The sequence below is a fragment of the Narcine bancroftii genome, unplaced genomic scaffold, assembly GCF_036971445.1.
Source record: "Narcine bancroftii isolate sNarBan1 unplaced genomic scaffold, sNarBan1.hap1 Scaffold_109, whole genome shotgun sequence".
NCBI classification, from domain to species: Eukaryota; Metazoa; Chordata; class Chondrichthyes; order Torpediniformes; family Narcinidae; genus Narcine; species Narcine bancroftii.
In genome coordinates this window covers 749,592-821,680 of record NW_027211835.1, presented here as the reverse complement: position 1 = coordinate 821,680, position 72,089 = coordinate 749,592, and the positions used below count along the sequence as shown (strand labels likewise).

The 72,089-nt window shown below is 44.9% G+C and overlaps 1 protein-coding gene and 2 long non-coding RNA genes across 3 annotated transcripts; 2 read left to right on the top strand and 1 right to left on the bottom strand.

The window, feature by feature from the left end:
- Positions 1-3,038: 3,038 nt before the first annotated feature.
- On the top strand, positions 3,039-5,193 carry LOC138750237 (uncharacterized). Its single transcript, XR_011349183.1, has 3 exons — positions 3,039-3,165; positions 4,280-4,469; positions 5,135-5,193. It is a non-coding gene; the product is annotated as an uncharacterized lncRNA (long non-coding RNA).
- Positions 5,194-13,510: 8,317 nt separating this feature from the next.
- On the bottom strand, positions 13,511-29,566 carry LOC138750233 (uncharacterized). The gene is made up of 3 exons (XR_011349181.1): positions 29,433-29,566; positions 24,553-24,619; positions 13,511-13,543 (listed from the first exon to the last, which is right to left on the bottom strand). It is a non-coding gene; the product is annotated as an uncharacterized lncRNA (long non-coding RNA).
- A 778-nt stretch (positions 29,567-30,344) lies between these two features.
- On the top strand, positions 30,345-53,600 carry LOC138750235 (endophilin-B2-like). The gene is made up of 3 exons (XM_069912360.1): positions 30,345-30,431; positions 32,520-32,680; positions 53,359-53,600. The coding sequence occupies exons 1-3, from the start codon at positions 30,400-30,402 to the stop codon at positions 53,496-53,498; spliced, it is 333 nt and encodes a 110-aa protein (XP_069768461.1). The 5' UTR covers positions 30,345-30,399; the 3' UTR covers positions 53,499-53,600.
- The last annotated feature ends 18,489 nt before the right edge of the window (positions 53,601-72,089 follow it).

Genomic DNA, 72,089 nt, shown 5'->3' with positions numbered 1-72,089 from the left:
ACGACGTTGACAACGACAATGAACCCGGTTGATATTTTGGGTGGGTGGGTTGGGGGGAGAGAGTCCCCATGATCCTATCTGCCACTCGTGGTCCTGCCGATCATTTTAAAATATATTTATAAACTTAAAAGCACAACAAATTCACACAATTAATAATAATGCTCATCTAATGTGTGGCATCTATAAAAGAAAGAATAAACAAACCACCCCCCACCCCCATTCCCAATATCCTAACCCCTCCCCTTCTCGCCTCAACAGAAGTGTCTGTTACTTTAAAGTTTCATTGAATAAACAGAGGCCTTCAGGTGAAAGGGAGTGTCAGGGTTTCATGTAAATATGCACACCCACCCTTGGTAAATATGGGCTCCATATTCTTCTGACATATCGAGTTGGAGTGGCCTGTTAACCGAGACATGAGCCACTACACTAGAGAGCCGACAAACACACTGACAGCGCAGACCTCGTTGGGGCCAATGCCCTTCATCCCAGGGGATGACCCACATGGTGGGAAACAATGAGCAACAGGAGGATCGCCTTCCGACCCAAGGCTGGAGCTGCATGTTCAAGCAACTTATCTTCCACTTCCACTACTTGGGTGCATGTCATTCTTTCCAGACTTCGCGGGAGCACGCCTGCTACAGTGGTGACCTCAGCAGGACCCAGCCCTTCAGTTGGACATGAAGATCACGGTCCAGGTGGCTCTTCAGATGGTTTGGTTGAAGCTGTCAACGTTCTGGATGTCGCAGCCACACGTGGGGTTCAAACAGGCCAAGGAACAGTTCCACCTCCAAGAGATCACCGCTGATGACATCCATTACTCCTCCATGATGTTCTTGCTCATCAGGACACCGGTTGTGTGTTTGCAGAGATTTCCACCATGAACACAGTTTCCTCAGGTTAAATTTGAACGGGTACAGAGGAGCTTTCCTGGATTGGAGAATGTATCTCATGAAACAAGGCTCATCGACTTCCGACATCAGCCTCCCGAGCTAGGCAAATAGGATGCCCTCAAGGAGCTCTTAACCCGCACCTTCAGGCCACGCCTTCATCCTCCACCTCATTCTGTTCCTGCTCTCACTGTCGCATGGCCCAGACAGTCATCCCAACATGACTCCCTTCGTGCTATTTCTTTTCAGCTCTCACCATCGCCCTGGACCCACTTTTCAGGAACTCGTCCCTCTTCCTCCCTATGTCATTGGTATCTCCATGTACCACACCCTCTGGCCCACTTTAGGATGTCTTGGACACCAGCAGCAACACCCCAGACACTGGCACCAGGGAGGCACCACCTGGAAAAGGTCCAGGGTCCTAGTCCAACAGTCCTTTTCCTGAGCATCCAGGCAGCAGAGAAATATCAATGGTTGCTCAATGCAAAATCCTCATTGCGGTGCCCACCAACAAGTTGAGGCACAAAGTTTTGTGGGTCTTTTGGGTTACTGGTGCCAACATATTCCCCATCTCACCCTGCCCCTCCATCTACTGTACAATGTTGCCCAGAAAAAAAAATCTCCGCTTCATTGATGACCTGAACAACAAATGGCTTCTTAAATGGCAAAACACACTGTTGAACACCACTGCCACTGAACACAAGCACCCCCCAACCCCTCAAAACTGGAACACCCTTTGAATTACTTGTCTCTGCCATGAAGAAAATGGCCTAGTGGAGCCTCGAGCGAAAGAGGCAAGGTTGCCGAGTCCCACACAGCTTCTGGTTCAATTCCCTCCTGGAAGCTGCCTCACGCGACTCCCCATCTGAGTGTCAGATGCTCGCCTGCTCACCACAGAGAACCAGATGACAGCAGAGACAGTCACACTCCAGCCACACCTCCCCAACATGTGATGGGTTAAATCTGCGGATGCCACTCACAGCGGACCGAAGAAGTGGTACATGGCAGACCACACAGAGGCCGGGCCCGAAGGGCTGAGCCACTTGCAAGAACAGATCATGTCCTGCCCGAAAGTGACAGCCTCCCACCTGAATGACCCCCGAGAAGAGCTTGGCACCATGGCCTGGGGCAAACCGTTCATCACCCTTGATGCTGGACAGCAGGAAAAAGCTTGGTTTACTGACGGCTCGGGCTGGTGGAGGTGCAGAAAACAGCGGTGTAAGGTGGGAGCGCTCCAGCCCACCACAGATAAAGTACTGACAGAAGAGGGTGTGGTGGAGGGGAGAGCCAAATGTCCAAGCTGGCAGCTGTGGCACTGATACGAAAAGGGACAACCAGGCGGGCCCAGGAGCCTATTTTCCGATCAGTGCCACAGGATTTCTGGGCTGTGCCAAACAGAACGTCAGTGTGGATGGGTCGGCGGCAGGAGACAGGGAGGCAGATCCATGGCTGCCTGCTCTGAGGACAACAGCACTGGCAGATCTTCTGAGAGGTGGAACAACAAAAGAATAGTCAGGGTCCACCACGTGGATGGACACACCTCCAGGAAAACCGCTGAAGCTGACGCAATGTCACTGTGGACTGAGCTGCTCAAATATGCTCTGCCACTATTTTCCCCAAGCAGAGAGACCCCGGAGCCTTGGCAGCATTGGTGCATCATAAATGTGGGCATATGGGGGCACTATGATGGACAGAGGATCTGGGGGTCTCATGATGTTGCAAGAACTGTGATGGCCAAATGCCCTATTTGTCAGCAATTAAAACCAAGGGCCACATTCGCTGGAGTTCGGGAGCCGCCCAAGTCTGATAAATTGACCATATCAGGCCTCTCCCCTGCCAAAATAAAAAGTGATATGTTCTCACTTAGGAAGGGGGATTAGAGCCAATGTCAAGAAAATAGTCAACAAATGTGGCAGCAAAATGGGATCAAATATCTAGGAGTTAGAATAGATAACAACGAGTAATTTAGACCAGCTGAATTATTCTCCTCTTGCTTGGGGAAATTGAGGAGGATTTAAATGGTTGGATGTCCCTGCCCATTACACTAGTGGTGTTACAGAGAGGGGAGGTATCACAGAGGGGGGAGATGATGACACAGAGGGGGTGATGATGTCACTGCATGGGGCAGCCATAGCTGAGTTGTGCCATGGCACAGCAACAAGAGAAAGATGCCTCTCCTGGAAAGGGAATCTGGCCCACGTGTCGGAGTAGGACACTGTCTCATCCCAGGGACCCTCTGATCAACAGGGTTGTGTTTGGAAGCACCCTGCGCCCATGGGTGAGATAAAGAGCCTGTTACAGGCTCCCCGACTGGGACAGAACCTCCTCTGGCACCATCCTTCACCCAGTGTGGGCAGAGAGAATGGAGGCTGCATTTAATTTCCCCTCTCCCCACCCTGAGTGCAGGGCACTTTATGAGGCAGCTGGAGGGGAGTGGGGAGGGGAGAACAATGGCATGTGAGGGGATACAGGGATGGGGTCTGTAGGAGTGGAGGGGAGAACAAAGGAACGGGGTAGCACCACAGGCTAATGTCAAGGGAGATTGGATCAGAGATAGGGGACATAGGGTTGAGCTGGGGGGATGGGGTGCGAGGGGACGGAAAGGACTGGGGAAACCATGGGGGAGGTGTTGGGTGGGGGATGAGAGTGTGGTAGAGGAATCGGGGCAGGGGAGAGTGTGAGGTGTCTGAGAGAGAAGAGAAGTTGCGAGGGGGATGGAAGGCAGACCTTTCAACAGAAATGGGACAGAGCTCCCCCTCCACCTGGAATGGGATCTGTCCACTGAGAGACAGGACCGCTCCTCCTCCCCGTGGTTACAAGATCCCTTCCACCCTTGCATACACCCCCACACCCCCCCAACCGGGATAGGATTCTTTCTCCCAGTGGACCTGGATCAAGGTGCTAGAAAGTGTTTCTGCTGCGGTGGACCCAGCAGAGTTGAGCGATGAAGCATGGGTCTACCTCCGCCCCACCTGCTCCCTCATGCGATGAGGTCTCGCTTGCATTATGGAAGATCACGGTGTTGCTGAGCTTCTGGGAATGTGGAGGGCTTCTGCTAAACCCGTGGTAGGGTTCAGAGTGGTTCATCTCCCCGGGACGTGCTGAAGGTCAAGGATGACCCGATCCTCCCATGGAGGGAGGGTCGTCGACAAAGTGAACGGCTGCAGAACTGGCCTCAGTCTGAGGAGAGTGATCAAAGAGGAACCTGGGGTGGCAATATTTCTACTGAGAGGCTGGAACAAACCACCAGAGGATCAATTCTGACATTTAGGTGACCCTTGGAAGGGAGTTAGAGGGAGGGGTAGAGACTAACTAGGACAGCAAGGCTGGGTTGGGATAAATGACCTGTTGTGTACCCTCTGGGTGTGTAAATGCTGCTGCTTCTGCCCCAGAGGACATGGCAATAAGGTCACCACAGAGATGGCCACTCTGTGTCATGGACCCAACGTCCCCAAGGTGGTGTCCTGAACAGATGATAAAATCATCGACAATGGATCTTTCGGTGTGGTGTACCAGGCAAGGCTGGTGGACTCCGGAGAGCTGATTGCCATCAAGAAGATCTTGCAGGACAAGAGATTCAAGGTGAGGGGGAGGAGCAGTTGTGTGGAAATGGAACACCCTGATATTTAACTTTAGGCCTACAGCACGTTCACAGGACCTTGCGACACATGAGCCCGTTTCACACAATTACACCCAATTGACAAACACCCCAAACACATTTTTGAAGGGTGGGTGGAAAGAGGAGCATCTGACAGAGACCAAAGCAGCCATGGGGTTTGGAAACAGAGAAAGTCACAGAAACCCACAACAGCAGCCCCCCTCCCCACACACAACCCCCCACCCCCCCCCCCACACACACACACACACACACACACACACACACACACACACACACTCACACACACACACACACACACACACACACACACACACACACACACACACACACACACACCTGGCAAATATCAAAGATTTTCTGCAAATTCATTGTTTAGCAGAAGCTGGGAAAACAATCATAAAAATGGAAGTGATACTTCATTGAACCCCCTGACGAGTCCCCGCTCCAGCAACACAAAAAGTCCCCCCCACCGACTCTCGACGAGTCCCCCATTTCGGCCTCCCTTGGAGTTCACCACCTCTGACCTCTTGACGAATCTCCTCCCCGCCTCCCCCCTCAACTTGGACAAGTCGCCCCTCAGGGCTCCGAACCATCGCCCAGCCTTGCTGATGTTCCTCTCTCGCCATAGAACCGCAAACTGCAGATCATGCAAAAGTTGGATCACACCGTCATCGTCCCTCTTCTCAACTTCTACTCCTCTGTAGTCAAGGTAAGATCCACCTGCACCCACCCCACCCCCACTCTGATGCATATCATTTGCTGCTACCTTCCCCATTCCTTCAATTGATCTGTCTCGCTGCAGCCTCTCTGTTGCCTCCATCCTGCCCCTCTGACCAGTGCCGACTCCTTGACACTGGCTGCCCTGCTCCTCACCCATTAACTCATGACCTCTTCCCATTTCAACTCCAGACAGCAGCAGCCAAGACCACAAGACAAGGTCGCCAAATTCGGCCACTCAGCCCCTCCAGTCTGTTTCCCCAATTCATTTCACGAATGTATTTTCCCCCATAACTCACTTCCCCAGAACCTTTTGGTGCCCTTCCAAATCAACGCCTGTTCTGAATCGTCCCTACAACTCAGCCTCCACATGTTCGACCCCAGACAACACCCGGCTGGAAACATTTCTCATCTCGAAACGTCAATGGTTTTTCTCTCCCGGTGAATACTTGCCTCACGAGGGAGGGCGGTCAGAGCTGCACATTTTGTGCAGTCTCACCAGAAGCCGAATGATGGGGCAGCGAACGGGTCCACTACGGCCTGTTGACGCTCTGCTCGCTGAGCCCTTGGATTCATGCCATGTTGTGTTGAGCAGTGGGGGCATCAGGCCTACTGAGATCAGGAGGGGCTGGCACTCCAGTTGGGAGAGGCACTGGGTGTTGGAGGGTAAATCCAGCTGACATGTTTGTATTGTGTCCAAGAGAAAGAGGAGGTTTATTTGAATCTGGGTCTGGTCTATGTTCCCGAGACGGTTCACTGCATGGCCCAGCACTTCAACAAGGCCAAGCAGCCCATTCCCATGATCTACATCAAGGTGGTTGTGGGTCTGGGTGGTCAAGTTGTCCACTGGGGCAAGCTTGGATGGTGGGGTTGGAGGATATGAAGGAGTTTACTGGCTGAGTCTCGCTGGGGACTGGATATCGATGAAGGGTGCATGAGGGTCTCAATGGGTATTGGTGAGGAGAGAAAGGGTAGTGAGGGGAGAGGGGCGGAGAGGATGATGAGGATGGATGTTGATTGGCAGGGAGGAGCCCTTCACCCACCTCCCCTTACCCTCAGGATATAGACCCGGCCAGTGTGGAGGCAGAGCTGGTCATGTTATATCGTTGTGTTGCCAGATGTTCATGTACCAGCTGTAGCAGAGCATGGCCTACTTCCATCCTCAGGGGGTTTTCCATTGAGACATCAAGCCCCAGAAGATGCTGGTAGATACCGAGATGGCCTTCTTATTGCTCCTTTATTTCGGCAGGTAGATCCACCCATGTCTGTCCGTTCACCACCTCAACGGGGTGCTGATCCCTCTCCCCAACACGGCCTTGTCCCCTCCCCATCAGCTCTCACCCCTCCCCCACCAGCTCTCTCCCCTCCTCCCTCTCCCAACTTGCCCCTTCCACAGCTTAATAACTTATTCTAAATAAGATTGTGGGGGGCTTAGATGGAATGAACAGCCAGAAACCTTTCCTAAAGTGTCAGGTGCAAATCTCAGAGAGCATCCGCTTCAGGTGAGGGGAGATTTTTTTTATGCAGAGAGTTGTGAGAGCTTTGAATGCGTCACCGGAGAAAGTGGTAGCGGTTGGTAGAATAGGTACATATTAAAGTCTCTGAGACGAGCATGTGGATGTAAGGGAACAGAATCTTTACATGATAGAGGAATTTGGGGATATGGCGAGAAGGCAGGGTAGGTCGAGTTTGGTCATAAATTAGATCAGCCATGATCATATTGAATGGCGGAGCAGGCTCGATAGGCCATTTTTGTCCTACTCCTGTTCCCACTTCCTATGTTCCTATGGGTGTGGTACAGGTAAAGGTTGTGGAGAACATTTACAAAGGTCAGTACAGCCTTTATGGGCCAAAGGGCCTGTACTGGGCAGCAATGCTTGATGTTCTAATGGATGCGGAAGCTCTGGGAAGGGGTAAGGGAGGGACTGGCCAGGAAGTCTGCAGATGCTGGGGCCGAGGGCAATGCCCAGACATGCTGGGGAAACTCATGGATAGTTTTGTGAGGAGCAGGTCCTGCTTCACGAGTCAAATTGAGTTTTTCGAGGAGGTGTCAACGGAAATAGATGAAGGTCAAAGTCTGTATGTGCTGCACGAGGATTTTAGTAAGGTGCTTGACAAGGTCCCCACGGAGGCCTCATTCAGAATGTCTGGAGGCATGGGATCCATGGACCCTTGGCTGTGTGGATTCAGAAATGGCTTGTCTACAGAAAACAGAGGGTAGTAGTAGATGGAACAATGACTAGTGGCTCTCCAAAGGGATCTGCTCTGGGACCCCTGCTCTTTGTGATTTTTATGAATGATGATGGGAGTGGAAGGGTGGGTACGTCAGGGGATCACACAGAGGTAGAGATGTTGTAGACAGTGTGGAAGGTTGTCATAGGTCATCCAGTTTGCAGAGAAGTGACAGATGGAGTTCAATCCTGTAAATCAGATGTTCTTAAATAAGCAACTGGTCCAGGTTTATTTCCAGAGTAATTTTCAAGGGCACGAATAACAGTTATTCCAAAGAAGGTTGGAGACCCATTAAAAGTAGCTTCATATAGACCAATATCTTCATTGAAGGCGGATTACAAGAATGTGTGGGCAGAGCACTTGGTTAATGGCAGGATTATGAACAGTGTGCAGGACAGAGAAATATTTAGATCCTGCTCCATATATCACTCAAGGTTGCTGTGCAAATTGAGAGGGAGTTTAAGATGGTGTATTGTGTGCTGGCCTTCAGGAGTCAGGGGATTGAGTTCAAAAACCAAGAGGTATCGTTGCAGATGTATAAAATTCTCGTCAGACCACACTTGGAATATTGTGTGCATTCCTGGGGCGAGAATACCAGAGGACGTCTAAATAAGGTGAGCTGAGGGAAATTTAGGCAAGACGTGAGGGGTACATTTTATTCACACAGAATGTAGTGGGTGGCTGGAATGCATTGTCGGGGTAGTAGCGGAGGATGGTCCAAAAAAGGCATGAAAAGGATTTTAATATGGACAGGAATTCAAGAAAAATGGAGAGTACTGGTGTGAGGGAGGGGAGGGTAACATTGTTGTGGGGTAGGTTCAGATGGATCAGCTGAATGGTCTCGACTGATCCATCCATGATTGTCTAACATCTTGCTGCCATATCATGGAGAACCAGGGTGTTGCCTGATGGACACACGTTGCTCTGAGCTCTGCAGAGAGAGATCGTGGTTTTCGCCAAAACAGACTTCCTCAGGTAAAGCAGAGGAAGGGCAAAAGCTCCAGTGTTCAGGGGTAGGGGGGATGATGGGGGAAGAGTTGGGACCCTCCAAAGTCATTGTGATCAGGCCTCAGAGACAGTATCTCTATCACTCGTATTTCTCTTCCCAGGAGAAGGAGCGATCTCAGAGACAAGACACGAGTCCAGAGAACCTCGCATCCCAGCTGAACAGAGAACGGACAACATCATGATGGCCTGAACCCCTCCCCGTCGTATCCCTCTGGCCCTGCCAACCCCATTCCCTGCCTCTTCCATGTCCCTTCACCCACTTCCCCTCTTCTCCTCTATCCCTCCTCCATCCCAACCCCCTCCTGCTCACCTTCCCCTTCTCCTGCCCTCACACCTATGCCCTAACCCCAGCCCTCCACTCTTCACCTCCCCCTTCCCCTCCGCCCTTCCCTTCCCCTTTCCACCTCCCCCATCCCCTCCCCTAACCCTCCCCCTTCCCCTCCCTTTCTCCTCCTCCCCTTCCCCTCCCCTTTCCCCTTCCTACCCCTAACCTAGGGGAGGAGGGGGAGGGGAAGGGGGTAGGAGAAAGGGGGTAGTGGAAGGGGGTAAGGGTAGGGGTTGTGGTAAGGGGTAGGGTAGGGGGTAGTGGTAGGGGGTGCGGGGATGGGGAAGGGGTAGGAGGTAGGGTTAGGGGAAGTGGGTAGGTTGTTAGGGATAGGGTAGGGATAGTGGTAGGGGGTGCGGGTATGGGGAAGGGGTAGGAGGTAGGGTTAGGGGAAGGGGGTAGGTTGTAAGGGATAGGGTAGGGGGTAGTTGTAGGGGGTGTGGGTATGGGGAAGGGGTAGGAGGTATGGTTAGGGGAAGGGGGTAGTTGTAGGGGGTGCGGGTATGGGGAAGGGGTAGGAGGTAGTGTTAGGGGAAGGGGGTAGGTTGTAAGGGATAGGGATAGGGTTTAGTTTAGGGTTGGGGAAGTTGGGTAGAGTTAGGGTTAGTGTTAGGAGACATGGGGTAGGGCTATATCTTGGTTTATGGTTAGGTCTATAGTTCGGGGAAGTGGGCTTGTGTTAGGTATAGGGGAAGGGGGTAGGAGCAGTGGGGTAGAGGAGGAGTGAGGTTTGGGGTTAGGGGATGGTGGGTAGCATTAGGGTTGGGGTTAGTAGGAATAAAGTTAGGTTTAGTGGACGGGGTGGGGGTAGAGTTAGGGGACGTGGAGTGGTGGTAGGGGGTATCGGTAGTGTTAAGGTTAGGTTTAGGATTTTGTTAGGGGTTAGGGTTAGGAGTAGGAGGAAGGGAAGGGGGAGGGGAATGGGGGAGGCGAGCGGGGGACGGGAACTGGGGACTGGAAGGGGAGGGGATGTGGGAGGGGAACGGGCAGTGGAAAGGGGAGGGGAACGGGGTAGAGGAAAGGGGCGGTGAACGGTGGACGGCATCCCTAGCCCCTCCCCACCCCTTCCCTTCCCCCGCATTTCCCCTGCCTCTCCTCTCCTCCTTCCAGAAGAAGCTGGGCCTCTTTCCGTCCAGAACCTCCCTGTGGTTTCAGAGCCTCCGTTTCAGGAAGTGCCTTCGACGCTTGCTGCTGGACAGACAACTTGTCTCTTGATTCATTCTGTACCGTTAATATTAAATTTAAAAATGATTGGGTTTTTTAAAGCTTGAACTCAAAAGCTGGTCCAGATAGACAAAACAGAAACAGGCCCTTCAGCCCCTCTCTCCTGCTAGCTGAGCTGTTGTAATCAGTCCATATTCCTCTCACCCTTTTCATTCTTAGCTCCCATCCAGCTCATGTTGCCTTGTCAATCGCACGGCCTGTGGGAAGAAGCTATTTCCCTCCCTGGCTGCTCTGCTTTTATTCCTCCATATCTCCTTCCTGATGGCAGGGGGACAAAGATGCTCTGTGCTGGATATCTATGAGTCTATTTACAGAGCCCATACCAGCAAACAATGAGATGACCCTTGCCTTGAGGTGGCACCCATGTTGCCTCTCCCTCAGCACTCTCAGAACACTACTGCACCCTCCTTCCCCTCCTTTCCCAGGTCTCAGTAACCCGCTGACAATTCCAGTCAACTGCCATGTCTATACCCTGCCCCACCTAAACCGATGGATCGACCAGCGCCTTCTCCCCTCAAGAGTTTGAGGAATCCACTCTCTTGCAATGTCCTGCTATCGAATGCCCTGCATCCTCCTTCCCATTTGGTTCCTCCTGTTATCAGGCGGCTGGATGGACCCCACCCTGTTGAAACTACCCGTGTTCTCACTGATCTCTCTGCGCCTCTGCCCTCCATCCAGGGGTCTTGGATTTCTTGTGGGGGTGGTGGAGAACAAAGCACCAACTTAAGGAGATGGGGAGCAGTACAAAGACCCCCAGGTCCAGGAGACAGGGAGAACCACAGAGATACCCATCTCTGTCATTCGGGTAAAACCTGATTATCAAGTGCAATGTGCAAGGAACTTTTGGTCCTGCTGCACGTGGGCCAGGTGTGGCCCATCCCCACACCACCACCCTGTCAATTCCCAAAACAAATTTCCTATTCATGTGGGGGTCCAAAATGGATAGAGTCTGGAGAAGGACCGTGTACATCGTCAATCAATGGGGACAAGGGTGTAACCAGCATGGCCATAATTGTGTGTGGCTGTGCTTGCAACCAAAGTGCAAGGGCACCAAATGCTGCTATGTGCTGAGGTTCTACCTGGCTCAAGTGTTGCGAAAGATTGGCCTGGCCCTGGTGCTGCACAATGTTCCAGTCAGCAAGACTTTGCCCCTTTACCTTCCTGGGAACGGTTTCATAGACAAACACATTTGACCACAAAGCCATCAGGCAGTGGTCAGCAGAGAATGTCTGACACAGAGACTCTAGGACTTGATGGGATACTGCGGGGTGGTCCACGGAGCAGAGCATCCAGAGACAGACATCCAGAACTGCTGGAAGACCAGAAACTCGGTGAAAGATGCCCTTCAGTTTGCCTGAAACCCAGATGGGAGTAGCAAACACTAGAAGACATCTGTCTGAAGCAAATGGAGGAAGATTTAGGGGAGATATCAGGGGTATTTTCTTTTACCCAGAGTTGTGGGTGTCAAGAATGCCTTGCCAGGAGTAGTGATGAAGGCCAAAACATTAGGGGCATTTTAGGGGTTCTTAGTTACATTGAGGGGCTGAGACCAAGGAGGATATTCTCCAACAGCAGAGGGTGGCAGTAACCACAAGATGTCAAAGTGGTGGCAATGAAGCTAAACAGAGACCGTCTAATGTGACTGTGCGCCTGGTTGCGGGAATTTGGACTTACTATATAAACCTTGCTAAGTGCTAGTTCAGGTTGGAAACGTTCGACTTCCTTGGGGGTCAAATCAACAGGCACGGAACTAAACCCTGCTTGAAAAGGTAGAGTTTGTTAAGTGCTTCCTCAAACCCCACATAATGAAGGGGCTGCAAGAATTCACTGGTACGATTAATTTTTATCACCGATTCATACCGGTAGTGGCCGACATCATTTTTTTGTTTTTAAACTTTATTTAAGTATTTATAACATGAATAACATATAGAATTACATTTAAAAAATTAAGAACAAAATAATAAAATTACAATACAGTATCAGTAATCTAAATAAAGTATACCCTCCCCAATAATTATTACACATTAATAACCCAACTCAAATTAGTCCAACCACCCTTCCCCCCAATATAGAGAGTGAAGAATTAATAAAGTTAATAATATATGTGAGAAAAAAACCCACTTACAAAAAAAAACAAAAACATAACCGATTAAAATACTAACAAAAAGAAAAGTAATTAATACTAAGATATCAGACTTAAAAAACATATTTAAATCAAACTTAAATGCATATATTTAACAGAGTTAAGATGAAACATATAATTAACAAACTTAATATAAAAAATTAGTAAAATTAGTAACATTGTCTATCAAAAATTCTTAAACAATAATCAATTCTTTAAAAAAAATTGCAGCATGAGAAAAAAAAAGATGAAAAATAAAACTTTCTCTATAGAGATAAACCTTCACCAAATATCAACTAACTTCACATCTAACATCATATTAGTCACATAAACTGCCATCTTAAAACAAAATTCCAACCTCATTAAACATTGTACAATTCAAATTTGGTACTCTTCCACCATTTTTCCCTTTTAACCTTGAATAATTACCCAATAAAAGCTCCAATACCACATTTAAATATCCCCAATCATTACGTTAAAATTCAGATATCCAAATAATAAAAATACATCTACAACGAAATCTATATCTTCAACAAATAGAGCATAAGCCACAAACAAAATTCAAGCCTCATTAAGAATTGTACAATTCAATTTATAACTTTCACCATTATTCCCTTCGTTCTATAACTAAAATAGCAAAATAATATGCACCAGAATTACCACTCCTTTCACCTTAAAGTTAAAGAAAAAATATTTAAAAAAAATTTATCCATCCCATTCACATTTAAATTTCAAAAATTCCTGATCTACTGAATAAACTTTACAAAAAAAACCACATGAATTTTTAGTTTTTTAAACAATCAAATACTTTCTTATGCTTTTTTTTTCAACACAAAAGAAAACCCTTAACTCTTTAATCTAATAATACAAAAAAAGAAAAAAAAAACAGGTAGGAGGTTAAAAATACCCCCTCCCGTCTAAACCACGCAATGCGGTAACTCCCAAAAAAAATGGGTGTGGGATAACTCACACGTAGCAGATGACTTTCTGGAAATAGTGCCCATCCAGTTCTCTCCCCCAACTCTCACTTCATCTTAAACTAACATCATCATTATTTAATATTCATTTTTTTTTAAAAAATTAAAAAAAAAGAACAACTCTTCTTTTAATCAGCTCCAACTGCCGAGTCACCATTACAACCATTCCTTCTTGGAGCACGACTCTTTTCTTCCATCTCTTGTCTCCTTAGAGATCACGGCGACTACGTCTCTGTTGAAACCGAGTAATTGGCAGCACTTGAGCAAATGCTATAGCTTCCTTTGGAGAATCAAAGAACTTTGGTTGGCAACCACCTTGAAAAACCTTCAAAACAGCTGGATATCTAAAGGTTGCCTTATAACCTTTCTTCCACAACAACTCTTTAGCAGAATTGAATTCCCGTCATTGGAACATAACTTCTTGACTCAAATCTGCATAGAAGAAAACTCGATTATTTTGAATCATCAAGGGTGATTTTCTCTGTTGTGCATTTCTAATAGCCACTCATAAAATTATTTCTCTGTCGTAATAATTCAACCAACGAACCAAAACAGGTCTTGGAATTTGACCTGAAATAGGTCTTCTACGCAAGGCTCTGTGAGCACATTCCAGTATTATATCTTCCGGGAAATGTTCTTGACCCAGCACCTGCGGAATCCATTCAGTAAAAAATTTTCTTGGGTCTGGTCCCTCCATTCCTTCCGGCAAACCAATAATCTTTATATTGTTCCGTCTGGATTGGTTTTCCAAATAATCAATCTTTTTCACCAAATCTTTATTTTGAGTTTGTAAGTCTTTGACCATTTTGTCTTTGACCATTTTGGTCACATCTGAAACATGATCTCGTATTTCGTATATATCTTCTTCACACGAATTAAATTTATCTCTCACTTCAAGCTTAAAAGCTCCAAACTCAGCCATCTGTTGAGAATGTATTTTCACCACAGAGTATTAAACCTAGTACCAAGTTCAGTCATAATCTTGGATAATCCCTGCATTGTATAAGATAATTTAGATTCAAGATTCACAAGAATCTTTTCAATTGGAAGAGATTCTGGCTCAACAGATTCCTGCTTCTTCTGCATAACCAAAGGGTCTTCTTTTGCTTCCTTCATTCTGGTTGCCTTCCTTGTAGTATAGCTGCGTGTGGAAACCCCAGCCACAGCCTCTCCAGCAATGACTGGAGGACGCTGGCCGGGGTTTTCCCCATCCATCAAGTTGTATAGGTTCTTTTATCTCAAAAGGTGCAGTTTGCAGTGCTACCGCTACAGTTGACAAATGCCTTTCCCCAGCCGGTACTTCAACTGATGTTACTACAAGTGGTTCATTCATAACATTGCCGTCAGATATAACTGCACATGTGCGAACCTGAGTAACTCTTTGTTCTAAAGGCTGTTTGGCGCCCTCTTTAGAGGGCTCTACCGATGTAATATTGAACTCTACATCCGAAAGCTGTACCTTTCTCCTGGGATCCATTTCAGGCTGAGTCTCGATGTCTTTCCTGTAGGTAGGCTCCAAAACTTGAACTTTTGGAAAATGTAGTTTTTTGATAATCTGTTGTCGTTTTTTTTGCTCTTTTCCACCAATTTTACCATCATAAGTTAAATTAACAGCACTGAAGTTATCTAAACTTTTAAAGAATTTTAACGGGCATTTCTAGACAAAACATTAAGATAGAGTCAGGAGAGGACTGGAAGGCACGTCTGATCCTTACGCCATCTTGCCACGCCCCCCGTGGCCCTCATCATGCGGAGAAAGGTAAAGACATTACCTGGGACAATAGGATTTGGAGGCGTCCAGAAGGCCAAGGATGCACTGGCCAACACAACACTTGTGGTACACACCAGGCCAGAGACACCCACCACTCTCACAGTAGATGCTTCCTGCACAGCAGTAGGGGGTGCATTGGAGCAATTCATCAAAGGGGAATGGCAGCCCCTGTCCTTCTTTAGCAGACACCTCTGGCCACCTGAACTCAAATACAGCGTCTTTGACTGAGAACAATTGGTGCTGTACCTGGCAGTCAGGCACTTAAGGTAATTTTGGAAGGTAGACAATTCAGTGTCTTCATTGACCAGAAGCCATTAATATTTGCCTTCCATAAAGTGTTAGACCTGTGGTCGGCCAAGCAGCAGCGACTCCTCTCATATGAGTCTGAGTTCACTACAGACATTCAACACATCGTGGGTGACGCACTGCCCCATCCCCGCAATCAAGTCTATCCAGGCCCTGTCCCAGTGAATAGACTACTTAGCCCTCGGCAGGGGACAGCAGGATGACCCTGAGATCCTTGCAAGCAAGACAGCAATGTCCAGGCTCAGGCTGGAGGATGTTAACATCGATCCTGGTAAGTAGACGCTCCTCTGCGACATTCCAATGGCAAACCCCACCTCATCGTGCCGACAGCATTGAGATGGCAGTTTTATGATGAGGTGCACAATCTGACACACCCGGCCATCAGTACTGTCAAAATGGTGGTCAATCGGTTGGTCTTGCTGAGCCTCCAGAAACAGGTTGTCAGTGGGCCAAGGCCTGCACACTCTGCCAGATGACCAAAATACAGACATACGTGAAGGCACCATGCCAGACATTCGAGCCAGCACCACAAGGTTCAGCCATATCTACAATGACATTGTAGGGTCACTACCGGCCTCCCACGGGATGAGTTACCGTCTCACCATGATTGCCTGCTCCATGAGGTTCCCCGAGGCAGTCCAGCTGGCTGACACTACCACTTGTGTCCTCCATTAAATTGGAAGCGGTAATAAATATAAAGGAAAGTTTGATAATAAATAGTCTCGCTTGCAGTTGGGGTACAATGTATTTCTTGAGATCAGAGGAATCCTGGAGCCAAGACAAAGTGATCCTGTGTTTCCCAAGGATTTGATTGAGTTGTTGGGGTAGTTGTAAGTGGAAGGGCCGAAAGGTCTCCTGCTCCTTCCACTGCCTTTGTTTTCTGTCTTGCGATGCTGATTGGGTCCTCCTGTGTGTTCGCTCGCTCGCTGATTGGTTGCTTCAGTTGCGCGAGCCAATGGGTTGATTCGGTGAGGCCGCTATTGGATTGGACGCTGAAGTCAGGGTGGATTGATGGGCGGGTTCGCGGGCTGATTGGCTCTTGCTGTGAGGAGGCGGGACGTTGGCGGCGGCGTCGTCTGATCGGGGTCCGTCGCATCGCCGCGGGCGCGAATGGGATGAAGTTGGCGGCAGCGCCGGGACCTTCCTCAGCCGCGCGGTCCAGGGAAAGCGGGCGACCTGCAGCCCGCCGGGACCCACCCGGGAGTGGCCGGTACCGGCGGGGTGTTTGGGTGGAGCCGAGGCGTCGGTGCAGGGGGCGGGGAGGGGAGGGGGATGAGGGAGAGGGAGGGGGATGGGAGGGGCGGGAGCCCGGAGGGGGCGGGGCAGGTCAAGGAGGGGAGGGGGAGCAGGGCGGGGGCGAGCAGGGCGGGGGCGAGCAGGGCGGGGGCGAGCAGGGCGGGGGCGAGCAGGGCGGGGGCGAGCAGGGCGGGGGCGAGCAGGGCGGGGGCGAGCAGGGCGGGGGCGAGCAGGGCGGGGGCGAGCAGGGCGGGGGCGAGCAGGGCGGGGGCGAGCAGGGCGGGGGCGAGCAGGGCGGGGGCGAGCAGGGCGGGGGCGAGCAGGGCGGGGGCGAGCAGGGCGGGGGCGAGCAGGGCGGGGGCGAGCAGGGCGGGGGCGAGCAGGGCGGGGGCGAGCAGGGCGGGGGCGAGCAGGGCGGGGGCGAGCAGGGCGGGGGCGAGCAGGGCGGGGGCGAGCAGGGCGGGGGCGAGCAGGGCGGGGGCGAGCAGGGCGGGGGCGAGCAGGGCGGGGGCGAGCAGGGCGGGGGCGAGCAGGGCGGGGGCGAGCAGGGCGGGGGCGAGCAGGGCGGGGGCGAGCAGGGCGGGGGCGAGCAGGGCGGGGGCGAGCAGGGCGGGGGCGAGCAGGGCGGGGGCGAGCAGGGCGGGGGCGAGCAGGGCGGGGGCGAGCAGGGCGGGGGCGAGCAGGGCGGGGGCGAGCAGGGCGGGGGCGAGCAGGGCGGGGGCGAGCAGGGCGGGGGCGAGCAGGGCGGGGGCGAGCAGGGCGGGGGCGAGCAGGGCGGGGGCGAGCAGGGCGGGGGCGAGCAGGGCGGGGGCGAGCAGGGCGGGGGCGAGCAGGGCGGGGGCGAGCAGGGCGGGGGCGAGCAGGGCGGGGGCGAGCAGGGCGGGGGCGAGCAGGGCGGGGGCGAGCAGGGCGGGGGCGAGCAGGGCGGGGGCGAGCAGGGCGGGGGCGAGCAGGGCGGGGGCGAGCAGGGCGGGGGCGAGCAGGGCGGGGGCGAGCAGGGCGGGGGCGAGCAGGGCGGGGGCGAGCAGGGCGGGGGCGAGCAGGGCGGGGGCGAGCAGGGCGGGGGCGAGCAGGGCGGGGGCGAGCAGGGCGGGGGCGAGCAGGGCGGGGGCGAGCAGGGCGGGGGCGAGCAGGGCGGGGGCGAGCAGGGCGGGGGCGAGCAGGGCGGGGGCGAGCAGGGCGGGGGCGAGCAGGGCGGGGGCGAGCAGGGCGGGGGCGAGCAGGGCGGGGGCGAGCAGGGCGGGGGCGAGCAGGGCGGGGGCGAGCAGGGCGGGGGCGAGCAGGGCGGGGGCGAGCAGGGCGGGGGCGAGCAGGGCGGGGGCGAGCAGGGCGGGGGCGAGCAGGGCGGGGGCGAGCAGGGCGGGGGCGAGCAGGGCGGGGGCGAGCAGGGCGGGGGCGAGCAGGGCGGGGGCGAGCAGGGCGGGGGCGAGCAGGGCGGGGGCGAGCAGGGCGGGGGCGAGCAGGGCGGGGGCGAGCAGGGCGGGGGCGAGCAGGGCGGGGGCGAGCAGGGCGGGGGCGAGCAGGGCGGGGGCGAGCAGGGCGGGGGCGAGCAGGGCGGGGGCGAGCAGGGCGGGGGCGAGCAGGGCGGGGGCGAGCAGGGCGGGGGCGAGCAGGGCGGGGGCGAGCAGGGCGGGGGCGAGCAGGGCGGGGGCGAGCAGGGCGGGGGCGAGCAGGGCGGGGGCGAGCAGGGCGGGGGCGAGCAGGGCGGGGGCGAGCAGGGCGGGGGCGAGCAGGGCGGGGGCGAGCAGGGCGGGGGCGAGCAGGGCGGGGGCGAGCAGGGCGGGGGCGAGCAGGGCGGGGGCGAGCAGGGCGGGGGCGAGCAGGGCGGGGGGCGAGCAGGGCGGGGGCGAGCAGGGCGGGGGCGAGCAGGGCGGGGGCGAGCAGGGCGGGGGCGAGCAGGGCGGGGGCGAGCAGGGCGGGGGCGAGCAGGGCGGGGGCGAGCAGGGCGGGGGCGAGCAGGGCGGGGGCGAGCAGGGCGGGGGCGAGCAGGGCGGGGGCGAGCAGGGCGGGGGCGAGCAGGGCGGGGGCGAGCAGGGCGGGGGCGAGCAGGGCGGGGGCGAGCAGGGCGGGGGCGAGCAGGGCGGGGGCGAGCAGGGCGGGGGCGAGCAGGGCGGGGGCGAGCAGGGCGGGGGCGAGCAGGGCGGGGGCGAGCAGGGCGGGGGCGAGCAGGGCGGGGGCGAGCAGGGCGGGGGCGAGCAGGGCGGGGGCGAGCAGGGCGGGGGCGAGCAGGGCGGGGGCGAGCAGGGCGGGGGCGAGCAGGGCGGGGGCGAGCAGGGCGGGGGCGAGCAGGGCGGGGGCGAGCAGGGCGGGGGCGAGCAGGGCGGGGGCGAGCAGGGCGGGGGCGAGCAGGGCGGGGGCGAGCAGGGCGGGGGCGAGCAGGGCGGGGGCGAGCAGGGCGGGGGCGAGCAGGGCGGGGGCGAGCAGGGCGGGGGCGAGCAGGGCGGGGGCGAGCAGGGCGGGGGGGGGGGGAGGGAACCGCCTGTTTGCCCCAGGTACCCAAGTCCCCTCTCTGTGTGTGTTAGCTTCCTCCTGCCCTCCACCCCCACAATTTAATGGTCCCATTTCTGACCTTCTCTTCCTCATCTTTCTTTGATGAAGGGACAAACCCACAATGTGTTTGATGTCTCTTTCTCTTTGCTCTATGTCTGTTTGACCTGCTGACTCTCTCTAACCCTGTGGCTTTACCCCCTCATCTTTCGCTGGTTGAACCCAATGGAGCTGGAAGAGCTCAATTTGTGAAGGGTTGTATCTGGATTTGAGTCGTTTGACACCATGTCGATTTCTTTAAATTGTGGCAAAAGCAACTGAAGGATTTCAAAACCTCGTCATCGGTCCTCTTTCAAACTCGTCTGAATTTCTTGGATGAAAAATCATTGCTCTGAAACTTACTCTGCGAGAGTTTATTTTCCTCTCTTGCAGGGAGGTTTCAGAATCTGTTCCACATGATGAATCTGTTGTCTTTTCAAAGAGTCAGTGGAGTGGCTATTTTCTTCCACCAAGATTTCATCAACTCAGTCAAGGGCTGAACTAAGTCTCCATTTAAAAATGGTTATGTTGCAAATGCAAGATTACTTTGGCTTAATTCATCAAAAGTGACCATTTCCACGGTCTCAACGAGGCTGCTCTCTTGATCTCAAAGAGATGGTTAGAAATGGTCTTCCTCCATCAAAATCCACTTGTTACTCCTGGTGAAAGGAGAAGACGATGTATCTGTACCTTCTCTGATGACTGTACCTTCAATCCTCTCTTCCCCACAGCATGGACAACATCTTCTGCCTCTCATTTGTAATGTTTCTCCAGAATGGCTCATCCCATGACACGTGCCGTCATTTCTGCCTTTGAAGTCCATTCAGCCTCTTCAAAAGTATGAATCATGAGCCAATGGACTCCAGCCTTGAATCAAGAACTCGCTTATTCGAACAGTTGCCATCTCTCAGCACTCTATTGACTTAGTTTCAATTTTAAGAACACAGATAATCAACAGATGGTCTCTCGATTTGATCAGCAGTCTTTCCTGATGACACAAATTCTTCCGTTTTTAATAAAGCAAACACTCCAGTATCTCAAGGACCATCATGAAGGTTTTCCTCTTTCGGTTTCAGATGCTGAATGAGCAGACGTTTCATCTGTGTACATGGCTTGCCTTCTGGCATCTCAAAGGATTGTGTGTGTGACCCTGAATCCAACCCACAAAATAACTTGATAATATATATAAACTATTGTAACTTTAAAGATTAATATTCGCACAAAATAGTCCATGATAATTCACAGGACAATGGCATCTTCAAACAATAATTTTAATTGGTAAAGATTAATAACAACACTTTTTACTTCACTCTAACTCCACTCTGCACAAATATATATGTGTGTGTGTGTGTGTGTGTGTGTGTGTGTGTGTGTGTGTCAAAACCAAAACCATTCCAATTCAGGCAGTGTCCATCTTTTTTTCTTCCTACAGTCGACAATCATCTCCTTGGTTTTGGTGGCATTGAGTGCGAAGTTGTTGTTGGTCCATGATTGAACCCTGCTTTCAATCTCCCTCCTGAATGCTGACTCGTTGCCCTCCTCATGCAGCTCATGACTGTGCTATCGTCAGTGAATTTGTAGATGGTGTCGTCATACCAAGCCATGCAGCTGTAGATGTAAAGCGAGTCGAGCAGGGGTGAAATATGCAACACTCTGGTGTTTGGGAGCTAATGGAGATTTTGGAAGAGTTGTTCTTGCCAATCCACACTAATTGGGGCCTGGAGATGAAGAAATTCTGGATCCAATTGCACAGTATGTTATGGAGTCCCAGGACTTTGGAATTTGCTCATCATCTTTGATGGGAGGATGGTTTGGAATGCCAGACTCGAGTCAGTAAAGAGCATTCTGATGGATGCACCTTTGTCGTCTGGGTGTTTCAGGGTTTTGGCAGAGCCAGTGAAGATGGCATCTGCCATAGGTCTGGTACTGCATTAACCAAATTGGAATCGATCCATGTCGCCCCTTGGACAGGAGCTGATGTACTTCAACACCAGCCCCTCAATCCACCTCATCACTGGATGTGAGTGTCACTCGTCAATCATCATTTAGGCAGGTTACCCCACTCTTTGGAACTGGTATGTTTGATGCCTATTTGAAACAGGTGGGTGCCACACCCTGTCAGAGTGAGATGTTGAAGATATCCATGGCCAGTTGGTCAACACACGTTATCATTCCTCATCTGGGTTCTCCATCCAGGCTTGATCCTTTCCTTTGATTCACTCTCCTGAAGGCAGCCCATGTTGTCATCTTTGGTTACTGATAGCAGCGGATCATCAAGAGATGTAGGGGGGGCGGTGTGCAGTGGTTCTTCCCTGTACTAGTGGTCATATCAGGTGTAGAAGGCATTGAGTTTATGTGGAGTGAGGCTTTGCCGCCTCCCACTGCACCAGATTTGTTTATGCAGCACTTTATGTCATTTAGGCCCCTGTCACAGCTGACGGGTATCCTTTGTTGTTTCCATTCTCGTGTGAATCTCCACCATCTGCGAGATGGGTTTCCATGGTTCGTATTGGCTCCTTGTGTATCTGTATCTCCAAACTGTGATTTGGCTCTCAGCAATTTCTGGATATTGTTGTTCATCCAGGATTTCTGGTTGAGAAAATCCCCTGAACAATTTGGTGGGGACACCCTCGTCCACAGCTGTTTTGATAAATTTCGCTATGGTCCTGGTACAGTGATTCAGTTTCTCAGGTGAGTTCTTGAACACGATCCAATCCAGGAACTCTAGGCAGTCCTGCAGCTGGCTTCCCCTCCCGTGACCACCTTCTTGTTGTCCTGATCTTGTAAGTGTTGTTAGCAATTTTAGGCCCCATTTCTAAGAGAGGATGTGATGGCCCAGAGGTGGTTTACAAGAAGGATCCTGTGGATTAGAGGAATAATGTTTGAGGAGCATTTGATGGCTCTGGGCCTGGACTTGCCTGAGTTTAGAAGGATGAGGCAGGACCTCATTGAAATCTTATGAATAGTGAAAGGGCTGGATAGAGAGGATTTTGCCAGGAGTGGGAGAGTTTAGGACCAGTGGGCACAACCTCATAATAAAAGGATGTCTGCTTAATACGGAGATGGAGAAACCTTTTCATCGAGAGAAGTGATTTTCAAACTCCCCCCCCCCACTCCCCAGCTCATATTTTACTTAATCCCTATGCCAGAAGTGCTCTGTTAGTAGAGGATTACTTAAAGTGGGATGTGAGTGGAAAGAAAGTTTGAAAACCACTTTTTTAATCGTACCTCATTGACTTGTTCTGTGCATGGTTTCATAACTCCCGAGGAAATGGGCCAATGACAATTTTTCTCAAGCAAAATATTTCCTTCACAATTGTGTCCACTGCAGTCTTTCTCAGCCTTTTTCCCATTCATATTCCACTTTAAGCAATTTCTTACTCATTTTTTGACACTCCAAGGAATAAAGTCCCAACCTGTTCAACCTTTCCCTGTAGCTCAACTCCTGAAGATCTGGCAGCGTCTTAGTAAATCTTCTCTGCACTCTTTCAATCTTACTAATACCCTTCCTGTAGCTTGGCGACCAGAACTGCACAGAATACTCCAAATGTGGCCTCACCAACATCTTATACAACCTCACCATAACTTCCCAACTCCTATTTTCAGTATGTTAATTAATAAAGGCCAAGATGACAAAAGATGTCTTTAGAACCCTGTCTTCCTTCCGAGCAGACGACGCCGCCGCCAACATCCCGCCTCCTCACAGCAAGAGCCAATCAGCCCATGAATCCGCCCATCAATCCAACCTGACTTCAGCGTCCAATCCAATAGCGGACACACCGAATCAACCCATTGGCTTGCGCAACTGAAGCAACCAATCAGCGAGCGAGCAAACACACAGGCGCACCCAATCAGCATCGCAATACAGAAAACAGAGGCAGTGGAAGGATCAGGAGACCCTTCAGCCCTTCCACATCCAACTAGCCCAACAACTCAATCAAATCCTTGGGTTTTATAAGATCTCTTGGTCCTGGCTCCAGGATTCCTCTGATCTCAAGAAACACATTGTACCCCAACTGCAAAGGAGACTATTTATTATCAAACTTTCCTTCATATTTATTACCATTTTCAGGGAATTATTTAACTCTGCTTTATCCCTTGCTGCCGATTTCTTTAACTTCACTGTTCAATTTCGTAATGTTGGCTTCTGAACTATTTTATTGTGCCCCTTGATCTAGAGAATTCTGGCAGAGCAAAACAATTTTGTTTTCTTTTGTCAGGTCAAATTTTGTCACATTGATCCAAAAACAAGTATTTTCACCATTCCTTCATTTCAGATTCTCTGCAGCTGTCGTATTGTACCTCACAGTGACGACATCATGTTCGTCTTGTTTATCCTTTATCCCTCCATCCAGACAGATGTGTTGATCAAAGAGTGGACTCCACTCATCCAGCACCACTGCTATTTCTGCTGCTCGGGCTTTTGATCCCACGTATTCATTTTGTTATTTCCCCTCTTCTTTTTCTCAGCAAAGAGAATCAGGTTTATTTGAAAATCTTTCTGAATCCCAGTGAAAGGTTATCGACCTGAAGGTTTTAACTCCAATTATTTTTACAGTAGATGACCTGCTGAGTATTTTCAGCATTGAGTTTTTATTTTATTGCCTTGGTGTATTACTGAGTGCTTTGAATAGGAGAAGAAATGTGGGTTGGGTTAAGTGGAGATGTCTCGATCATGGAGTGGGTTGAGAAAAATAGACATAAAAGGGAAGGGTGCATGGAAATAGTTAATTCATCTTTTGAAATTGTTTTTTGAGCTATGATTGTTATCTGATGTACGCGCAGTGTTCAGAATTAAAAATTTATTGTGATGAATATGTCACAATATTTGTAGTTTTGTGGCAGCAATATAGGGGAAAATATTGTTCTAAATTACATTTTAAAAAAAGAAATCCATTTGTGCAAAATGAAGAGTAAGTGAGGGAGTATCTGTGGTTCCTTGTCCATTCAGAAATCTGATGGCAGAAGGAGAGAAGCTGCGTTTGTACAATTGGGCGTTCATCTTGAGGCTCCTGGACCTGTTTCCCTAGTGATAGCAGGGTGAAGAATGCCTGGCCTGGGTGGTGAGGGTCCTTGAGGATAGAGGTTGTTTTCTTGAGACTCCACCTCTTGGAGAAATCGTTAATACATGGGCAAAGGATGAATGGGGAAAAGTTTAGGGGAAACAGGAGTGGGAACTTCTCTACGCAAGGTGGTGGGAGAGTGGAACAAGCTGCCAGCTGCATCAGGAAATGTGAGCTCAATGTTAGCATTGAAGAATTTGGGATACAAGGGGGATGGAGGGCGATGAACTGGATGCTTGTCAGTGGGACGAGGCAGAATAAGAGTTTGGCACAGACTAGAAAAGCTAAAGGGCCTGTATCGGTGCTGTAATGTTCTGTGAATCTATGGAGTGATGCACTTGGTCGTACATCTGCAACCCGACAAAACTACCATGGTGTCTGCACAAAAACACACAATATGCAGCACATAATGACCACATGAATAATCTAAATAAATAAATGTAGTGGGCCAAGAGGGCGCACAGCCCACATTGTGAACCGTCGCTGACACGGTTCTCCGACGTCGCGCAAAACCATAAAACAGACAGCTGGGTACTCACCCACTTAATGGATCACATGCACATGGTGCTGCATGCCGAGGAATGGCATGTTGATCTGTGGAGTTGCCTGCAGGTAGGTACAGGACATTCACAGTGCTTAATTTAAACCTGCTGGTCCCATGGATCGATAGCAAACTCTTAATGATGTCTCACCATGTCTCATGGAACCAGGCACATTTAACCATTTAACAGTTTACAACATGGAAACAGGCCATATCGGCCCTTTGAGTTTGCGCTGGTTCACTTGAACAACTCACGAGTTCCCCCCCACCACTCTCCATCCATATCCCTCCAACCCTCTCATATCCATGTACACATGGATGAAGGCCAGTTTGCCATATGCCTTCTTAACCACCCTGTCTACCTGGGAATCCACCTTCAATGAACTCTGTACCATAACTCCAAGATCCCTCTGTTCCTCTGCATTCCTCAACGCCCTCCCTAAACTGCATATGTCTTATTTTGGTTATTTTTTTCCGGAATGCAGCAGCTCACACTTGTCAACATTAAATTTCATCTGCCATCTTTCAGTCCACTTTTCCAAACAAACCAAATCCTGTAATCCAAGAAAACCTTCCTCACTATCCATTTTTCCCCCTATTTTTGTATCATCTGCATATTTGCTTACCCAATTAACCATCCCCTCATCCAAATCATGAATATAAATGATAAACAACGAGACCCAGCACTGATCCCTGAGGCACACCTCTCATCACAGGCTTCCATCCTGACTCTCTGCTGTCTATCTTACAGCCACCTCTCAACCCATCTCACTATCTCTGTATTAATCCCTAGTGACTGAACCTTTCTAACTAACCTTGCGTGCGGAACTTTATCAAAAGCCTAACTAAGATCCAAAGAGATCACGTCAACCGCCCTACCTTTATCCATTTTTCTTGTCACCTCTTCAAAAAACTCAAGGTTTGTCAAACGTGAATTTCCTTTCACAAACCCATGCTGGGTGCTACTGATCAATCCCTGCCTATCCAGATATTTGTACATACTATCTCGAAGAAAACCCTTGAACTTTTGGTCTTGCCTTTCAGCCAGACTGGAACATAATGATCCTGTACTCTCAAAATCTCACCTTTTAATACCCTCCAATTTTCCTCTACATCCTTTCCGGCAAAAAAATCAGCCCACACAACTCTCTGCAAATCTCATCTCATTTCTTCAAATACGGCCTTCCCCCACTCGAAGACCTTCGACTTTGAACCTGACCTATCCCCTTCTATAATTAAACTAAAGCTAATGGACCCATGATCACAAGATCTGAAGTTCTCCCCAACACTCACTCAGCCACCTGCCCCATTTCATTCCCCAACCACAGATCGAACATTGCCCCCCCTCTTATGGGCATCTCCACATACTGCTGCAAAAAGCAGTCCTGAACACGTTGTATGAACTCTAAGCCATCCTGCCCTCCCACTGACTGTGTTTCCCAATTGATGTTATGAGAATTGAAATCCCCAACCAACACCACCCTATTCCTACTGCACATTCCAGCTAATTCCTTGCACATTTGCTCTTCAAGTTCTCCCTTCCCATTTGGCGGCCCATAATATACCCCTATAATAGTAACTTCAGCCTTCTTATTTTTTAGTTTTACCCACACTGCCTCCCTCGATGAGACCTCCAGTCTCTTGCCTGAGCACCGCTGTAATATCTTCCCTGACAAGTAATGCGGTTTATAAAAGAAGTCTGTAAAGTTTGAATAAAGCAGTCTTGTGTTGACTAACGTGGGTATGTATATGACTTTAGTAGCTGTACCAAAGTTGCCGCCAGAAATGGTGACCCCACGAATGCAAGATTCAGCCGAAGCTTGAATCTCCAGTGATCATGGACACAACAACAGCAGATGCCGCCACCACGGCTGCAGTTAAACCAGGTTCTGCCTATTTCTCCTGGAATTGACTAGACATGAGCTTTTAAATATGGAGGGCCTGAGTGACAGGGATCCATCTGATCTAATGAATGAGATGCTCGTATTAGCAGATGGTCATTCTGATTGTTTACTTTTTGAGACTCTATTCCTGTCCAAACTCCCAGGTCGTGTCGCAATACCAATCGTTAACATGGATTCCTGCCATCCCCATGATGTAGCATGGGAGGCTGACAGGCTCAATCATTCTCCAACGCAAGTGTCTGCTCACAAACAGCCTCTTTGATCAGTAGATCCATCTACCGTGTCCTACAAGCCTCCTATATCTGCAATTCCGTCAAAGAAGGATCAACCTACTGATGGGCACCAAGAATGGTGTTTTTACCATCTCCAATGGGGAAAAAAGCCCATAAAAAGCCATTTACCTATTAGAGAAAAAAGGCAGGAAATGAAAAGGCCGGCTGCCAGTCGGGGCCTCAGCATCTGGCACAAGTACTGACCGGCCTATTGTATCTTCAAGACGACGCTAGTAAGTGCAAATATCCAACCAACCTATTTTGAAAAAAAAACATAAATAACAACACCTGGCTCTTCAAGCAGCAAATGGTGCTACAATTCCCTGCTTTAGCAAAGGACAGGTCACGATTTGGAAAGGAGGTGTGACATTCCGTTGGAATTGCGTATTGTCTTCCGTTGCACAGGTCATTTTGGGTGCAAATTTTTGAAGGTCCTATGATTTGCCAGTAGACGTGAAGTGGAGGAAATTGGTCTTTCCACCACTTTGAAACCATACCCACTGGTATGCAGCAAAGGGAGAATTTCCTACCTCGGGATGCATACCCCGCACAAAGATGCGTATGCTGTCCTGCTCAATGAATTTCCCATCATTATCTCCTAATTTCAACACCTCCAAAACAGACAAGGGTGTGTCCCATTACCCTCTCCCTCATATGCAAGATTTCGCTGCCCATCTGCACATTTTCCATGTTTTCTCCAAAGTTGATCTTGTCAAGGGATACCGTCAGATCCTGGTCTATAAGGATGACATTGTTACCCCTTTCAGGCTTTTTGAATTTCTTAAAGATACCATTTGGGCTGAAGAATGCCGCTCAAACTTTCCAACATCTTATAGATGCTTTGGGCAGAGTTCACTTCCATCTACTTGGATGACGTCCTCAAATCCAGTCAAACTGAACAGGATATAACCAACTGCATTTAGGCTGTCTGTTCCAATGGCTGCAGGAATTCCAATCAACCATAGCAAATGTCAATTTGGCAAGTCCACCATCGACTTCCTGGGACACAAGATCATGGTCAATGGTGTCTTTCCCTTAACCATCAAGGTAGAGGCAGTCTGTGCTTTTCCAACACCTACCACGGTTCAGGGCCTGCAGAAATTCTTGGGCATGAAAAACTTCTGTCACCGATTCATTCCAGCAGCTGCTGACATTCTTCGACCATGGTTTCCAATCCTCACCACAAAGCACAGGGATGATCCCTGGACAACAGAGGCAGAGGTTGAGTTTGCAATGCCAAAGACGCTTTAGTCAATGCAGCAATGCTTCCCCCATCCTAACCCCAACACTTCCTTGACATTTAGTCCTGATGCCTCGAGTACGGCCCTGGGTGTGGTTCTTGAGTAGTACGTCGATGGCCATTGCCAACTCCTCGTGTTCTTTTCCTGACATCTTTGGCCATTGGAGATGAAATATCGTGCATTATATCAAGCCACATGGCACTTCTGATTAGTTTTGGAGGGTCGGCATTTCACTCTGTTCACAGAGTGAACAGGAATACAGTACGGCCATTACTAACCTGGACATACAGCAGGGGGCGACACAGCTGGGTGGCCAACCTTACTTTGTGACATGTCTTTGGGCTACACTCGACCAGTGATTCCACCATCTTTGAGTCAACGTCTTTTTGACCAGATACACAGCTTGTCTCATCCATCCATCAGAACATCTTTCAAGCTCATGTCAAATAAATATGTATGGCACGGTCTGAAAAAAGGTGTCACACAATGGGTCTGCACATGTATCTCCTGCCAGACTGCCAAAATTCAGCGGCACACTAAGGCACCTCTTCAACCTTTCCTGGCGGTATGCAGGCGGTTGGAACACGTGCATGTGCACCTGCTTGGACCATTGCCAGTATCTCACAACATGAGAAACATTCTAACAGTCGTAGAACATTTCGCACGCTGGCCAGTGGCCGTCCCTTTGACATCCAGTGACACTGAGACAAAGGCCAGAGCATTCATCGTCAATTGGATGGCTAGATTTGGTTTCCCGACCCACATTTCTTCAGATCGCGGAACACAATTCACCCACGGTCCAACGGCTTTGTGGAATGTTTCCACCGGCAACTGAAGTCCGCACTTAAGGCCCAACTCACCGGTCTCAATTAGGTTGATGAGTTGCCCTGGGTTCCATTGGGAGTGCGCACGGCTCCAAAAGGAAGATAGGTCTGCATTGTCCGAAGAGATGGTTTATGGTACGGTCCTTACAGTTTCATTGGACTTTCACAACCAACTCTGATCTGAACATCCTTCAGCAGATCCGACATGGTGTCGCGATCAGCAAACCTTTTCCTAACCACTGGCTTGGATCCCCTAAACAGAATGTTCCCCCACCACTCCTGGATACTGATTTTGTTTTTATCCCAGGAGTCCCGTTACAATGACCGTATGAGGGCCCTTTCCACGTGGTGAAGATAGATGGGTTCTTTATACTTTGGACATTGGTGGGAATTCACAGCTGTTTAGTGTGGACAGACTCAAGCCTGCTTCACCTCTTCAGTGCCCCCAGCCCAGACGGCGAGGGGGTCCACCTAAGGTGCATGCAGCTGGTGGTTTAGTTTCTGGCGACGGTTCTGGGTGAGGATGGGGGGTTGGTGTAGCAGCTGTCTACTAGTGGGCCGAGTGGGCAAGGTTCTTTGGTGGGTGCGTGAAATCATAAGGCAGAGAGCTGGGTACACATCCATTTAATTGACAAACCTCGCGTGGTGCTGCGTGCCAAAGAATGGAATGCTGATCTGTGGATTCTCCTGCCGGAAGGCGCAGAACATTCACAGGGTCCCGTGGATCGGCAGCAAACTCATAATGATGTCCCACCTTGACCCATGGAGCCCGGGACAAGCTGTAAATAAAAGAAGCCTGCAAAGTCTGTTTTAAGCAGTCTTGTGTTGACTAATCTGGTGTATGTGTGTTCCTTTAGTAGCTCTATCAAAGTAGCTGCTACATATATAAATATTTTGGATGATTATCCCACTTACAAGATACCCGTCTCACACCCTGTGGGAAGAAGCTATTCCCCAGCCTGGCAGTCCTGATTTTGATGATGGACATGGTTAAAGATGCTGTGCACTGCATGGTCATGGTCTTTGCACAATTCCGTGAGCCCTATTTGAACAACACTCCCACTAATGTCATCGTCAGAAGAAAAGGATACCCCAGTAATCCTCAGAACTCTTTGCATCATTCCTGTCTGATGCTTTACAGCTACTGGACCATCCAATGATGCAGCCAGACAGGAGACTCAACTGTGCTCCTGTAAAATCTCAAGATGAGAGCTGTTGGCCTAGACTTCCTCAGTCTCCTTGGGAAGTGTAGGCACTTCCTGACAAATAAGGAGGTGTGATTGTTTTGTGTATTAATACATGTGCTGTATGGATGGGAATTTTACGTGATTGTATTGTCTATTCTTGCTCTTTAACAATCTTTAGTGGATAGAAGTAGTCATTGTACTTTAGGATGTACAATCATGTACAGATTATCTTTAAATAGCCATTTGTCCCAGATGTCTATTCAGTCCAAGAATACTTTCAATCACAGGCAGATTTTAATCAATAACCCCATTCATTCTGCAATAACTGCCGCTTAATTTTGCCAGTTGTTCAATGGCAAGCTATATGGGGAAAACACCATGTCGACTCTTCTACCTTAAAGGAGTGATTATATTCAAATGGGCAGTGGAAACAATGAAATCAGTCAGAGGTGAGTCGCTGCTTAAAATTAGAAACATTCGTGTTCATGCTATAGAGTTTAAGGCTGCCCAGGAGGAATATAATGTGTTTTCTTTAAGATTTTTTACCCTCACCCTGGCGAAGGATGGGGCCAACAGACATGTTGCTGGAAGGGTTTGAGAATTGATATGGTAGGTCACAGGAATCTCAAGTTTAGATCCACAGAGCGCATGTGTTCAGCAAAATGGCCTCCCAGTCTGTATTTGGTCTTGCTGATATCGAGGTCAACTGAGTCAACCAAATGTAGGAGATTAAGTTGGATGGGGTGCATGTGAAACACTGCCTCAACTGGAAGGTCTGATTGTGGCCTTGGATGGAGGTGAGAGGATAGGAAGGGACAAGTTTGGCAATTTCTGCGGTTTCAATGGGAAGTGCATCAGGTGGTGGTGGGTGGAGAGGAAAGTGCCGTCGAGGGAGTCACAGAAAGATGTGCCCCTGTGAAAAGAGGATCTGAGTGGAGCAGGTTAGAGGATGGTGCTGAAGTTGGAAGTGTTCAAGGTTAACGTGTCAGATGTGGCAGCTGATGGGTGGTAAGTGAGAAACCTGAGGGATTCTGTCCTTGTTTGGCTGGAGAGGAGGTGGGGTAAGGGCAGAAAGAGAATTGGAGGTACGGGTGCAGATTTTATCAAAGACAGTATGGGGGAAACTGCATTTATTGAAGAAATAAGACATTTTGGGTGTCCTGGAGTAGAAGACCTCATCTTGGGACTGTTACAGGCCCAGAGGACCCCAAAACCTAGCAGCAATAGGAAATCACCAAGACAAAGCGATACTTTAACAAATGTTGTTTTTAATTGTCCAGGCCTTCCAGCATTTGAAATGCCTCTGAGGTCCCCCTTATCCTTCTGTACTCCAACTAGTACAGTCAAAGAGTCGACAATTGGTCCTCATACACTCACCCTTTCATTCCTGATATCATTCCAATAAATCATCTCTGACCTTCTCCAACACCAACACATCTTTTCTCAAATACAGCACCCAAAACTCTAATTCTGATTGAATGGAAGGGGAATTCTCCAACGACACAAACACAACAGTTAAATGATATTATGTTTTGTTGATATTTACAAAAAATTATTGAAGAGTCAATTAATAATTTGTAAAAGATGCCGGGTCCTTTTTTGGACTATTATCATAACCGGAAGCTTGGTGCTGTGTTACGAGACCAGAGGATCCTAAAACTAACCAGCAATAGATATTCACCAAGACAAATGGTTACTGAAACAAAAATTGATTTTAATTATCTTTAAACGTGAACACGGATTTACATTTTAACTTATCATTGTTTTACTACTTTAACTTAATTTACTTAACTTACCCCACTTCTAATTCTAAGTGCACGTGTGTTTAAGTTCAGAAAAGTTCTTTGGTTCATAGTCCAATCTCACTTCTCATTCCTCCAAGTCCACTTGTTGCAGGCCTTTCTTATACTGTGGACAGAATTGAACATGTATATAGTTTACCAGGCTTTGGTGCTCGAAAGGTAAATGATTACCACTCAGGAAGGTTCTTGTTGGTTTTCGGAGAGAGGTGTGTTGTTCAGGGAAGTATTACGGTGTTTTTGACTCAACGTACCTGCATCTGAATTCCATTATCTCTTCAAAAAAGTTCTGATAGCTTTAGCATGGAGCAGACCTGAACCAGGACTTTGCAGGTAGTTAAGGGAGTGTGTGGGCAGAGTTTGTTCTGGACCAACAATCTCACCAAATGACACTGCTTGAAATCAAGATTCAAACCATTTTGAGGAATACAACAAGAATTGTTCAACAAGAGCCTGGTGTTCCCTGAGGTGTTTTCTTTCAATACTTGAAATGATTTTTTTTTTAAAAACCCCGATAATATTCCTGATACAGATCTTTGTATTTAACTTGCAGGTTGCTATCTGTTGTTAACTTGGAGGCCTTTAATGGGGTGACTGAGTGGAATCTTTGCTTGAACCAAGCAGTTCTCTTGCAATTTTCCAGCTGTAGAATGTGTTGCAGTTGCTTGCAAGTTTAGCAAGTGGGATTATGATGTGAAATTGCAAGTCACAGCGTCATTTTTGTTTTTGAAAATGCAGATGTGAAAATTTCCTTAAGTTTACAGAGGAGACGTTGGGTCAAGCTGAGAAGACAGAGTTGGATGCCCATTTGGCGAATCGGCTGGGCAAAGCAGAAAGCACAAAACGAGGGACTGAAAAAATAATGAAGCAGACTGAAGTGACATTGAACCCAAACCCAGGTAAAGAATTTAATTTTGTGCTGTGTACTTAAGAGATCAAATGATTTGGGCTTTTAGTGGTGACCTATTTAAATGAAAAAACTCTGATTAGAATTGAAGTTTATGGAATGTTTGGAAGTTACCACAAAAAAATGGAGCATATAAATTAGATGTTGTAATTAAGATAAATGAACAATACAATGAGCCTGGTGTCACAGTATCTGACACAGTTTATTGTACATTACTGTTAAACATTCTCCCAACTGTGAACCTGGTGTCACAATATCTGACACAGTTTATCGTACATTACTGTTAAACCTTTTCACTGCTGTGAAGCCAATGTCACAGTAACGATCTCAGTCGTCCATACATCAGCATTAAACCTCTCTCCACTCTGAATCTGGTGTCACTTTGCCTGCCACTTTTTATTTTACATCACCGTTAAACCTTATTCAAATTGTGAACCTGGTGTCACAGTATCTGCTACAGTTTATTGCACATTACTGTTAAGCATTCTCCCCAATGTGAACCTGGTATCACAGTATCTGCTACAGTTTATTGTACATCATGTTAAACATTCTCCCCACTGTGAACCTGGTGTCACAGTATCTGACAGAGTTTTTTTTTTGAATTTTTTATTTTTCACACTATAAACCACATTGATCAAGATACATACATTTTCCTTTTCAAATATATACAGTGTCGTTTTCTCCCCCTCCTCCCTCTTTCCATCCCACCCTCCCTACCTCCCCTCCCATTCATTTAAAGTTCAGAATCTAAGATACATTAAACCCGTCAAACAATGTTGTCACTCAATAAAAATAAACAAGAAATTCCACTCAGTCAATTCTTTTCATTCTCTTCTCCTTCTGTCTCCTGTATGTTTTCTCTATTATGTTTCATGTATAGCTCCCATATTTGTTCAAATATTGTAATATTATTTCTTAAATTATATGTTATTTTTTCTAATGGAATACATTTATTAATTTCTATATACCATTGTTGTATTCTCAAGTTATCTTCTAATTTCCAGGCTGACATAATACATTTTTTTGCTACAGCTAGGGCTATCCTAACAAATCTTTTTTGTGCACCATCCAAATCAAGTCCAAATTCTTTGTTTTTTTATGTTACTTAGGAGGAAGATCTCTGGGTTTTTTGGTATATTGCTTTTTGTGATTTTATTTAATATCTGGTTTAGATCTTCCCAAAATGTTTTAACTTTTTCACATGTCCAGATTGCATGAATTGTTTTTCCCATTTCCTTTTTACAGCAAAAATATCTGTCAGATACTGTTGGGTCCCCTTTATTTAACTTTTGAGGTGTAATGTATAGCCTGTGTATCCAGTTATATTGTATCATACGTAACCTCGTATTTATTGTATTTCTCATAATTCCTAAGCATAACTTCTCCCATGTTTCCTTCTTTATCTTTATGTTTAGATCTTGTTCCCATTTTTGTTTAGTTTTACCATTTGTTTCCTCATTCTCCTTTTCTTGTAATTTAATATACATGTTTGTTATAATTTTTTTGATTATCATTGTGTCTGTAATCACATATTCAAAATTACTTCCCTCTGGTAACTTCAGACTGCTTCCCAATTTGTCCTTCAAGTAGGATTTCAGTTGGTAGTATGCCAACACTGTATCGTGAGTTATATTATATTTATCCTTCATTTGTTCAAAGGATAATAATTTATTTCCTGAAAAGCAATTTTCTATTCTTTTGATCCCTTTTTTCTCCCATTCTCTAAAGGAAAGGTTATCTATTGTAAAAGGGATTAGCTGATTTTGCGTCAGTATTAGTTTTGGTAGTTGGTAATTTGTTTTATTCCTTTCTACATGAATCTTCTTCCAAATATTGAGTAGATGATGTAATACTGGAGAATTCCTAAGTTGTACCAATTTTTATTCCCATTTATATAATATATGTTCGGGTATCTTCTCCCCTATTTTATCTAGTTCTAATCTAGTCCAATCTGGCTTTTACCTTGTTTGATAAAAATCTGATAGGTATCTTAATTGTGTGGCTCTATAATAATTTTTAAAGTTTGGCAGTTGTAAGCCTCCTTGTTTATACCATTCTGTTAATTTATCTAGTGCTATCCTCGGTTTCCCCCCTTTCCATAAAAATTTCCTTATTATTTTCTTTAACTCCTTGAAGAATTTCTCCATCAAGTGTATTGGCAATGCCTGAAATAGGTATTGTACCCTTGGGAAAATGTTCATTTTAATACAGTTTATCCTTCCAATTAGTGTTAGTGGCAAGTCTTTCCAATGCTCTGAGTTGTCCTGTAATTTTTTCATTAGTGGATAATAATTGAGTTTATATAGATGGCCGAGGTTTTTATTTATTTGTATACCTAGGTATCGTATTGCTTGCTTTTGCCATCTGAATGGTGATTCTTTCTTAAATTTTGAGAAATCCACATTATTCATTGGCATTGCTTCACTTTTATTTGCATTAATCTTGTATCCCGACACTTCTCCATATTCTTTCAATTTCTTCTGTAATTCTTTTATTGATATTTCTGGTTCTGTTATGTATACTATAACGTCATCTGCAAATAAACTGATTTTATATTCCTTGTCTTTTATTTTTATCCCTTTTATTTTATTTTCTGTTCTTATCAATTCTGCTAGTGGTTCTATAGCTAACGCGAACAATAAGGGTGATAGTGGGCATCCCTGCCTTGTTGATGTGCTTAAGTAAAATTGCTTTGATATATATCCATTTACTGTCACTTTCGCCAATGGTCCTTTATATAATGCTTTAATCCAATTAATATATTTCTCTGGTAAACTGAATTTTTGTAATATTTTGAATAAATAATTTTATTCTACTCTGTCAAAGGCCTTCTCTGCGTCTAAAGCAACCGCTACTGTTGGAGTTTTATTTCTTTCGACTGCATGAATTAAGTTAATAAATTTACAAATATTGTCTGTTGTTCGTCTTTTTTTAATAGATCCAGTTTGGTCTAGATTTACTATTTTTGGTACATAGTCGGCTAATATGTTTGCTAATAGTTTAGCTATTATCTTATAATCTGTGTTAAGTAAAGATATTGGTCTATATGACGCTGGTGCGAGTGGATCTTTCCCTGTCTTTGGTATTACTGTAATTATAGCAGTTTTGCATGAATCTGGTAAGCTTTGTTTTTTATAAATTTGGTTGATTACTTCCAGGAGGGGAGGAATTAATAAATCTTTAAATGTTTTTTAGAATTCTATTGGGAATCCATCCTCTCCTGGTGTTTTATTATTTGGTAGTTTTTTTATTATCTCTTGTATTTCTACTATTTCAAATGGTTCTGTTAATTTACTTTGTTCCTGTATTTGTAATTTCGGTAGTTCAATTTTAGTTAAAAATTCATCTATTTTGTCTTCTTTCCCTTCGTTTTCAGTTTGGTATAATTGTTCGTAGAATTCTTTGAAGTTTTCATTAATCTCTGTTGGATTATATGTGATTTGTTTGTCTTTTTTCCTTGATGCCAATACTATTCTCTTAGCTTGTTCTGTCTTAAGCTGCCATGCTAGAATTTTGTGCGTTTTTTCCCCTAGTTCATAATATTTCTGTTTGGTCTTCATTATGTTCTTCTCCACCTTATATGTTTGTAGTGTTTCATGTTTTATTTTTTTATCTGCCAATTCTTTTCTTTTAGTTGTGTCTTCCTTCATTGCTAATTCTTTTTCTATATTTACTATTTCCCTTTGCAACTGCTCTGTTTCCTGATTGTAGTCCTTCTTCATCTTGGTTACATAACTTATTATTTGCCCTCTGATGAACGATTTCTTTGTGTCCCATAGTATAAACTTTTCTTTCACTGATTCCGTATTTATTCCAAAGTACATTTTAATTTGTCTTTCAATGAATTCTCTAAAATCCTGCCTTTTAAGTAGCATGGAGTTTAATCTCCATCTATACATTCTTGCAGGGATGTCATCTAACTCTATGGTCAATATCAGGGGTAGTGGTCCGATAATATTCTAGCTTTATATTCTGTTTTTCTAACTCTGTCTTGCATGTGAACTGATAACAGGAATAGGTCTATTCTTGAGTATGTTTTATGTCTACCCGAATAATATGAATATTCCTTTTCCTTTGGGTGTTGTTTCCTCCATATATCCAAAAGTTGCATTTCTTGCATCGATTTAATTATAAATTTGGTTACTTTGTTCTTTCTGTTAATTTTTTTCCCAGTTTTATCCATGTTTGAATCCAAATTAAGGTTGAAATCCCCTTCTATTAGTATGTTCCCTTGCGTGTCTGCTATCTTCAAAAAAATATCTTGCATAAATTTTTGATCTTCTTCGTTAGGTGAATATACATTGAGTAAATTCCAAAACTCCGAATATATCCGACATTTTATCATTACATATCTCCCTGCTGGATCTATTTTTTCCTCTTCTATTTTAATTGGTACATTTTTACTGATTAATATAGCTACTCCTCTAGCTTTTGAATTATATGACATTGCTGTTACATGTCCTACCCAATCTCTCTTTAATTTCTTGTGCTCCATTTCAGTTAAGTGTGTTTCTTGCACGAATGCTATATCAATTTTTTTCTTTTTTCAGTAAATTTAGTAGTTTCTTCCTTTTGATTTGGTTATGTTTTCCGTTAATATTTAAAGTCATATAGTTCAACATAGCCATTTCATACTTTGTTTATCTTCCCTTTCCGTTTCCTCATCATCACCTTTCCTTCTTATCCATTTCTGCTTTCTTTTTTTGAACACTTTATAAGACAACATTTCTAAAACATCAAACATTTCCCTTATTCTCCTATCTAAAATTTCTTCAACCCCACTATCCCCTCCCCTTCTTGAGTTGCCCTTTATCCCTTGTCGGGCAACCACATCTCCCCTCTCCATTTGGATTTGCGAATTCAATCGCAAGCGTCAACTGATTTCGCAGTGACTGTAACTCCTCCCCACCCAGCCCCCCCCAGAAAAGACTTCAATTTTCATTTACAGCAAAGGTCACTCTTTTAATTCCCTCTTTACTTCCTCTCTTCCCTTTCTTTCCCTTATTAATTCTTATCTATACTCTATATATTTTCTTTTAAATACACATACACTCATGTACACACACACTCACACACACATATATTTATATATACATATATATATATATATTACCCACATACACGCATACATATAGTTTGTGGTCATTTTTGCTCTCGTTACATGTCTTCATCTCTCTGTCTATTTTGTAGTTGTTCTGCAAATTTTTGTGCTTCCTCCAGATCCGAGAATCCTCTGTTTTGCTGCCCTGGAATAACTATTTTAAGTACCGCTGGGTACTTTAGCATAAATTTATATCCTTTTTTCCATAGGATCGCTTTTGCTGTATTAAACTCCTTTCTCTTCTTCAGGAGTTCAAAACTTATGTCTGGATAGAAAGAAAAATTGACATTTGTATTCCAATGGCTTTTTGTCTTCTCTTATTTTCTTCATTGGTTTCTCCAATATATTTTCTCTTGTATATCTTAGGAATTTTAATAAAATGGATCTTGGTTTTTGTTGTGGCTGTGGTTTAGGGGCTAATGTTCTATGTGCCCTTTCTATTTCCATTTCTTCCTGTAATTCTGGTCTTCCTAGGACCCTGGGGATCCAATCTTTTATAAATTCTCTCATATTCTTGCCTTCTTCATCTTCCTTAAGGCCCACTATCTTTATATTATTTCTTCTATTATAATTTTCCATTATATCTATCTTCTGAGCTAACAGCTCTTGTGTCTCTTTAACTTTTTTATTAGATTCTTCTAATTTCTTTTTTAAGTCCTCTACTTCCATTTCTATGGCTGTTTCTCATTCTTCCACCTTGTCCACTCTTTTTCCTATAACTGACATGACCATCTCTAATCTATTCATTTTTTCTTCTGTACTTTTAATTCTTCTTTTTATTTCACTAAATTCTTGTAATTGCCATTCTTTTACTGATTCCATATATTCTTTAAAAAAATATATATCCATTGTCTTGCCTTTCCCTTCTTCTTCCATTTCTCTATGTTCTTCTTCTTCTTCTTCCTCTGGGTTGGTCATCTGTTGTTCCCTTGTTTTCTTTTTACTCTCTTCTTTCTTGTTCTCATTGTTTTCTGTGTTCTCTTCCTGTTGCTGTGTTGCAGCTGTCATTCTCAGCTGTGGAGATTGACTCCTCAGCTGGTCCCCCCTCCCGTCAGTGTTTTTTTTGACTTGCGCACTTTTGCTTGGCTCCGCGAGCCATTTTTGTACTCCCGAGCTTGGGACTTCGACTGACCTGAGAGAGTGGGCTTCTCTCTCCACAGCGGGCTTCCTTGGACAGGTAAGGCCTTCACCTTCTTCTTCCAATGTCTTTTCTTCTTCTCTTCTTCCCGTTGCTTTTGACTTTTCTCTCTTCGCTGCCATTTTCTTCACACCTTTACTTTCACTTTATTTTAATTTTCGTGTTTGTGCCTTTGTGTTTTCTGGTTTTTTTTAAACTTTTCCGGAGAGGGCTGGAGTTCCCCGACTGGCCACTACACCATCACGTGACTCCTCCATCTGACACAGTTTATCGAACATTACTGTTGAACATTCTCCACAATGTGAACCTGGTGTCACAGTATCTGCTACAGTTTATTGTACATCATGTTAAACATTCTCCCTACTGTGAACCTGGAGTCACAGTATCTGACACAGTTTATCGTACATTACTGTTAAACATTCTCCCCACTATGAACCTGGTGTCACAGCATCTGACACAGTTTAATGTACATCTCGTTAAACATTCTCCCCACTGTGAACCTGGTGTCAAAGTATCTGCCACAGTTTATTGTACATCACGTTAAACATTCTCCCCACTGTGAACCTGGTGTCACAGTATCTGACACAGTTTATCGTACATTACTGTTAAACCTTCTCACTGCTGTGAAGCCAATGTCACAGTAACGATCTCAGTCGTCCATACATCAGCATTAAAACACTCTCCACTGTGAATCTGGTGTCACTTTGCCTGCCACATTTTATTTTACATCACCGTTAAACCTTATTCCCATTGTGAACCTGGTGTCACAGTATCTGCCACAGTTTATTTTACATCACCGTTAAATCTTATTCAAATTGTGAACCTGGTGTCAGAGTATCTGACACAGTTTATCGGACATTACTGTTAAACATTCTCCCCAATGTGAACCTGGTGTCACAGTATCTGCTACAGTTTATTGTACATCATGTTAAACATTCTCCCCACTGTGAACCTGGAGTCACAGTATCTGACACAGTTTATCGTACATTACTGTTAAACATTCTCCCCACTATGAACCTGGTGTCACAGCATCTGACACAGTTTATTGTACATTACTGTTAAACCTTCTGACGACTGTGAATCTTGTCTCACAGTTTCTGCCTCAGTCGAGTGTACATCACGTTAAACATTCTCCCCAATGTGAACCATTTGTTTCTGTTTCTGCCACAGTTTATCGTACATCACAGTTAAACCTTCTCCCGACTGTGAACTCGGTTTTACTTTATCTCCAACAGTTTACCGTATACCACCGTTAAACCTTCTCCCAATGTGAAAGTGGTTTTCACAGTATCTGACACAGTTTATAGAACATCACTGTTAAACCTTCTCATGACTGTGAATCCTGTCTCACAGTTTCTGCCTCAGTCAAGTGTATCAATTACCAAAACTAATTGACGCAAAATAAGTTACTCCCTTTTACAATAGATAACCTTTCCTTTAGAGAATGGGAAAAAAAAGGGATTAAAAGAATAGAAAATTGTTTTTCAGGAAGTAGATTCTTATCCTTTGAACAAATGAGAGATAAGTACAATATAACTGGAGATACAGCGCTGGCATATTACCAATTGAGATCCTACTTGAAGGATAAATTAGGAAGCAGTTTGAGTTTGCCAGAGGGAAGTAACCTTGAATATGTGATTACAGATACAATGTTAATCAAAAGATTTATAACAAATATGTATATTAAACTGCAAGAAAAGGAAAATGAGGAAACAAATGGTAAAACTAAACAAAAAGGGAACAAGATTTAAATATAAAGATAAAAAAGGAAACATGGGAGAAATTATGTTCTGGAACGATGAGAAATACAATAAATACGAGGCTACGTTTGATACAATATAACTGGTTACACAGACTATACATTATACCTCAAAAGTTAAATAAATGGGACCCAACAGTATCTGATAGATGTTTTCGATGTAAAAAAGAAATGGGAACAACAATTCATGCAAGCTGGACATGTGAGAAAGTAGAAAAAGTTTGGGAAGATCTCAATCAGATATTAAATAAAATAACAGAAAACAATATACCAAAGAATCCATAGATCTTTCTCCTAAGTAACATAAAGAACAAAGAATTTGGAATTGATTTGGAGGATGCACAAAAAAGATTTGTTAAGATAGCTCTAGCCGTAGCAAAAAAATGTATTATGTCAACCTGGAAATTGGAAGATAATCTGAAAATACAACAATGGTATATAGAAATGAATAAATGTATTCCATTAGAAAAAATTACATATAGTTTAAGAAATAATATTGAAATATTCGAACAAATATGGGAGCATTACATTAAATACAATAGCGAAAACCTACCGGGGACAATCATTACCTAAGTTGATGGAAGGAGAAGGAAAGAAAAGAATGGACTCAGTAGAATTTCTGGTGTATTTTTGTTGAATGACATTGTCTGACTGGTTTAATGTAACCTAGATTGTATACCTTAAATGGATGGGAGGGGGGGTGGGGGGATGGGTTGGGAGGAGGGGGGGGGGAAGAAAATGTCACTGTGTATGTGTGAAAAGGAAAAAGTGTGTATCATGGCTAATGTGATTTATGGTGTGAAAAATAAAAAAATTAAAAAAAAATTAAAAAAAACATTAAACTTTCTCTTCCCTGTGAACCTGGTGTTACTTTCTTTCTTTGGCTTGGCTTCGCAGATGAAGATTTATGGAGGGGTAAATGTCCACGTCAGCTGCAAGCTCGTTGGTGATTGACAAGTCCGATGCGGGACAGGCAGGCATGGTTGCAGCGGTTGCAAGGGAAAATTGGTTGGTTGGGGTTGGGTGTTGGGTTTTTCCTCCTTTGTTTTTTGTCAGTGAGGTGGACTCTGCGGTCTTCTTCAAAGGAGGTTGCTGCCCGCCGAACTGTGAGGCACCAAGATGCACGGTTTGAGGCGATATCAGCCCACTGGCGGTGGTCAATGTCGCAGGCACCAAGAGATTTCTTTAGGCAGTCCTTGTACCTTTTCTTTGGTGCACCTCTGTCACGGTGGCCAGTGGAGAGCTCGCCATATAACACGATCTTGGGAAGGCGATGGTCCTCCATTCTGGAGACGTGACCCTCCCAGTGCAGTTGGGTCTTCAGCAGCGTGGATTCGATGCTTGCAGACTCTGCCAGCTCGAGTAATTCGATATTGGTGATGAAGTCACTCCAATGAATGTTGAGGATGGAGCGGAGACAGCACTGATGGAAGCGTTCTAGGAGCTGTGGGTGATGCCGGTGTAGTACCCATGAATTGGAGCCGAACAGGAGCATGTGTATGACAACGGCTCTGTACACACTGATCTTTGTGTGCTTCTTCAGATGGTTGTTTTTCCAGACTCTTTTGTGTGGTCTTCCAAAGGTGCTATTTGCCTTGGCAAGTCTGTTGTCTATCTCGTTGTCGATCCTTGCATCAGATGAAATGGTGCAGCCGAGGTAGGTAAACTGGTTGAACGTTTTGAGTTCTGTGTGCCCGATGGAGATGTGGGGGGGGTGGGGGGCTGGTAGCCATGGTGGGGATCTGGCTGATGGAGGACCTCAGTTTTCTTCAGGCTGACTTCCAGGCCAAACATTTTGGCAGTTTCCGCAAAACAGGACGTCAAGCGCTGAAGAGCTGGCTCTGAATGGGCAACTAAAGCAGCATTATCTGCAAAGAGTAGTTCACGGACAAGTTGCTTTTGTGTCTTGGTGTGAGCTTTCAGGCGCCTCAGATTGAAGAGACTGCCATCCGTGCGGTACCGGATGTAAACAGCGTCTTCATTGTTGAAGTCTTTCATGGCTTCTTTCAGCATCATGCTGAAGAAGATAGTAAAGATGATTTAACGATGATGTACGGTAAATTGAGATAGATACTGTGACATCTGGTGCACAGTGGGGAATAAGGTTTAATAGTGATGTACGGTAGACTGAGGCAGATACTGTGACACTGTGACACTGGTGTTACAGTACCTACCTAAGTCAACTGTTCATCACCGTTAAACATTCTCCCCACTGTGAACCTGGTGTCACAGTATTTGACACAGTTTATCGTATATTACTGTTAAACATTCTCACCAATGTGAACCTGGTGTCACAGTATCTGACACAGTTTATCGTACATTAAGTTAAATCTTCTCCCCCCTGTGAACCCGGTGTCACAGTACCTACCATAGTTCATTGAACCTCACTATTAAACTGTCTCACTAATGTGTACCCGGTTTCACAGTATCCATCACAGTCCACCGTACATCGCCGTTAAACCTTCTCACAACTGTGAACTCATTGTCACAATATCTGCCATATCTACCATACATTAAGTTAAACGTTCTCCCCAATGTGAACCATTTGTCACTGCTTCTGCCATAGTTTATCGTACATCACAGTTAAACCTTTTCACTGCTGTGAACCCATTGTCTCAGTATCTATCTCATTATCATTAAACCTTCTCCCGACTGTGAACTTGCTGTCACTTTATCTGACACAGTTTATCGTACATTAGTGTTAAACCTTCTCACTGCTGTTAACCCAGTGTCACAGTGTTTGTGACAGTTTTTCGTACATCTCTGTGAAACATTCTCCCCACTGTGAAGCTGGGGTCAGTTTACCTGCCTCAGACTGCCAGATACAGCACCAATTGCTCTCAGCCAAAGGTGCTGTAGTTGAGTCCGTGTGGCCAGAGGTGTCTGCTCAAGAAGGCCAGGGGCTGCCATTGCCCTTCAATGAATTGCTCCATTGCGCCCCCTACTGCTGTGCTGGAAGCACCTACTGTGAGAGTGGTGGGTGTCTCTGGCCTGGTGTCTACCAGAAGGATTGTGTTGGCCAGTGCATCTTTGGCCCTCTGGAACACCTCCAAATCCTCATTGTCCCAGGTAATGTCTTTACCTTTCTCCGCATGATGTGGGCCACTACTGGTATGAATTGGTTATAAAAATTAATTGTACTGGTGAATTTATGGTGTGTTTGGGTAAGCACTGAACAGCCTCTACCTTTTCAAGCAGGGGCTTAGTTCCGTGCCGGTTGATTTGATGCCCCAGGAAATCAAACATTTCCAGACTGAACTGGCACTAAGTAAGGTTTATAGTAAGTCCAAATTCCTGCAGCCGGGCGCACAGTTGCCTTAGGTGGTCTCTGTTTAGCTTCATTGCCACCAGCTTGATATCTTGTGGTTACTGCTACCCTCTGCTGTTGGAGAATATATTTCTTGGTCAATGTGACTAAGAGCCCCTTAAATGCCCTTAATGTTTTGGCCTTCACTCCTGGCAAGGCATTCCTGGCACCCACAACTCTGTGTAAAAACAAGTACCTCTCATATTGCCCTAATCCTTCCTCCCTTTGCTTTTGTCAGATGCCTTCTAGTGTTTGCAACTCCCATTTGGGTTTCAGGCAGACCGAAGGACATCTTTCACTGAGTTTCTGGCCTTCCAGCAGTTCTGGATGTCTGTGTCTGGATGCTCTGCTCCGTGGACCACCCCGCAGTATCCCATCAAGTCCTGGAGTCTCTGTGTCAGCAATGCTCTGCTGACCACTGCCTGACAGCCTTGTGGTCAAAAGTATTTGTCTATGAAACCATTCCCAGGAAGGTAATGGGGCAAAGTCCTGCTGACTGGGTCATTGAGAGGCACCACAGCCAGACCAATCTTTTGCAATACCTGAGCCAGGTAGAATCTCAGCACATAGCGCCATTTGGTGCCCTTGCACTTTGGTTTCACGCACAGCCACACACAATGATGGCCATGCTGGTTACACCCTTGCCCCCAGTGATTGACCACGTACGTGGTCCTTCTCCAGACTCTATCCATTTTGGACCCCCGCATGAATAGGGAAACTGTTTTGGGAATTGCCAGGGTGGAGGTGTGGGGATGGGCCACACCTGCCCCACGTGCAGCAGTACTGAGAGTTCCTTGCACCTTTCAACTGATGATCAGGTTTTATCCGATTGACCCCTGATTGCATCTCTGAGTTTCTCCCTGTCTCCTGGATCTGGGGGATTCGGTACTGCTCCCCATCTCCTTGAGTTGGTGCTTTGTTCTCCACCAGCCCCACAAGACAACCAAGACCTTTGGATGGAGGGCAGAGGTGCAGAGAGATCAGTGAGAACACGGGTAGGGGTCCATCCAGGTGCCTGATAACAGGAGGAAACCAAGGGGGAAGGAGGATGCAGGACATTCATTAGCAGGACATTGCGAGAGAGTGGATTCCTCGAACTCTTGAGGGGAGAAGGTGCTGATCGATCCATCGGTTTAGGTGGGGCAGGGTATAGACATGGCAGCTGACTGGAATTGTCAGCGGGATACTGAGACTTGGGAGAGGAGGGGAGGGTGCAGTAGTGTTCTGACGAGAGAGTGCTGAGGGAGAGGCAACATGGGTGGAACCTCAAGGTAAGGGACCCCTGATTGTTTGCAGGGATGGGATTTGTAAATAGACTCATAGATATCCAGCACAGAGCATCTTTGTCCCCCTGCCATCAGGAAGGAGATATGGAGGTATAAAAGCCAGACAGCTTCTTCCCACAGGCCATGAGATTGACAAGGCAACATGAGCTGGCTGGGAGCAAAGAATGAAAAGGGGGAAAGGAATATGGACTGATTACAACAGCTCAGCCAGCAGGAGAGAGGGGCCAAAGGGCCAGTTTCTGTGTTGTCTATCTGGACCAGCCTTTTGAGTTCAAGCTTAAAAAAACCCAACCATTTTTTAATTTAATAATAACGGTACAGAATGAATCAAGAGACAAGATGTCTGTCCAGCAGCGAGCATCGAAGGCACTTTCTGAAACGGAGGCTCTGAAACCACAGGGAGATTCTGGCTGGAATGAGGCCCGACTTCTGCTAGAAGGAGGAGAGGAGAAGCAGGGATAATGTAGGGGAATGGGTGGGGAAGGGAGGGGGTAGAGATACCTTCCTCCATTCACCTCCCCTTTCCTCCACCCTGTTCCCTGTCCTGGGTAAACTTGTACCTCTCACTTTGTTCATTTTAGATTGGTCACAGTGTTCGAGCTACCAAAAGAAAATAGACACCCACACCGAGAGAAGTTCAGTTTAAACTAATTTTTATTACAAATTCAAAAGCTGATTTCAAACTACAATATGCAAGCCCTTCCCAATTATACTTATCAACGCCTGCACTGGCCCCAAGTGCCAAAGCAAGGCAATGACTGCACACTTGTAATAGGTTGTCGGGGGGCAGTTTCTCCACCTCCCTGACTGGGACATTAGCTGGACTCTAGAAGTTCTTCTTGCTGAAAGATGTTGCCACCTCTCGGAGAGTCTCAAACTTCAGCAGCGGGACCATGGCTTATATTACCCAAAAACTGCTTACCCAAGCATCTATTCCCAGCACAGTAAGAAAGATAAGCAAGCAAGCTAGCATGTTAGGCTTCTAACATAATTTTCAGCTTATCACTTTGAATACAATGGTTATTTTGCATCAAGGCTAGGCCTCTGACAGTCTGTGACCAAAACAAGCAGGAAGATTAAATGTTCTTGGTACACAGATGTCCTTTTGTCAGATAACTGCATCTCTGGCCCCTCAGTGGAATTTAGCTTAAGTATGCAGATTCTTAAAAAAACAAGCAGTTTCTCAGCCTTGCAGAAGCAAAGATTGCAAAAGTAAAAAAAAAACACGGTTTAAATCTTCCATTACATTCCCCTCCCCATTCGCCTGCCCATTACCCTCCCCATTTCCTTCCTCTGCTCGCCTCCCGGTTCCCCTCCCCCTTCCCATTCCCCTACTCCTAACTCTAACCCCTAACAAACCCTAACCTTAACACTACCAATACCCCCATCAATACTCCACGTCCCCTAACTCTACCCCTATCCCATCCCCTAACTCTATCTCTACCCCTACGCCGTCCCCTAACCCCAACCCAAATACTACCCATCTTCCTCTAACCCAAACACTCACCCCACCTCTATCTCCTACTCCTACCCCCTTCCACTAAACCTAATACAAACCCACTTCCCCAAACTCTAAACCTAACCCTAACCTAGACCTAATTCTAGCCCATGTCTCCTAACCCTAACCTTGATGTTATCTCTATCCCCGCCCTAACCCTTACTCTCACCCAACCCAAGCCTAAACCCTACCCCTATCCCCTACACATATCCCCTTCCCGAAACCATACCCCTTACCCCTATCCCATACCCACACCCCCAAGCCTACCCCTTACTCACCCCGCTTCCATTACCCCCTTTCTCCTATCCCCCTTCCCCTACCACTCCTTCCCCTAGGTTAGGGTAGGAAGGGGAAAGGGGGAGGGGCAAGTGGAGGTGAAGGGAGGAGGGTTGGGGTTAGGGCATAGGTGTGAGGTAAGGGGGTTGGGATGGAGGAGGTGTGGGAAAGGGGGCATGGAAGATGCAGGGAATTGGGTTGGCAGGGCCAGAGGGAGAAGAAGGGGAGAGATTCAGGCTATCATGATGTTGTCCATCCTCTGTTCAGCTGGGATGCGAGGTTCTTCAGTACTCGTGTCTTGTCTCTGAGATCACTCCTTCTGGGAAGAGAAATACGAGTGATAGAGATGCTGTCTCCGAGGCCTGATCATAATGATTTTGGAGGGTCCCAACTCTTCCCACATCACCACCCTCCCTACCCCTACACACTAAGGCCTTTCCACTTCCTCTGCTTTACCTGAGGAAGTGTGTTTTTGAGAAAAGCACAATCTATCTGTGCAGAGCTCAGCGCACCGTGTCCCCATCAGGCAACACCCTGGTTCACCACTACATGGCAGCAAGATGCTGGACAAATCATGGATGGATCAGTCGAGTCCCTTCAGCTGACCCATCTGAACCAACCCCACAACAATATTACCCTTCCCTCCCTCACACGAGTACCCTCTGTTTTTCTTTTATTCCTGTCCCCATATTAAAATGTTTTATATGCCTTTTTTGGACCAGCCTTCTTTAAATCAAATATTATAACAATTAATATCAAATCACAATGTTACAGTGTTTACAAATATATGTTGATAACATATAAAAAAGAAAAGAAAGGAAAAGAAACTAAGATACGACTGTCGTGGTGGCTACTCTGTTTCTGAATGACCTCACAACCAGACGGGTTGAGTTCAGTGAGCAAAAACTCCTTTATTCAGGTCTGCCTGGCTGGTCTTATGCTCCCATCCTGGACCTGGCTGAGAAGCACACCGGGGGCCCTGACTTCGTTGGGGGGTCATGTGGGCCGCAGGTTGCGGGCTTCTGAGTCTGGTGCCGAGGTCGGGGAGAATCCCCTGACAGTGCCATTTTGGCTGGCTGCCCCGCCATGTGCGTGACATGAGGGGCTAGATCGCCTGCTTCATGGCTTGCCGCCACGCAGCCCCCCCAGAACCGGCGCCAATGGCCTTTTTTGCCGGGCGGCCTCGCTTCTTGGGTTGAGCCGTGACCACTGGCTCGTTGGGTCGAGGTGTGCTGTCTTTAATCTGTTCACAGTAAACAGTTCCCTCTTACCACTGATGTCTGGTGTGAAGGTGGATCCGGAATGCAAGATGACTCTGTACGGCCCTTCATATGGTCTTTGAAGGAGTGCTGTGGAAGGGCCTCATCTGATAAATACATCCTCTGCGGAATACAGCTCACTGAGGATGTAAGAGGCGTGTGTGCCATGTCTGGGCGGTGATGAAGGTGTGAAGGAGTCCAACTGGGCCCAGAGGCGGAGAAGTAAACTGTGCAGTGACTGTTGCAGGTTGTTAGGTTCATTGATAAACTCACCAGGCAGGGCTAGTGGTTTACCGTAGACCAGATCAGCAGATGACATCTGCAGGTCTTCTTTGGGTGTCGAGCAGATTCCCAGGAGTACACAAGGCAGCTCATCCACCGAGTTGGGGCCGGTGAGGCAGGCCATAAGTGCCGACTTAAGGTGGCAATGCAATCGTTCGACCAGTCCATTGGCAAGTGGGTGATAGGCCGTTGTGTGATGCAGCCCAATTCCCAGTCTGTTGGTGAGCTGTGCCCAGAGTGCAGAGGTGAACTGCGTGCCACATTCGCTGGTGAGGTGGGCCAGGACGCCGAACCAGGTAACCCAACCGACCAAAGGTGCTTGGGAGTAGGAGTCCGTAGAGGCATCTGGCATCAAGATCACCTCAGGCCAACGAGTGGTGCAGTCTACCACTGTGAAAAGGTAACAGTTACTTCAGGAAACGGGTAAGGGGCTGGCAATGTCCACATGTATGTGGCTGAAACGTTCTCGGACGTGTTCAAAATCCTGCACGGGCATTCTGGTGTGGCTGTGTGCCTTGGAAAGCTGGCAATGGGTGCAGGTTCTGGCCCAGTCCACAATCTCCTTTCGAAGCCCGTGCCAAACGAAGTATTCTGCCACCATATGAACCTTGGAGCTGATGGAAGGCTGGAAAAGGTCATGGATATGGTGAAGATTTGCCTGCGCCACTGCTGGGGAACCACTGGACACAGGGTACTCATCACTGAGAGGATTCGGGAGGATCTGGAACCGCAGGCCCAAGATGGCAGTCCTGAAGGCCTGCATCTCCTCGTCGGACTTCTGATCTGGGCCAAGCAGGTTGTAGTCTAGGCTGGGTATCAGCGAACAAATGGCCGGTTGGGAGAGCGCTTCAGTGACCACATTGTCTTTCCCTGCCTTGTGCTGAATGTGGGTGGTGAACTCCGATACAAAGGACAGGTGACGGTATAAGTGGGCCGACCAGGGATCTCTAGCTATAGCGAGAGCCTGAGTGAGGTGTTTGTGGTCGGTATAAATGTTGAAAGGCTTTCTTGGAGGGGAAATGAGGCACAGCAAGGTACATGCCCAGCAACTCACGGTTGAAAGCACTATACTTGCGGTCTTGCGGATGAAGAAGTTGGCTAAAGAATTCCAGTGGTTTCCACTGTCCATTAACCTGCTGCTCCAAGACAGTACCAATGGCAGTGGCAGAGGCATCGATGGAGAGCACCATAGGAAGGTCGGTACGTGGGTGGAGGAGCAGGGTAGCCTTCACGAGGGCAACCTTCGTGGCTTTGAATGCCCTGGAGTCCAGGCGAGTATCTTGTCCTTGGCGAAGAGTGGCTGCATGATGTGTGCAGCTCCTGGAATGAATCGGTTATAGAAGTTGACCATACCTGTGAACTCTTGTAGCCCCTTGAGGTTGTCCGGGCAAGGACAATCACTGATTGCAGTGACCTTCATAGCAGTTGGTGTAGCTCCTTCGGCCATGATGATGTGGGCCTGAAACTGCATGGACTGTTTCCGGAACTGGCATTTGGCCAGGTTGATTGTTAGGCCAGATTCGGCCAGTCGGGAGAAGAGGGTGTGCAGGTGAGACTTGATTTGTGCCCAGTCTCTGCTGGTGACAAGAATGTCATCCAGATAAATGAACATGAAATTCAAATCCCTGCGCACCGTATTCATGACGTGCTGGAAGGTCTGGGTGATGCTCTTGAGCTCGAAAGGCATGCGTAGAAATTTGAACTAGCTGAAGGGGGATGTCCTCAGGCTACGATGGGATTTGATGAAACATGCGCACCAGATCGACCTTGGAGAATACGCTCGCGCCATGCAGATTGGCCGTAAAATCCTGAATGAGAAGGATGGGGTAATGGTCAGGTACTGTCATGTCATTAAGCCATCGATAATCTCTGTAAGGGCATCAGCCACCAGAGGCTCTGGACCAGGTGGAGTGGCGAGGCCCCAGTTCCTGTAGATGCGAGAACTCCTCTTTCGCTATCTGGAGCTTATCCGGCAGGTTTAACAGTAATGTACAATAAGCTGTATCAGATATTATGACACGAGGTTCACAATGGGGAGAATATTTAACAGTGATATACGTTAGACTTTGGCAGATACTGTGACATCAAGTTCACAGTAGTCAGAAGGTGTAACAGTAATGCACAATAAGCTGTGGTAGATACCGTGATACCAGGTACACAGTTAGAAGAAGGTTTTAAGGTGATGAAATATTAACTGTGGCAGATAAAGTGACACCAGGTTCACATTGGGGAGAAGTTTATGGTGATGTATGGAAGACTGATGCAGATACGGTGACACCACATTAACAATGAGGAGAAGGTATATCAGTGATGTACAAAAAACTGTGGAATATACTGTGACTCCAAGTTTACAGTGGGGAGAAGGTTGAACTCTGATGTACGATAAATGGTGGGAAAAACAGTGAAAAATTGGTCAACATGGGGAGAATGTTTAACGGTGATGTACAATCGACATTGGCAGATACTGTGACACCGTGTTCACAGTATTGAGAAGGGTTAACAGAGATGTGTGGTAGAATAAGGCAGATAATATAACTCCTGGTTTACAGTGGTGAGAAGGTTTTAAAATGATGTACAATAAACTGTGGCAGATACTGTGAAATCTGGTTCACAATGGGGAGGGGGTTAATGGTGATGTACGGGAGACTACATAGATACGTTGATACTGGGCTCAGAGTGGGAAAAGAAGGTTTATTGGTGATGTATGGGAAACTGAGGCAGTTACTGTGACACTGGGTTCATAGTGGGGAAATTGTTTAACAGAGCTGTACGATAACCTTTGGCAAACACAGTGACACCAGGTTCACATGGGGGAAAATGCTTAACGGTGATGTACAATAAATTGTGGCAGATACAATAACACCAGGCTCACATTGGGAAGAAGGTTTACTGATGATGTACAGTAGACTTTGGCAGACTCTGTAACACCAAGTTCACAGTAGTGAGAAGGTATAATAGTTATTTACGATAAACTATGGCAGATACAGTTAAAACGGTCTCACACTGGGGAGAAGGTTTAATGGTGATGTGTCGTAAACTTAGGCTGATACTTTAACACCAAGTTAACAGGGGGAGAATGTTTAATGTTGATTAAAGGTAGACTGAGGCAGAAACTGAGAGACAGCATTCACAGTAATGTGAAGGTTTAACAGTGATATACTATAAACTGTGTCAGATACTGTGACAAGATGGCGCAGAGGGTAGACGTGTGGTTCGACCCTTCCCCAGTTAGACTATTAAATGCTCAATTTAAAAAGTTGTAAAAGTGATTAAAAATACTGTTTATAGACTTTTGAATAGTGGAGGATTGAAATAGCTGCAAATGTGAAAAAAAGTGAAAACTCAGTTACAGAAGAAATTACCTTACAAAAGTGTTGAAGAATCGAGGCCAAGTTCAAGTTGAAGCAATGGAGTCATTGACTGGAGTCCCCAAACCACAGAAGACTCCTGCCCGGCTTAGTATTACAGCACCGCCATCTTGTGAAATCGCAAGATGGTGCAGGCTCAGCGATGACTTTGGCCGGTTTCAACTCATACACTCGTTAACTCGGGCACGAGGGCGGGCCAGCTGAGTGAGGACAGGCCTGCGTGCCTGCAGCTTTGCCTGGTGGTCCGGGGGTGCGCAGTGTAGCGTCGGAAGATGCACCTGCGCGGTGGGTGGCCCCAGGCATGCGCCATGCGTCGAAGGTCCACGAACCTTTGGAGAAGGTGTGGGCTATGGGGGAACCCGAACGATGGCCAGTTGACGAGGTAGGCATGCTGTTGTCGGGTGTCCAGACGCACAGCCGCACTGGAAGAGGACCTACGGCTTTGGAGGAAGAAGAGAGCTCAACTTCATTAGAGTTTGAAGAACTGGGGACTGAGGCAAAAGTCGGTCGGCCTCAAAGGGAGGTGATGGATCCTGGACTGGATTCTGTGTTTCCAATTCTGGAAGGGATTGCTCAGCTCATGGAAGATATGGCAAATAAATCAATGCAGATGACTCATCAGATGACTCAAGGATTTCTGGAAATGAAAACTCAAATGAACACTGTGTGTGAAGAAATAACTTTTATGAAGGAAGATATTAATGTCGTTAAGAGTGATGTTACGAGATGGACACGATCAGTGGATACTGTGCAAGATCATTTTAAAAAGATTGACGAGGCTTTCTTTAATGCAAGAGTCAAGTGGAGCGTAATAGAGAAAAAATGGAAATAGTGGATGATCCTTTTGTAGATTGGGGGATTCAGAAGAAGGAATTATTGAAGAAGTTTGACTCATTAGAAAACTAAAGTCATAGAAATAATGTTAAGATAGTAGGTCTTCCGGAAGATATGCAAGGTTCGGATCTGGTGAAGGTTTTGAAGAAATGATTCCCAGAAGTGTTGGGCAGGTAATTCATTCCAGATGGACTGGAATTAGATCGAGCGAACAGAGCATTAAGGAAGAAACCGTTTCCAGGCCAATTACCACGAGCAGGTTTGATTCGCTGTTTTAAATATCAAGACAGAGAGATGATCCTCCGATTGGTGGTGCAGAAAACATGGCAAAATCGGGCTCCACTGATGGTTCAAAATAATAGGGTTTTTTAAAATGCAGATCTGAGTCAAGAAATTATCAGAAGAGACCGAGAATTTAATTCAGCCTAAGAAGTATTGTGGCAAAAGGGATATAAATTTGCTTTTCGTTATGCGGCAGTATTGAAAGATTTTTATGGGAATTTTTAATCTCAGTTTTTTGAAAATGACCATGATGCTTTAATATTTGCTAATTCATTGCCAGATGTACAAGGAAATGGGCGATCGTCACCATTGTCACCGAAGAGAAGGGTCAATGGGAATGGGATTGGAAAATATAGAAAGAATGAGAAAAAAGTTGAATTGATGCAAAGTCTTCTCGATATTGAAGATCCGGAACAATAATTGGGACTGGAATCATTGGGTTGAATGTTTTTGTTTCAGTACTTTGTGAAAGTCTGACTGGGGGTGGGTGACACTGAGTCCTTTAGTCACTTGTGGACTTCACCACACCCAGATTTTTAGGGGGCTACTACTTTTGAGTAGCTTGTTTTGGGATTGATTTTTCTCTTTTTTTTGGAATTTTTAAAATAGGTGGGGATTCGAATACAGCGAGACTTAGAAGGGAAGCATTATTTTATAGTAGGATTCACATTCGTGAGAAGGTTTAACAGTGATATACTATGAACTGTGTCAGATATTGTGACACCAGGTTCACAGGGGGATCAGATTTAACGGTGATGTATGGTATGTTGAGGGAGATAATGTGACTCCAGGTGCACAGTGAGGATAAGGTTTAATGGTGATGTACTGTAGACTGATGCAGATACAGTGACACCAGGTTCAGAATTGTAGAGGGTTTAACGATGATGTACAGTAGACTGAGACAGATACTGTGACACTGGATTCACAGCAATGAGAATGTTGAATAGTATTGTCGATAAACTGTGTCAGATACTGTGACACTAGGTTCACAGTGGGGAGAAAGTTTAACAGTCATGTACAGTAGACTGAGGTAGATATTGTGACACCAGGTTCACATGGGAATAGGGTTTAATGGTGATGTATGGTATGTTGAGATAGATAATGTGACACCAGGTGCACAGTGAGGATAAGGTTTAATGGTGATGTACTGTAGACTGATGTAGATACAGTGACACCAGGTTCAGAATTGTAGAGGGTTTAACGATGATGTACAGTAGACTGTATCTCCATCGGGCACACAAAACTCAAAACGGTCAACCAGTTTACCTATCTCGGCTGCACCATTTCATCAGATGCAAGGATCGACAATGAGATAGACAACAGACTCGCCAAGGCAAATAGCGCCTTTGGAAGACTACACAAAAGAGTCTGGAAAAACAACCAACTGAAAAACCTCACAAAGATAAGCGTATACAGAGCCGTTGTCATACCCACACTCCTGTTCGGCTCCGAATCATGGGTCCTCTACCGGCACCACCTACGGCTCCTAGAACGCTTCCACCAGCGTTGTCTCCGCTCCATCCTCAACATCCATTGGAGCGCTCACACCCCTAACGTCGAGGTACTCGAGATGGCAGAGGTCGACAGCATCGAGTCCACGCTGCTGAAGATCCAGCTGCGCTGGATGGGTCACGTCTCCAGAATGGAGGACCATCGCCTTCCCAAGATCGTATTATATGGCGAGCTCTCCACTGGCCACCGTGACAGAGGTGCACCAAAGAAAAGGTACAAGGACTGCCTAAAGAAATCTCTTGGTGCCTGCCACATTGACCACCGCCAGTGGGCTGATAACGCCTCAAACCGTGCATCTTGGCGCCTCACAGTTTGGCGGGCAGCAGCCTCCTTTGAAGAAGACCGCAGAGCCCACCTCACTGACAAAAGGCAAAGGAGGAAAAACCCAACACCCAACCCCAACCAACCAATTTTCCCTTGCAACCGCTGCAATCGTGTCTGCCTGTCCCGCATCGGACTGGTCAGCCACAAACGAGCCTGCAGCTGACGTGGACTTTTTTACCCCCTCCATAAATCTTCGTCCGCGAAGCCAAGCCAAAGAAAAAAAAAGACAGTAGACTGAGACAGATACTGTGACACTGGGTTCACAGCAATGAGAATGTTGAATAGTAATGTCGATACACTGTGTCAGATACTGTGACACTAGGTTCACAGTGGGGAGAAAGTTTAACAGTCATGTACGGTAGACTGAGGTAGATATTGTGACACCAGGTTCCACATGGGAATAAGGTTTAACGGTGATGTATGGTATGTTGAGATAGATAATGTGACACCAGGTGCACAGTGGGGATACGGTTTAATGGTGATGTACTGTAGACTGAGGCAGATACAGTGACAGCAGGTTCACAGCGGGGTGGAGGTTTTATGGTGATGTAAGGTAGACTTTGGCAGATACTGTGACACCGAGTTTACAGAAGTAAGAAGGTTTAACTGTGATGTACAGTAAACTGTCAGTTAACGAGACACCAGATTCACAGTGGGAATCAGGTTTAACAGTGATGTATGGAAGGCTGTGGCAGATACTTTGACACATGGTTCACAATGGGGAGAGGTTGATCACTGATGCACGATAAACCGTGGAAGATACTGTGACAGCAGGTTCACAGTGGGGATAATGTTTTAAGGTGATGTACGGTAGACTGAGGCAGAAACTGTGAGACAGGATTCACATTTGTGAGAAGTTTAACAGTGATGTACTATAAACTGTGTCAGATACTGTGACGCCAGGTGCACAGTGGGGATAAGGTTTAACGATGATGTACGGTAGACTGAGTCAGATACTGTTACTCCGGGTTTTCAGTAGTGAGAAGGTTTAAAAGTTATGTACAATAAACTGTAGCAGATACTGTGATACCAGGTTCACATTGGGGAGAATGCTTAACAGTAATGTGCAATAAACTGTAGCAGATACTGTGACACCAGGTTCACAATTTGAATAAGGTTTAACGGTGATGTAAAATAAAAAGTGGCAGGCAAAGTGACACCAGATTCAGAGTGGAGAGAGGTTTAATGCTGATGTATGGACGACTGAGATCGTTACTGTGACATTGGCTTCACAGCAGTGAAAAGGTTTAACAGTAATGTACGATAAACTGTGTCAGATATTGTGACACCAGGTTCACAGTTGGGAGAATGTTTAGCGAGATGTACGATAAACTATAGCAGATACTGTGACACCAGGTTCACATTGAGGAGAATGTTTAACAGTAATGTACGATAAACTGTGTCAGATACTGTGACACCAGGTTCACAGTGGGGAGAATATTTAACATGATGTACAATAAACTGTAGCAGATACTGTGACACCAGGTTCACATTGAGGAGAATGTTTAACAGTAATGTATGAAAAACTGCGTCAGATACTGTGACACCAGGTTCACAGTGCGAAGAACGTTTAATGGTGATATACAGTAGACTGGGACAGAAACTGTGACACTGGGTTCAGAGTGGGAAGAATGCTGAAGGTGATGTACAGTTAACTTTGACAGATACTGCTGACACCGGATTCACTGTAGTGAGAAGGTTTAACAGTGATGTACAATAAACTCTGACCTATACTGTGACATCAGGTTCATATTGGGGAGAAGGTTTAACGGTGATGTACGGTAGAGGGAGGCAGATACTGTGACACCAGGCTTATTGTATTGTTCATTTATCTAAATTACAACATCTAATTTATATGCTCCATTTTTTTGTGGTAACTTCCAAACATTCCATAAACTTCAATTCTAATCAGAGTTTTTTCATTTAAATAGGTCACCACTAAAAGCCCAAATCATTTGATCTCTTAAGTACACAGCACAAAATTAAATTCTTTACCTGGGTTTGGGTTCAATGTCACTTCAGTCTCCTTCATTATTTTTTCAGTCCCTTGTTTTGTGCTTTCTGCTTTGCCCAGCCGATTCACCAAATGGGCATCCAACTCTGTCTTCTCAGCTTGACCCAACGTCTCCTCTGTAAACTTAAGGAAATTTTCACATCTGCATTTTCAAAAACAAAAATGACGCTGTGACTTGCAATTTCACATCATAATCCCACTTGCTAAACTTGCAAGCAACTGAATCGCATCCAACAGCTGGAAAATTGCAAGCAAACTGCTTGGTTAAAGCAAAGATGCCATCCAGTCACCCCATTAAATTTAACAACAGATAGCAACCTGAAAGTTAAATACAAAGATCTGTATCAGGAATATTAACAGGGTTTTTAAAAAAATCATTTCCACTATTGAAAGAAAACTCCTCAGGGAACACCAGGCTCTTGTTGAACAATTCCTGTTGTATTGCTCAAAATGGTTTGAATCTTGATTTCAAGCAGAGTCATTTGGTGAGATTGTTGGTCCAGAACAAACCCTGCCCACACACTCCCTTAACTACCTGCAAAGTCCTGGTTCAGCTCTGCTCCATGCTAAAGCTATCAGAGCTTTTCCGAAGAGATAACAGACTTCAGATGCTGGTATGTTGAGTAAAAAACACCCTAATACTTCACTGAACAACACACCTCTCTCTGAAACACTTGTTGACTCTTTGACTTTACTAGTTGGGGTACAGAAGGATAAGGGGGACCTCAGAGGCATTTCAAATAATGGAAGGCCTGTACAGAATACATATGGCAAAGATGTTTCCCATGGTAGGAGATTCTAGGACAAGCGAGCATAATTTCAGGATAAAAGGGTGTCAATTTAAAACTGATGTGGAACAAATTATTTTGTCAGTGGGTCATGAATCCGTGGAACTGAGGTAATTGGGTTTATTTAAGGCAGAGATTGACAGGTAATTGATTAGTTAAGAAATCAAGGGTTATGGAGAGAGAGCTGGGCAGTGGGGCTGAGTGGAAGAATAGTGGAACAGACTCGAAGGGCCTACTTCTGCTCCTATATCTTGTGATCTATATCCTGGTGGAGACCTAGACAACCTTCCTCTTGTATTCCATTCTTAGAAAACAGTCTGCGTCATGAATTTATATCATGTGAAACCATTTCCGATTGAATCCCATGTTACAAGTGACCCACACTCCTCCGGGACATTTGTTCTCATGTTATGCCATTTTAGCCAATTCAATAAGATAGCTAAAGACAGCTGCGTTTTTCTTAATGCAAATTCTACATTGACAGGACTACAGCTTCAACATTTTAAAAATTAGTATCGAGCAGCTCAAATGAGATTTCTTGCTTCTTTTTTTGAAAGGGAAAAAATTGAATCAAATAAAAAAGGAGAGAGGAAAAGCAGAAGAATTTATATCCAAGTGGGAATTGAAATTAATGGTTGGTGATAAAGATACACCATTGTTGAAACATTTGATTAATATATGGAATAAAATGAATGATGAAAGTGGTGTAAGTGGATACACAAATCCTCGTCTCTTTTTCGAAGGATCGTCAATTTCTGAATAGCTGGTTTCGTCAGGGGATTATAAATGTTGAAGATTGTTATGAAAGGGGTCAAATAATGTCATTTCAGCAACTGAGAAATAAATATCGTATAACTCATCGCAATCTTTTTTGCTATTTCTAAGGAAGGACATATTTGAAGGATAAGTTAGGACCAACCAAGTTGTACTGAAATAGAAATTCCTTATAAAGAGGAATTGTTAAATTGTTTACTTCGATAATGTATTCTTTATTACAAGTAGGAACTTTTAAATGAGGAGTTCATAAGTCTAGACAAATGTGGGAAATGGTTTTGAACGTTGTAGTAATGTATGATATAAATTAGTTCAGTATAGTTGTTTTTACATCAGTCATGGAGCAGATGTCACCAAGAATATTATCTGAAAGCTACACCTAGAATCAGGTGACTCACGCAGTTGGATATGAAAAGCACTCTAGGAAGCTGATTTGGCAATAGAGATCACCTGATCCAGGGGAGATGTATTAATTCACTTCAACTCAGCAGTCTGGAACTATTGACCAGAGTTCCACGCTGCAGCAGTGAGGAAGGAATTCACAACTAGTTTTTCTTCTACAGTTACTTCTTACACTAGAGAAATTGATTAGAATAAAATCAGAATTATCAGATCAATGTTTAAGGTGTGGTGAAGATGTAGCAACTTTCTTGCATTCAACTTATCTTTGTCCTAATGTAAGATCTTTTTAGGGAGAATTATAAATTTTTTGGAACAAGCTACAGGAGTTGTTTTTCTGCAAAATCAAACTTTATATTTATTAGAAAATATTGAAGGAACAAGGCCCAAATTAAATCTATTAGTATATCAACTGAAATTTGTTAAATTAGCCTTAGTGGTGATGAGGAAATGTATTGCACTTACTTGGAAATCAGATATATTTTTAGGGATGCCAAGATGACATGCAAACATTCAAAGTTGTATTCTTTTGGAAAAAATTACATATATCTTGAGAAATATATACTCTATGCTTTTGAAAATTTGGCACATGAATATTCAAATATTAGGCTTCAATTTCTAATAATGCCCTTTCCATCCCTCTAGACATGGGAGATTCTCCTCTAAGTTGTAAAATTTTAATTTAGATGTGTTAAATTTCCTCGGCACCGCGAACTCTAGGGAAGCGCAGGACTAGCGCAGGGCACCAGAAAACAAGAAGACCAAACCCCATCAACATCTTAGAAGCAGAGGAGTCAATCCACAGGTCAGTGACAATGGAATCAGACCAATGAGGGGTTCTGCAGCTGAAGGACCCACACAGGTGACAGGCTGTTGGTGACTTGAGGAGAGGAACCCATGCAGGCTGTGGGCTTCTGGATAAAGCAGTCAAGGAACTCACACCAGGCCGTGGATTCCTAGAGACTGGTTCAAGACTGGCTAAAAGGGTGTCAGACCTGGGATATGAGTGCTGAAGGGTTCCTAATCGTGTCAGAGTTTCAAAACTGGAGCTCGCATTACCAATGGCTTGGATTGGTCTGTGAGCATTGAAAGAGAATCCACAGACCCTCAGTGACTTGGCCCAGGATTCGGGATGGTGGGGGTGGGGGAGAGTGACTCTCTTTTCCTTCCTTCTCTGACTGCAAGAGGCATTTCAGGCAATTTCTGCCAATGGCGAATCTGTCTTCTTTCAGCAAGAAAAAAGCAATTTTTTAATTGACACATTTTAAATACATGACAGTAAATTGTCTCCTGAAATAGAGAGAGAGGTTCAAGTTTCTAACTATTACAAACTCCACTCACCAGTTCTACCTGTATTATACCGCTTCCCACTTATTTTTTTGCAAGGACACCATTGATTTTATCACAACTCCTCTGCTGCATCTGTCCTGTGACAGATTATCTATATGTTATATTGTATGTAGATATGTTTTTGAAGGATAGATTGTAGGAGTCGTGTAGGTCAGAAACAAATACAAACACTTTGCAAAACAGCTCTTACTTAAAATGCAAGAGCTTTGCCAAGAGTGAGTCATGCAGGCGCCGAGAGCCGTCGAGAGCCTTTGCAAAGTCTGTTTTGCTAAATAATTTCAAAAGCAGGTGCAAAATGGAATATTGTTTTTAAAACAACATATTATTGTACTCAGAAGTTTACTGTTCTAAGAATGTCATCTGCTTTTGCAGGCAGAGAGGAGACACCAAATAGGCTTTTTGCTAAAAGAGAGAGAGAGAGAGATGGCAAGCTGGCATCTTGTTGAAACCCCATTTTGAAGACGGGTTGTGAGTTCTCAGTTCAGCCTGTTGAAAAACCTTGTTCTACATACAAGAGGAAATGGCTGGCTAGAAATGGTGTTTCACCTGAAATAAGGGAAACAAAAGGAACTCAATGGTGACCTGCAGAAGAGGTTATCATTTGGAAAACTCTGATGGTGAAAGTTTCTTTGGCAAGACACCAAAGTGGCTGATCAGAGGGAATCAGTTTTTACTTGTCCAATGAGCAAGAAATCCCTCTCTGAAACCAACAAGAGCCTTCCTGGAGGGTAACCATTTACTTTTAAGCACCAGAGCTTGGTGAAAAGTCATAAATGTTGAATTCTGTGCAAAGTATAAGAATTGATAGATATCGGTAAACTTGTAGGAGTGTCAAAGAACTTTATACACATTAAATACACCTGTGCTTAGAATTAGAAAGGGTTAATGTTAGGCAGTTACATTAATAGTGATAGTTTAAAGTTTGATCCTGTTTTTTTGTTTCAAGGAAATTAAAAAGACATTTGTTGAAGTATCCATTTATCTTGGTGATTTTCTATTGCTGCTAGGTTTTGGGGTCCTCTGGGCCTGTAACAACCCCAAGTTTAGGTCCTCATACGAGGATACCCAAAATGTCTTATTTCTTCAATAATTGCTGATACCCCCATACTGTCATTGATAAAACCTGCACCCATATCTCCAATTCTCTTTCTGCCTTTAACCCACCTCCTTTCCGGCAGAACACGGACAGAATCCCTCAGGTTTCTCACTTACCACCCATCAGCTGCCACATCTGACACGTTATCCTTGGACACTTCCAACTTCAGCACCATCCTCTAACCTGCTACATCTAACCCGCTCCACTCATATCCTTTTTTCATAGGTGCACGCCTTTCTGTGACTCCCTCAACGGCACTTCCCTCTCCACCCACCACCACCTAACGCACTCCCCATTGGAACTGCAGAAATTGCCAAACTTGTTCCTACATCTCCTCTCACTTCCATCCAAGGCCACAATCAGGCCTTCCAGGTGAGGCAGAGCTTCACGTGCACCCCATCCAACCTAATCTAATACATTTAGTAGACTCAGTTGACCTCAATATCAGCAAGACCAAATACAGACTGGGTGGCCATTTTGCTAAATACATGTGCTCTGTGGATCTAAACTTGAGCATCCTGTGACCTACCATATCAATTCTTGAACCCTTCCAGCAACATGTCTGTTGGCCCCATCCTTCGCCAGGGTGAGGGCAAACAAACTTATAGAAAACACATTATATTCCTCCTGGGCAGCCTTAAACTCTACAGCATGAACACGAATGTTTCTAATTTAAGCAGCCACTCACCTCTGTCTGATTTCACTGTTTCCATCTCTTGATCTACTGCCCATTTCAATATATTTACTCCTTTAAGGCGGAAGAGTTGACAGTGGTGTTTTCCCCATATAGCTTACATAGATACATAGAAGATAGGAGCAGGAGTGGGTCATTCAGCCCTTCGAGCCTGCTCCGCCATTCAACGAGATCATGGCTGATCTTAAAGTTCAGTACCCCGTCCCTGCATTCTCTCCGAAACCTTTAATACCCTTATACTGAAGAAATATATCTAATTCCCTCTTAAATATATTCAATGAACCTGCCTCTACTGCCCTCTGTGGCAATGAATTCCACAGATTCACCACCCTCTTGGTAAATAAATTCCTTCTCATCTCGGTCATAAATGGTTTGCCTATTATCCTCGAACCATGGCCCCGGGTTCTGGGCTCCCCCACCATTTGAAACATCCCTTCCGCATCCATTCTGTCCAGTCCTGCCAGAATTTTATATGTCTCTATGAGATCCCCTCTCAATCTTCTAAACTCCAGAGGGTACAATCCCAATTTGCGCAATCTTTCCTCATAAGTCATTCCTGCCATTCCAGGTATCAGCCTGGTGAATCGCCTCTGCACTCCCTCCATTGCAAGAACATCCTTCCTTAGATAAGGTGACCAAAACTGCACACAATACTCCAGGTGGGGTCTCACCAAGGCCCTGTACAGCTGCAGTAAGGTATCCTTGTTCCTATACTCAAACCCTCTTGATAGGAAGGCCAACATACCATTTGCCTTTTTAACCACCTGCTGTACCTGCATGCTCACCTTCAGTGACTGGTGCACAAGAACCCCTAGGTCTCTCTGCACTTCCCCATCTCCCAATCTATTGCCATTCAAATAGTAATCTGCCCTCCGGTTTGTATTACCAAAGTGGATAACCTCACATTTATCCACATTGTAGTGCATTTCTCATGTAACTGCCCAGTCCCCAATTAATCCAAATCACACTGGAGCTTCCTGACCCCCTCTTCAGTGCACACTAGCTTGGAGTCGTCTGCAAATTTGGAGATATTACATCCAATCCCCTCATCTAGATCATTAATGTAAATTGTGAACAGTTGGGGTCCCAATACAGATCCCTGTGGCACCCCACTGGTCACCACCTGCCACTCAGAAAATGAGCCATTTATCCCAACTCTCTGTCTTCTATCTGCCAGCCAGTTCTAACTCCACATCAATACCTTTCCCCTAATCCCATGAGGCTTGATATTGCATGCCAGACATTTATGTGGGACCTTATCGAAGGCCTTTTGGAAGTCCAGGTACACCACATCCACTGGCTCTCCCCCATCTATATTACCTGTCACCATCTCAAAGAATTCCAATAGATTTGTCAAGCGCGATTTACCTTTTGTAAATCCATGTTGATTCTGTCCGATCCCTTCTCTGCTAGTCATATGCTCCGCTATTACATCCTTAATAATGGATTCCATCATTTTGCCCACTACTGATGTAAGCCTCACCGGCCTATAATTCCCTGCTTTTTCTCTACCCCTCTTTTTAAATAGTGGGGTAACATTAGCTACCCTCCAATCCATGGGTACTGATCCTGAGTCTTCTGAGTTCAGTAAAATAATTCTTAAAGCATCTGCTATCTGAATGTCCACTTCCTTAAGAACCCTAGGATGTAGATTATCAGGCCCTTGGAATTTATCGGCCTTCAATCCCTTCAATTTCCCCAAGACCATGTCCTTAGAGATACTGATTTCTTTCAGTTCCTCCCTTACATTAGTCTCTATGTTTCCCAACATTCTTGGGAGGTTATTTGTATACTCTCTTGTGAAAACAGAACTAAAGTAAGAATTTAATTGGTCTGCCATTTCCTTATTCCCCATTATATATTCCCCTGATTCTGATTGCAAGGGACCTACTCTGGATTTCACCAATCTTTTCCTCTTGACATATCTATAAAAGCTTTTGCAGTTGGTTTTTATGTTTGCCGCAAGCTTACTCTTGTAATTTATTTTTGCCCTCTTGATTAATCCCTTTGTCCCCCTTTGCTGCATGTTGAACTGTTCCCAGTCTTCGGATTTGGTACTTTTTTGGCCAATTGATATGCTCTCTCTTTGGACCTAATGCTGTCTCTAATTTCCCTTGTTATACACGGTTGAGTCACCTTTTTTGGTATATTTTTATGCCAAACTGGTATAAACGATTTCTGCAATTCTTCCATTAGATCTGTGAATGCTTTCCATTGTCTATCCACCGTCAACCCCCCCCCCCCCCCCATAAACACCACCCAATCAATCTTACTCAACTCCCATCACATACCATCATAATCCCCTTTATTTAAATTCAGGACCTTAGTCTCGGTTTTAATTTCTTCACTCTCCATGTCGAGTGTGAATTCGATCATATTGTGATCGCTCCTACCCAAAGGACCTCGTACAACAAGATTGCTGATTAGCCCCTATTCATTGCGTAATACCCAGTCTAAATTGGCCTGCTCCCGATTTGGTTCCTTGACATATTGGTCTAGATAACCGTCCCGTAAACATTCAAGGAACTCCTCCTCCTCAGTATTTTTACAAATTTGGCTAGTCCAATCAATATGTAAATTAAAGTCTCCGACAGCTGTTCCCTTATCTAATTTCTCTTTTTATGCCTACCCTCACCTCTACATTACTATTTGGAGGCCTATATACCACCCTCACCAACGTTTTCCGCCCCTTGCTATTCCTCAGTTCTACCCATATAGATTCGGTATCTTCCGAGTTAATATCCTTTCTGTCAATCCTGTCGGTCCCTTCTCTCACCATCAATGCTACCCCACTCCCTTTTCTTTCTTGCCGATCCCTCCTAAATATTGTATACCCCGGGATGTTAAGTTCCCAGGCTTGCCCACCTTGCAGCCATGTTTCTGTAATCCCAATCAAATCGTATTTGTTTGTCTCAATTTCCACAGCCAATTCATCTACCTTGTTCCGAATGCTTCTTGAATTAAGAAATAAAGCCTTCAAATTTACTTTTTTTACCTTCCCTGCTCTTTCTGATATTTTTACTTTCACTGTCCAACCTAACTTTTCCTATTTTATCTTTCCTGTCCTTTGCCCTATCATACAGGTTCCCATCCCCCTGCCAAATTAGTTTAAACCACATCCGATGGCTGTACCAAACCTAGCTGCCAATATATTGACCCCTTTTGGGTTTAGGTGTAGCCCATCCTTCTTGTAAAGGACATGCCTTCCCCAAAAGAGATCCAAATGATCCAAGAAGCCAAAACCCTGTCTTTTACACCAGCCCCTCAGCCACACATTCATTTATCTTAACCTTCCATTTTTGTCCTCAGTTGCACTTGACACAGGTAGCAATCCAGAGATCACCACCCTGGCGGTCCTTTTTCTTAGGTTCCGTCCCAGCTTGCTGTAATCCTTTTTTAGTACCTCCTCCCTCTTTTTATCTATGTCATTGGTACCCAATGAGGCATGTACCAAGACATCAGGCTGCTAACCCTCTCCTTTCAGAATACTCTGGACCCGATTTGAGATGTCCCGTACCCTTGCACCAGGGAGGCAGCATGCCATGCGGGTATACCTATCTGGCTCACAGAATCTCTTGTCTGTACCTCTGACAATGGAGTCCCCAATGACCACTGCATTCCTCCTCACCTTTTATCACCTTGATCCTGAATGTTGAATGTGTATGTTCATGTAATTTCCCCGTCTCTGTCGGTTTCTCCCTCCTAATTAGAAGTGTAGAGGCTTGCCTAACATATCAACCCTGTTGTCCTGTTTCCATCCCCGAAATAAATGTGTGCTTTGTACCTCCGCTTTGGTCTGGTTCTTAATCTGTGGGACCCACACGAATCTGACAACAATGGAGGAGGGAAAGCAAAGTATGTCAAAATGTGTTATTGCCAATGAACAGAGGCAATAAAATATTAAATTTATGTTATACAGAATATAAGGTATTTTGAAGTCGCTACATGGAAGAAATTCTTCAAACAATTAAACACAAATACAGAGAGGCAAGTGGGACCTTCTTCTGTTTTCTCCTGCTTAGATCATTCTTAAGAGAAAGATAGGGACCAACATTGACTGCACCTAAAATTAGTGAAATGGAACAAAGAGTTGGATGGGAAATACACCCAAAGTTATCAATGAAATGTACGATGCTCTCCAGAGAGAAAATCCAAAACCAGGATAGCAGAGATCAGGAGAAAGATGGGAGTCGGGCTTGGATGTGACGATTTCAGAAAGAAGCTGTTCAGAGTGGTGTGAAGATTGAAATATACAAATTCAATAAGAAATAGGGTCAGGATTGTGTCAAGAGTGTTACAAATATGATTAATGCCAGATATAAAAATTAAAATCTCCACATCAATTCTGCTATACTACATATAAATTAAATGGACTTATCTCCAATTATTCCGAGAAATGTTTTCAATGTAATCAGGTGATTGAGACTTTTCTTTCCATTTGGTTTGGACCTGTGTAAAAGTGGAAGAATTTCAGTATATTATTAGGACAAATTATGAAGATTAAAATACAAAAGGATGTGAGAATATTTCTGCTTGGTCAGAGATATGAAGCAGATACAAAACTGAAGTTGAATAAATATCAAACACACTTTCTAAGTCCAGCCATAACAGCAGTGAAGAAATGTGCAGCATGAATGTGGAGAGCAGAGAGTTGTGTAACAAGAGATGGGACATTGAAATTAAAACTGTGTCACCATGTAACCATATAACCATTTACAGAGTGGAAACAGGCCATGTCGGCCTTTTGAGACCACTAGATCAATCCTCCCGATTTCCGCCAATATCCCTCCAACCCCCTCACCTCCATGTACACATCCAACCTTCTCGTAAATGACAGGAGGGACCACTAGCTCAATCCTCCCGATTTCCGCCAATATCCCTCCAACCCCCTCACCTCCATGCACACAACCAACCTTCTCGTAAATGACAGGAGGGACCCTGCCGCAACTAGCTCATTTGGAAGATCATTCCATTCTGCCTCCACTCTCTGAGTGAAGAAGCATCCTCTAAAATTTCTCCAGAAGTTTTTCCTCCTTACCATTAACTCATGGCCTCTTGTTCCAACCTTCCCTTCCCTCACGGGAAAGTGTCTGTCCCTGTCTCGTCTATCTATTCCTTTCATAATTTTAAATACCTGTATTGTCCTCTCTCATTCGTCTATGTCCCAATGAATAAAGTCCCAGTCTCCTTAATCTCTCCCTGTAATCTAGATGCTGTAAGCCAGGCAACATTCTTATAAATCTTCTCTGCACCTTCTCCACCTTATCTATATTCTTCCTATAATTTGGAGACCAGAACGGAACACAATGCTTTAAAAAGCTGCACTCTAGCCTATGCTATGATTTATGAAGGCCAGCATGTCATATGCCTTCTTAACTACCCTGTCTACCTGGGAACCCACCTTCAGTGAACTCTGTACCATAACCCCAAGATCCCTCTGTTCCTCTTCATTCCTCGATCCCCTCCCCTTAACTGCATATGTTCTATTTATATTATTTTTTCCAGAATGCAGCACCTCACACTTGTCAACATTAAATTCCATCTGCCATCTTTTCCAAACAAACCAAATCCTTTATTCCAAGAAAATCTACCTCACTATCCACCACTCCCCCTATTTTCATATCGTCTGCATATTTGCTTACCCAGTTAACCACACCGTCCTCTAAATCATTAATATTAATGATAAACAACAAGGGACCCAGCATCGATCCCTGAGGCACTCCACTTGTCACAGGCTTCCAACATGACATACAGTTGTCCACCATGACTCTCTGCTGTCTATCTCCCAGCCACCTCTGAACCCATCTCAATATCTATTAATCCCTAATGACTGAACCTTCCTAAATAACCTTACAAGCAGAACCTTATCAAAAGCCTGACTAAAATTCAATAGATCTCATCACCCACCCGACCTTCATCCACTTTTCTTGTCACCTCTTCAAAAAAATCAACAAGATTCGTCAAACATGACTTTCCCTTCACTAACCATGCTGGGTGCCCTTATCTATCTCTGCCTATCCAGATATTTGTACATACTATCTCGAAGTAAACCATCCATAATCTTCCCCACTCGGAAGTCAAAATACTGGCTGATAATTACTTGGCCTACACCTATTGCCTTTTTTGAACAACAGAACTACATTTGCAACCGTCCAATCCCACGGCACCACACCCTCCTCCAGTGATCTTTGATAAATCACTGTCAGTGTCCCCGCTATTTGTTCCCTGACCTCCCTTAAAGTCCTGCGAAAAATCAAATCAGGACCAGGAGACTTATTCACTTTAATTGACACAAGAAGCTCCAAACCTCTCACTTTACTAATCCTTATCTTTTCCATAACTAAGCCCTTTGCCTCTCTCATTTCATATAGCCCAATGTCCCTTTCCCTCGTGAATACAGATGAGAACAAATTGTTCAATATTTCTCCATCTCATACGATTCCTGACATAGTTCACTGGTCCCATCATCCAGTCGACCTATTCTATGTTTAACCTTCCTTTAACTGTTCACATATCTGAAAAAACCCTGAGGATTCACCTTTGCCTTATTAGCTATGGACACCTCATCCCTTCTTTTTGTCTTTCTAATTTCCCTCTTCAGGTTCTTAAGAGTATGTCAAAATGATCACTGGATCCAAAGTTCTCCGTTACGCTCACCTCCGTCACCTGCCCCATTGCATTCCTTTTCTTTCTTTTTCAATCTTTTTATTATTATTATAATTTATAAACACATACAGTTCAAAGAGATATAAAAAATACATGGTAAGTAATGAATTAATACAGAGATATTAAACAATAATATTACAGAATAAAAATATATCATTAAAAAAAAAAATTAGATCAGTTTAGGGTGTGAACTATCTCTAAAAAAAAGATATAATTAATAACAATATAGGAAAAAAGAGAAAAAAAACCCAAAAAAGAAGAAAAAACAAATCTGAATTAAAAAAACTTAAAAAAAAACTTTAAAAAAAACCTACAGATATAGCTAAACCACGCCAATCACTCCGATCTCATCTTACAGCCTAATTATCATACATAATCATAGAAAGAAAACAGAGCCAGATCAACTGACCACAAATGAAAATATTGAATAAATGGTCGCCAGGTTAACTCAAACTTAGAAGGGGATTCATAGACAGAGTTTCTAATTTTCTCTAAATTTAAACATAGTATAGTTTGGGTAAACCATTGGAAAACAGTGGGAGGATTAACCTCTTTCCAATTCAATAGTATAGATCTTCTAGCCATTAGTGTAAGAAAAGCAATCATACGATCCGCAGGAAGAGATAAATAAGTCAAATCTATCATAGGTAATCCAAAAATTGCAGTAATGGGATGTGGTTGTAAATCAATATTCAAAACAGTAGATATAATGGAAAAAATTTCCTTCCAATAATTCTGTAAAGAGGGACAGGACCAAAACATATGTGTAAGGGAAGCTATTTCCAATTGACATTTATCACATATAGGATCGATATGAGAATAAAAGCGATGGAGTTTATCTTTAGACATATGAGCTCTATGAACAACTTTAAACTGTATTAGTGAATGTTTTGCACATAGAGAAGAAGAGTTTACCAGTCGCAGAATTTTATTCCAATTTTCATTGGAAATATGAAGATTGAGTTCTCTTTCCCAATCATTTTTAAACTTTTCAAAAGTCCCAGAATTTATTTTTGTAATTATATTATATAATTTAGATATCACACCTTTTGGAGGGAATTTTGAATATAGTATATCCTCTAAAACAGTCGTAGTCTCCCGATTGGGAAAAGAGGGTAAAGTCGAAACTAAGAAACTCCTAATCTGCAAATATCGAAAGAAATGAGATCGAGGTAAATCATATTTCATGGATAATTGTTCAAATGACATGAAAGAGTTATCCAAGAATAAATCCGAAAAGCATGTTATACCTTTAACTTTCCAGAGTAAATAAGCTTGATCAATTAGAGAGGGATGAAAAAGGAAATTTAGTACAATAGGAGTTTCCAAGATAAAATGACTTAGGCCAAAAAATCTCCGGAATTGAAACCATATACGTAGTGTATGTTTTGCCATTGGATTATCAATTTGTTTATATAATTTAGTAAGAGTAAAAGGGAGAGCAGCTCCCAAAATAGAGCTAATTGAAAAATTTTGTATCGGTTTAATTTCTAAATTTACCCAATGGGGATTTAGAGATAATTCTGAATAATTCAACCAATACCTTAAGTAACTAATATTAATTGCCCAGTAATAAATTCTAAAGTTGGGTAATGCCAACCCTCCCTCTAGTTTAGATTTCTGTAAATATTTTTTCCCCAATCTAGGATTCTTGTTTTGCCAGATATATGAGGACAATTTAGAATCGACCTTATCAAAAAAAGATTTAGGAACAAAAATAGGTATAGCTTGGAATATATATAAAAATTTAGGTAAAATCATCATCTTAATAGCATTAATTCGGCCTATCATGGATAGGGATAATGGTGACCAATTGGTAAGTAAACTGCCGATCAGGTCCAATAGAGGGAAAAAATTAGTCCTAAACAAATCTTTATGTTTTTTAATAATCTTAATCCCTAAATATATAAAATGGTCTCTAGCTATTTTAAAAGGCAAACTATCATAAATAGGAACCCATCCATTAAAAGGGAATAATTCGCTTTTATTTAAGTTCAGTTTATATCCCGAAAAATTACTAAATTTGGCTAATAAAGATAAAACTGCAGGAATAGAATTTTCAGGATTGGAAATATATAACAATAAATCATCTTCATATAGTGATACTTTATGAATATCCCTGCAACGAATAATAACAGTCATATTGGGTGCTTCTCTGATAGCAATTGCCAAAGGTTCTAAAGCTAAGTTAAATAATAAAGGGCTAAGGGGGCACCCTTGCCTGGTGCCCCGAAATAATCAAAAATATGGTGATCTTTGGGTATTAGTAAAAACCGAGGCAACTGGGGAATTATAAAGAAGTTTAATCCAAGATATAAATATCGGACTAAAATTAAATTTTTCAAGAACTGTAAATAAATAAGGCCATTCTACTCTATCGAAAGCCTTCTCAGCATCTAGTGAAATAACACATTCTGAAGACTTATGTGTAGGAGTGTAAATAATATTCATCAATCTTCTAATATTAAAGGAAGAATAATGATTTTTAATGAATCCAGTCTGGTCTTCAGAGATAATATATGGTAATATCTTCTCTAGCCTTGTCGCTAAAATTTTAGAGAAGATCTTAGAATCAACATTAAACAAAGAAATAGGTCTATAAGAAGAACATTCGGTCGGGTCTTTATTTTTTTTCAAGATTAGAGAAATCGTAGCTCTGTAAAATGATTGTGGTAGTTTTCCCAATGTGATAGATTCATCAAACATCTTAATCAGCCAGGGAGAGAGAGTAGAAGAAAAAGCTTTATAAAATTCGACAGAATATCCATCAGGACCTGGTGCTTTCCCCGAATTCAGTGAGAAAATAGTATTATTGATCTCTGAATCTGTAATGGGTTTACTTAATTCTAAGTTATCTTGAGGTAATACTTTTGGGAGTTTCAAATGTTCTAAAAAAATTAAACATATTACAAAGGTCTTGAGGGGATTCTGTACTATATAAGGATGTATAAAAATTTTGGAAAGATTGATTTATCTCTTCCTGGTTAACAGTCAGTTCTCCATTCTGTTTGCGAATCTCCACAATTTGGCGTCTAACTGAAATATTCTTCAGATGATTAGCCAACAGTTTACCCGATTTCTCACTATGCACATAAAAATCAGATTTAGATCTTATCTTAATATTAGGAGCTGCCGTCTGAAGACATGGGGGTAGGTTTAGTATTATCTCTTCTTTTTTCTCTGATCACTCTCTGGTCAGATGGGGGGCTTTGTGGGTGGGGGGTGGGTTTTGTTTTTCTTTCAGGGGTTTTTATGTTTCATTTTCTTTCGTTTTTTCTTGATTTTTCTTTTAGAACTACAGATATGGCTGACATGTCGTCATGTCCGGTCCTTCCTTATATCTTAATCCTTCTTCCTGCTTTGGTTAACCCTTTATATACTGGAGGGTTGACCT

What these genes read in the sequence shown, in the direction of transcription:
- LOC138750235 (XM_069912360.1), top strand. Translation starts at nt 30,400, where the DNA reads ATGGGCAGTGGAAACAATGAAATCAGTCAGAG. An exon ending in AACAATGAAATCAGTCAGAG is followed by an intron (nt 30,432 to 32,519) that starts GTGAGTCGCTGC and finishes TTGAAAATGCAG; the next exon opens with ATGTGAAAATTTCCTTAAGT. An exon ending in GACATTGAACCCAAACCCAG is followed by an intron (nt 32,681 to 53,358) that starts GTAAAGAATTTA and finishes ATTCATTGCCAG; the next exon opens with ATGTACAAGGAAATGGGCGA.